The sequence below is a fragment of the Manihot esculenta genome, chromosome 3 (genome assembly GCF_001659605.2).
Source record: "Manihot esculenta cultivar AM560-2 chromosome 3, M.esculenta_v8, whole genome shotgun sequence".
Taxonomy (NCBI): domain Eukaryota; kingdom Viridiplantae; phylum Streptophyta; class Magnoliopsida; order Malpighiales; family Euphorbiaceae; genus Manihot; species Manihot esculenta.
In genome coordinates, this window is record NC_035163.2 from 5900613 (window position 1) to 5972701 (window position 72089).

Genomic DNA, 72089 nt, shown 5'->3' on the forward strand with positions numbered 1-72089 from the left:
TTTATAATTTATAGTATTTAATATATTTAAAAATTTTAATCAACGAAAAATATTTTTTTATTAAAAAAAAGTAAATTTTGTTTATTTATAAAAAATGACTTGTATTTAAAAAAAATTCTTAAAAAATATTTTTTAATAAAATATTTATTTTTTATTATTTAATTTTAATTTAAAATATAAAATATATTAATAAATTTATATATAAAAATTGTAATAAAATTCTCAAAATTTTTAAAATGCAAAATATGACTTTCTCCTTTAAAAGAGAAAATTATTTTTCTTAAAATTACCTAATTTTTTCTTTTATCAAGAAAATACTTTCCTTTATTAATTTTGTTGAATATACCAAACTTTAATAAATATTAAAAATATTTTCTTAAAAAATATTTTTTATAAATTATATGGAGCTTTGTTCCATTTATTCACCAAAAATTAATTTATATAAAAAATTTTTAAAAAACATATTAAAATATTTTAAAATATTAAAAATTTATTAATTAATCTCTTCGTTAATTTTAACTATTAACTATTAAAAATTTTTAAAAAAATTTAAAATGCTATCAGCCAGAGGAATTAATTAGTTTAAATTTTATAAAATTAAAGAATTAATTAATAAAATTTTCTCTAAAATTACATAAATAAGAGATTTAATTTTAATTTGGAAAATTGATATGAAAATATACTCTTATCATAAAAGAGAAAAAGAAAAATGGGTAGAATCAATTTTTAATTTAATTTGTATAATTAATGAAAAAAATCCAGAAAATTAAATCATATGTAAGTTTATGTCCACTCATATCAAGGGTCTTGTACAATTATATGGGGCAGGACAATTTATACATATATTAATAAATTAAAATTTCGTTTTATGCTATTTTTTGTCTTTTTTGCAATATATATATATATATATATATATATATATATATATATATATATATATATAATTTTTGTGTGCATCAATGTCTATACTCATCTGACTAATAAAAAAATTGACAGAATATATATTTATACTTTTAAATTATATTTATTTTATAAAAAAATATTTTCAACAATTTTTGTATTTAAAATGTTAATAAAAATTAATTAATAAAAGATATTTCTCTAATTAAATAAAATTTAAATCATTTTAAAATTATGGTGAAATTGAACAGCTAAAATACATTTTTTTTTCGAAGTGTTTATTTCGTGAAACATTTCATCGTTACGCCAATGCCATAGCCATTAAAAAGTGATACCCATAATCTTAATAGAAGTAGAGTCATTATATAGATACAATTAAAATCATTCATCCTATAAAACTAATTTGTAATGGTCATCTACAAAAAATTTTTGAAGAGAACTCTGCCACTTATAAAATCATTAACCACACTTCAGCTGCAACATAACAGTTCCAAAAAAAGTGTGATGAGTCCTCCACAAGGCCTACCACAAGCTACACAACTCATATTTTAAGTAAATCCTTATTTACACCATTTGCGGTTAGTCATAAGTTTGTTCTTCAATAGCCGCCAACAAAAAAATCAAATTCGTTAGATATTTTTACATGCCATAACAATCGCCTAAATATTTGCCCTTTAGAGTATGAACTCACAACACTTCCTCCTCATGTGATAAACACCATCCTAGCTTAGCCATAAAAAAAGAGTTCATTCGCCTAAAGTACGAATTCCCAAGCCACTCTTCCTTTATCAACAGCATCGCACACTGCTTTTGAAAGATATTCAGATAGCATAAGATGATTTGACAATGCAGAAAGGACCGTCTTAGCAAGAGTAACCCTGCCAGCACTAGATAACATCGCGGTCTTCCATCCAGCAAGGTGCGTCTCAAGTTTGCTCAATAGTTCCTCAAAACGAGATTTAGTAACCCTGCCATTGATCAATGGGATGCTAAGTACTTATCCAACGCATCAACAACATATATCTCAGCAACATCACATATCTAACTTTTTAATCCAGAGCTGACATTAAAGGAAAAAAAAACCTTAGACTTACTAAAGTCAACAAGATAGCCCAAAGACCTTCAAACACTCTTTTATCATTAGTATTTGTTGAAAAGAAGCTTCTCCAAATAAAAATAAATTGTAACGATCCGGAAACCAGACCGCTACCGGTGCTAGGATTCAGATCGACATAAGGTCGCCGGGACCCGTAGCAAGCCTACTATACATCCTGCACATCAGATAAAATTCCGTACATGATCATACATTTTTATAAAAAACTTTAAACTTTCCATATACCAAAACATTAAACATACAAACCCCATACTAGAGCCCTCAACAAATGCTCTAGTAGGGCAACATAATATATGTCAAGCCTGGTTCAACATAACTTATCATTAAAACATTTCATAAGATCATGTACAAAAGGGATTATCATACATTAGGGCCAAGCACAATACTAGACCATGAAACATTCTTTACATTACATTACATCCTACCATTTTACATTTCATGTCCACTACTAATCTATTACACTTAAAACAACCTTCAACCTTGACGACTTTCCGGTCTATTCTGAACCTGCAAACCTGGGGGTTAGGGGAAAGGGGGTAAGCTACTAAAGCCCAGTGAGCAGAACAATAAAACAGTTTATAAAGATATGCCATCATGAAATGCATCACAACACAAGTAAATCACCTTAAGATGGTATTGTCACCAATAGCCCTCTACATATCCAATAAATGCCCGGCCCTCGACGGAGCTCCTTAGGACTTTCTCTTAAACATAACATAACACGTCCAACTGTGCCAGGGGCGTAGAATAGGCAACCCTGGTCTTTCCGTACCATATCATATCATATCATATCGAGGACTAATGGATCATCCGATAACCATCCACATCAACAATAATTAATGCAATGCATCATATTCGTGAATTCTAATGCAAAACAACCTATTACATACATGGCATTCATGATGCATGAACATGCTTAAAAATTTTAATTGCTTTTAATAAAAAGAGTTGTGTTCTACTCACCTCTGGCTGACTCTGGACTAACTCTGAAGCAGCTAACACTGCTGGCCTCCTCGGTTCCTCGGGTCCGAACCTACACAGGTGGACTCAAATGAGGGACCAAACATACTCTAACATGACTCTAAGCAACTCCCCCAAAACCCCCTAAAACATCATAAAACATTCATAGAAAACATACAAAGGAAGGCTGGACAGGGCACTTTCGGCGGCAAGTTCGGCGGCCGAAAGTCCCTCCAGAGCCGAAAGTCAGGCACTTTTGGGGGCAGGTTCGGCGGCCGAAACTCCCCTCCAGAGCCGAAAGTCTAAACTTTTGGGGGCGAGTTTAGGCGGCCAAACTGCCTCCACAAGTAGGTTCGGCGGCCGAAACTGGCTTCGGTGGCCGAACCTGGGCTCTTCTAAAGGGCAGAACCCGATTCTGCCTTGCAAATCCAGCCACCCACAATAACCCAACATGCATCGAAACTATACTAAAACATGTATAAACACTTATTCAAGCATATAGGGGCATAAAACTAGCCTATACCCCAACAAACATCACATTAAGCACACATTTATCATTTAACTAACATAAACCCTAACATTATACAACTAGCCTAAACATGCATCAAAACCCCTTAACCCTTCATAAAACTTACTTAAAAACATAAGAGAAGATAGGATCTACACTTACCTCTTGAAGATCAAGAGGAGAGTGATCCAAACTTGGAGATTGGGAGAAATCAAGCTCTGGAAGTCTCCAAGCTTCAAAATCTTGATCTTAGCTTAAAAATCTTCAAAATAAGTAAAAACTCATTAAAACTTGAAGGGATTTAAGGAAAACAACAAATCGACCATGGAATGGCGAAATCTCACCTATGCCCGAAAATAGAGAGAGAAAACTCGCTCATTTTCGGACAAGGGGTCTTTTATAGATGGCTGGCCAGACCACCTTCGGGGGCCAAAGGTGCTTCCGCAAACTCCCCATGTTCGGCCGCCGAACCTGGATTTTATTCCTTTGTCTTTTTCTTTCAAAACTCAATTTCATTCTTTATTAAAACTATAAAAACACATAAAAACACTTTAGAAAATCGTATTTTAGCTTTCTAGAGAGTTCCGACATCCGAGATTCCACCGGAAAGTGAGAATTCTGATATCGGAGTCTAACCGAATATTACATAAATCATCAAAAAAAAAAGTAAGATAGAAAAGGACCACTCCTTCAAAGCCTAATAGGTTTCTATGCTCCTGATGCAATTAACTTTAATATGAAATGCTCCAACCTTTCCATAGCCAACACAAAAAAATATGGAGATATTGGGTCTCCTTGACGGACCCTTCACGCAAATAGAAAATTATTAATAATTAAATTATTTTACGAAACTCGTATTTTAATTGACTGTAAATAAATGTCTATAATAAAATACCAATTAACTGAAAAAGTAATTTGTTAAAGTAATTTTAGAATGAAATCCATGCGAATCTTATTATAGGCTTTTTTTTTATAAATTAATTTGGAAATCAAATTAATTTTCAAAATCATTTAAAAATATAATTAATATAGTGACATATATGCACAAAATTCAAATCCTCGCTTAATCTTGTCACTAATATTCATTGGCTTCATGGTAATAATAATCATGTATACTATAAATTTTAAAATTAAAACTCGCTCTTTATTTTTTTACATTAAAAAAAATTATTTTCAAACTCTAATTAATAAAAAATAATATAAAATATTTAAAATTCTAAGTTATCATTAGATTTATGCAATAAAATTTACGAAAGCTGACATATATTAGTATGAGCCGAAATATTACGTCTGTATTAAAATATATAAATTCTTTAACTTTTATGCCATCATCTTAAGCGTCATGCACAACAGACCTAACCCCTACTAATTACATTTTATTATATAAATATTTATATTTTATTATTAATTAATTCAGCTGAATCTTAGAATCTTGATCCCCTAAATTAAAATAATAAACAAATTTACTAATTATAGTAAAAGACAAAATTGCGTAGGAGATTCCTTTAATGTACGGTACCCATAATAAGCATTACGATGACGTATTGTACTATTTGTTTTTTTCTTTCTTTTTCTTATTTTTTTTATCTACCAATGTAAGAGATGTTAATTTTTTAAGGTTTAAAAAGCTAATTTACTGTGTAACCCAACCATATATTTTAATTCAAAATCACCTAACTAAATGAAATCAAATCAATCAAAATTTAAAAATCAACTGAATCTAGAAATGATTAAATTTTTCTACAACTTTTTAGAAATGGGAGTCTAAATATCACTACCCACCAATTATTTACTAGAGCTTCAACCACTGTGATTCTAAATTAGAAAACCAAAATCATAATTTTCAAAGTTTTCAACAAAAGAAATAAAATAGAAACTAAGTAAAAGATAAAAACTTCCATGCATGCAAGCAGAGAAAAAAAGATCAGCAGGATCAGCAGTGGTACGGATCTTATCCGCATCTCAATTTCCTGTGAGTGCATTTAAATTGTATAAAAACCTAGCGTTGATATCTCCTACGTAAACTACTACTGAATAATAACTGTATTTCTACCTACCATCGTCTTTCCTAGAATCACATAAATAACCACACAAATAATCGATTGATAAGAACTCTCGCACATGTAACTTCCGATTTGGAAGAAAATAGATAAAAGAAAAGCAAACAAAACAAATCCAAAATAAAAGGCAAAACCAACAATAGTGAGAAAGCCAGTCGGAAAGCCATTGAAAAAAAAAACAAAAGTAGGGCAAATCTCTTCGCTGCCCAAAGAACAAAGGAAGAAAAACTAAAAAACATAAAAAGGAATAAAACAATAAGAGACAACCGCACCGATCGTTAAAAGCCCTCAACGATCTCGCTCGCTCTGCTTCCTCTTTCTCTTCTCTCTTCCTTTCTTTTTTTTTTTTGATTGCTAAAAAAAAAAAATATTTTCTTTCAGAATAAATATAAAAATTAATATTTTTTAATATAATTATAGATATTATTTTATTTATATTAGATCGTCCTATTAATAAAAAAAAACTTATTGAATAAAATTAAATTAGTGTTATCTTATTCTAAATTAATTGAAAATAAAAATTAATTTTAAAACAAATAAAAATTAAGAAAATAAGTATTTGTATTTCTTAAAAGTGATTTATTTCAAAAGAACTTAAATGTACAAAAAAAATTTAAAACAATTAAATTTTATGAGAATGGTTGATTAATTATGTGATGAATATATATTCACTTTTCCCATATAAAAGGTTTCTTCCTATACTTTTTCTCACACTCAAGAATTCCTTTTCGGAGATGGCAATGAATAATAAATTTATAAAATTCATTTGAATTTAAATTTGATTATTTTTTATTTTATTTTAAATCTGGTTAAAATTCATTAAAAGTACTATTCATATAAAATTATTTGAATTTGTTCAAAATTTAATTATTATTAAATAAAAAATACACTCTTGTTTAATTTTTTATATCATTAATATTTTACATTAAAATATCCATCACTATTCCTAATTTTCTCAAATTATTAAAAATAATTTAAAAAGAAAAAAAGAAAAAAGGGACAGGGTTTAATGTGTTGGACCAAATAGTTATGAAGTGTATTTGATATTTGTACCTCAGACAACGATGTCGTATTGACCATAAGTTTCCATGGTCTACTCCGCTGGCACGGGAAAAACAAATTAATTATTGCCAATATTTGCAGGCTCCATAAATGCATATAATTTCAGTTGAACAATTCATTTGTTTATTCCTAAATAATTTTTATATATTTAAATATTGTTAATTTCAATAAAATAATTTTTTTTATTGATTAATTATAATATTATAATAAAAAATATTTATAAATACATAAATAAAAAATTTAATAATATCTTTATTAAATCTCACGTTAATTTAAAGTAAATAATATATCTTTTATAAAAATTTCAAACACTTCTATTTTCATAAATAAAAAGCCCGACCACTGCAGACAATTGAAAAATTGAAAATGAGATTACAATCAATTTAGAATAATAATTTTAAATTAAATTAAATTAAATTAATTAAAATTTAAAATTTTGATATTTATAAAAATTAAATTAAATTAATTTTAATTAAAAATCAATTTGATTTGATCAATTTAAATTTTTAAGAAAATTTTTATTTTTTATACTTTATTTTTAATATTTAAAATTTAACTAAAATATTTTAATTTTAATTATAATTTAATATTTTTTATTATTAAAAATAATATATTATCATCATTTAATTTTTTTAATTTTTTTTAATTAAAATTAAAACAAATTGAAATAATTAAAAAAATTTTAAATTAAAAATTAAATCGAATAAAAAAATAAAAAATTAAATTAAAATTTTAAATTAATTTAATTCATTTAATTTTTAAATTTAGATTCAATATTGCTTCATCCTATTGTCGTACGTAAAGAAAAAAGAAAAAAGTTATGATGGTGAATATTGAGACCCACACCCATATGAGACACCAAAATCTCCATTGATCCTCCCCACTTCTCTATTCTACACATTTCTTTCCCACCAACTCTTTCTTCCTATTTCTCCTTTTCCCAACTCCACTTCTCTTTTGTTTTCTACTCACTTCTATTTCCTTTCCTTTTCAGACACAGTATGCAAAGTGCGATTCTCCTTTTTTTTTTTTTTTTTTACTTTTTAAAATAATTATTTATTTAAGCATATTACATAAATTGAATAGTCAATAAACCAATGAAATTGAATTTCATTCAATTTATTTTTTATGAGTTGAAAGAAGGAAAAAATCTTCATTATTTTATTTATTTAATTGAAGGAAAAAAGAGAGAGCAGCCAGTAATTTATGAAAGGCATGAGGCTATGTGATGTGACATTCAAGAATCAAGGATTTCCACCATTCACCAACCAACACGCACCCTACCAGATTTTATTATATCTTTTGTTTTTTTCTCTAGACCTATGTGTCCATTGTATTAATTTTATTTTTATTTTTATTTTTGTATAAGAATAAAATTTTATATGAGACCGACAGTAGGGTTAATGAGGTGAAAATTGTGAAAGAATCATGGTGACATAAAATTATTAAGTGTTACCTAATAACGTAATACGTAGAAATATGGTGTAATCTAGAAAGTTAATGAAGATGTAATTGTCATTACTTTTTTATTACAATGTCAAATCAAACACCTAATTAATCATTCTCTCCCACATTTGTCTTTTTTTATTTTTTTTTCTCCTCTATTAGGATTGAAAAAGAATAGTACAACACTTGTTGAAATATATGTATTATATTAATTATTATTTTTTTATAAATATTAAAAATATAATTTTTTCAATATTAAATTTTAATAAATAATAAGAAATATAAAAAAATATTTTGAATAACTTCTTAAAAATAAAATAATAATTATTAATTTATATATTATTATAATATTAAAAGAAAAATAAATAATAATTTAAAAAATATTTAAAAAATTTATAAAAATTAATAAAATAAGATAGAGAGTATTACACCGTCTATTTTAAGCGACTATCGCTGGCATTTAACCGGCACTTGAGTAACTTGCCCTTTACCATGATTAAAATAGAGTATAATAGGTAGTTTTTAATTTATAAAACAAGTACTATTTAATTTTTATATTATTAAAAAAATTTTAATTAATTTTTTAATTTTAAAAAATATATTAAAATATTTAAAATTTTAAAAAAATAATTAAATAATTTTTTCATTAATTTTAACTATTAAATATTTTATTATTAATTTTTTTTTATTTAAAAAATTTATTAATTAATTTAGTTTTATAAAAAGTCTGTTAATTAATTTTTATATCAAGTATTTTAATTTTTTATAATATTTAATGATTAAAAATAATGGAAGAATTAATTAATAATTTTTTAAAAATATTTTTATTTTATTTTTAAAAATTGAACAATTATCTAGTAAATTTTTTATAATATAAAAATTAAATAGTAATTTTTTAATTTATTTTTATTAAATTAAAACATTATAAAATTTTAAAAATAGAGTCAAAATTAAAAAACAGAGCTGTAGTAAAAAATGTTTTGAACTAAATTGGAATGGTGCTAAATAGAGTGAAAAGGGAAAAATAGAGAATACGGTAGAAAATGAGAAAATTTGAGAAAAAAAAACAAAAAGATTATAGAAAATGAGATAATTAGAGAAAGAACAAAGAAAAAAAAAGAAAGGAAAAAAAATTAAATAAATAATATTTATAGATTAATAATGAATTCAATAATGCATTAAATCAATTATTAAACGTGAAATAAAAATATGAGTTTTTAAAAATAGAAGGGCTTAATAATGAATTTTCAAATTTATTATTAACCGATGGGTTTAGTAATAAATTCAATTTATTAGTTAATTAATTAAAAAAATGCAGGCTTTCAAAAATAAAAAGGATGCAACCAGAATTTAATAATTGATTCTGAAATTTATGTAATAAATTTCAATTCATTATTAATTTGTAATTAATTTAATATTAAATTTACAAATAATACATAAATTTCAATTCATTATTAATTTATAATTAATTTAATATTAAATTTACAAATAATTTTATTTCCTATAACACAGTAACGGATATGAATTCATTGCTATATTTAACAACGGGCTGCATAGTAATAAATTGTAAAATACTACTCATGTATTTAAATTTATTATTAAAATCTACTAATATTTTTAGTATATCAATCTAAAAATAAAGGTATCATTTTTTGTTACTGAGTAATTAATGATTTTATTATCGGTATTTTATATGGTCAATAAATAATTAATAATTTATTTTAATGATGATATTTTAAATAATTTGATCGTAAATTTTTTTTATATTTTTAATGTTTAGGATAATTAAAAAAAATTTAATTGAAAAAAAATCATTTTAAGATTAGATTTTCAGAATCTAGAACATCTATATAAAAATTTATTAATGTATTTATTTTAAATTACAATTAAATAAAAAATAAATTATTTAATTAAAAAAATATTTTTCAAATAATAGATTTCTTAAAAATGAATAAACAAACTCTTTTTCATGACAAGAAGGTAACATAATGATGAAGAAAGATGCAAAATACTGCATAGTAATAATAATTTTAAGTTGGACTAATACATAATTAATAATAATATTAACTATAATTCAGCTCGTAGATTTAGTTTGATAGTAAATGCATCTGAATAAATTTGAAAGATTTTAGATTATACTCCTCTAACCTTTAAATTGATATAGAATATCGCAGAGAGACATTCGAAGAAAACGTGAAAATATCTCTAAATTATTGGTATCAATAGATAAATTTTTTTTTCAAAAGAAATTAAAAATTTTAAGAAATAGAAAAAAATTCCGTTAGATAATCTTTTTCAATTTGAAAACTTTTCTACCTTTTCCTATTGTGTAGCTCCTATATCTTAATTGCAATTTGAAAACTTTTCTACCTTTTCCTATTGTGTAGCTCCTATATCTTAATTGCCCCACCACATATTGAAAACCATACAACGGATAAAAAGATCAATTAAAAAGTCAACAACTCTCTTCCTCTCTTCTTTATTCCTCTCTTCTTTATTCTTGCTCATTACATGGCCATCATCCCTTTTTTGCCAATTATTATTTTAATTCAATTTCAATTTCTTTTTAGATTATTTAGCTACCTTTTTATTTATATATTAGTCATTATTTGATATGCAAACTAGCTTTAGACTACTTTATTTAAAATAAATTATTGTAATAAAATCATTTTTATCAATTCTTAGACAATCATACACAAATTTTATTTTTAAAATGAATTTTTTAATTAAAGTTTATATTTTTTATTTTAAACATGAAAATGGATAAAAAGAAGAATTAAATTAAATTCTTTTAAATTTTTTAATTTTAAATATAGGGTAAATGTTTTGTATTTTTATTAATTTGTTCATTTTTTATTAAAATAATTGAAATTATTATATAAAGCAGTATTTTACTTAATTTTTCACTATAGATAAAAAGTGCTATTAAAATTATAATAATATTGAATATAAAACAAGTTATTTATTAAAATCTATTATTATGAACCAAAAAAATTAAATTTTTTCTATAATAATTGATTGGTGAATCTGTAAAAAAGAAGAGATGAGATGGTTAACGCTTATGGGCAGCCATTCTAATGCTTAAATCAGTAAACTGATAGAAGATATAATGGCCGAATGTAGTAGATTACTTTTAACAAGAATGTATACCTTATCTCTATACACATTTACTTTTATACTGCAAAAAAATAGAGTTAATTATCAAATTCTCCGAAAATTCGACTAGTGTAGGTTAGTTGATAGGAGATCTTGTATTTATAGATATATCGAAAATCTGCTATATTACATTAAATTTTCATGAACACTAAATTTGCTTAGGAGAGGATGAGTCTTGTTGAAACACCAAATGTTACGGTGTCCTAATCTTTCTTTCTATGGGTGAAACTTCCGCGACCACGTGTCAACTTATTAGACACTTGGCTCCCCTTATCTTCTCATATGAGCATAGAGCTTACTGTTTTTTGCATGACAGATAAATACAAAAACAACGCATCGCTTTCGATGGGGGAGCTTAGCAAAAAAAGAGATGATAAGTAAAAAAAACATTACGTGTCCCAAGATAAGGAATAAGAACATTACGTGTCCCGAGATAGAGTCTACTAACCTGTCGATGGACGGGAGTGTATAGTGATCGTTTGGACATTCATTATTTAAGTAAGTGAACATCCTTCATTTTATAAGTAAAAAAAGAATGAAATTTTTTTATTCGAAAATTATTAAAAAAATTAATTGAATTGAATTAAATTCTTGCAAAATTTTTCATTTTAAAAAATTTATATCTCAAAATAAAGATTAAAATTTTTTTTCTTTCATAAATCATGGTCAACCGAGTAAAAAAAATGCAATAATGTAATTAAAAAGAAATAATAGACTTGTAAACATGCTCAAAACATGAAAAATCTTTTGTATTTCAATGAATTTTATATTTATTATTTGCCCATTTTCAATCATTGTTGCCAATGGCAAAAACATTAAATTGATCAATATATAATTTTTAAAATTTTCAGAAGAGAAAAAAAAATCTTTCATCGGGTTTTCAATTTTAAGACTGTTGGATAAATATTTTGAATGTAATATTCAATGTTTTGATTCGATTAAAATACTATTATTTAATAATTGAAAAGCTAATTTATAAATGTTACTTCTCATGAGATTTAATTAAACACTACTTGAACATCTATTTATTATTATAAAAGCTAACGGCTACTATAATTATTAATATTATTAAACAGAGTTTAAATATAATAAATAATAAAAAATATAATAATTTATTTTTGAATCGAGACGTAAAAGTTAATTTAAAAGATAAGTAAAATTAAATTAAATTAAATTTAAAAATTCACTTTTACGAGCTTAAAATATAAAAAATATAAGTAAAAAATCTTATACTATGAATTATTCCATGAAAAAGAAAGATGAAAACATATAAAATCTGCAGTCCTTAAAGCCATGCAACATTGGATTCTAATGCAATGATGATGAAATTTGAGAGATTTGCCTAAACGGATGCAGACCTTTGAGATATTGATTGCCAAACAACCTCTTATATGGATACCACTTTGACAGCTACAAATATCTGCTGCTTAATTAATTAAATACAATATAAAATTTAAATTTTATATTTAGAAAATAAATTATTCTGGAAAAGATATTTTCTAGAATATAGAATATACGATGACAAAGAGAAAACAAATTCAAAATTTGTCATTTTCTTTAAAAAAAAAATGAAAAAAATGTACTTGAATGGGAGAATTGCTTAAAAGCTCAGTGAATTATTGAGATTTAAGATGTGAGGGGTAGACTAGGGCAGTGTATTTCTTTAGTTTATTTTTAAATCGAATTGAATTAGAAAAATTAAAAGATAAATTAATTTTTATTATAAATCGAATTAAATAAAAAATAAGAGAGTAACCGAATCCAAAAGAGAAAAGAGTTGGATTATCATTGAGTTGAGTTAGTATGTAGTGAAAATCAATTCTTTGAATTCATTGGTTATTTAACACGTTTAAATCGAACTAAATTTAAAATTGAATTATTTAAAAAATGCTAATCGAACTAAATTATACATAATACCTGCTATTTATGTCATAAAGCACCTGAAACTATAATGCATGTTTTGGTCTCATGCCCCTTTACTCGAGATTGTTGGCTACATACTAAGGTAGGTTGGGTTTATTCTCATGTCAATACTATATCTGAGTGGCTTTTCCTCGTGTTAGTTCCTGCATCGTTTGAACAAGCTGGTGTGATTTTGATCACCCTTTGGCCTATTTGGACACAACGTAACCGGTTGGTTTGGAAATAAGTATGGAAACCTCCTTTGCAAGTGATTTCCTTTGCTCGATATTTTTTTCAGGATTGGACTGCTGCACGAGCAAAGCCAACAAATAGAGACGTATCGTTAATGCTGGGTTGAGAAAAGTCTCCTAGAGGTGTTTTAAAAATAAATATTGATGCAGTCACTTTTGATTATTCTCATGTTGGATTGGATATGGTGATCCGTAATAGACTAAGAGATTTTATTTGTGTTAAGCAAATGGTGGTTTTTGGTGATTTTGGCGCAAAAATTGCTAAAACTTTAACTATCAAAGAAGTTCTTAGCTAGATTAAAAGTGAGGAAGGCTCCAATGTGATTGTAGAGTCAGATGCTCAACTTAGCGTTCGGGCTATTACCGATTACAGTTACATGGATTACTCGATTTTTGGTTTAGTTATTTATAATTATAAGTCTCTACTTGATGAGGCAAATAGTATTAGTATTTGCTATATTCCTTGATCTGTCACTATTAATACTTGATAGTGCTTAATAAAATTTCTCTACATTTAAAAAAAAAAATCAAGCGAATTTTAAAAAATTTAAATTTAATTTATCGAAATTTTTTTAAAAATTGAGTCGAGTTCAGATTTAACTAATTTTAAATTTAAACTAAATATCAATAAGTTTAAATTTAATTTATTTAAAAATTAAGTTAAAACGTGTTAAATTTTTATCAAGTCATGTCTTTAATATCTCAAAAACTGTTTAATTTATTTATCTTACTATTACATTGATCGATTATGAGAAAATTACCGGTTTTATATAATTCAATTCAAAATTAACTTATGTTAATAAATTTAGGCTAATAAAGAAGTCTAAAAATAAATTATTTGAGTTATTATAATTAATATTAGATACATGTTGTCTAATAAATTATATTTTTTAAGAAAAATATAACTTTTTCTAAAAAAGTTATTTATTCGATGAGATGAAATCACTCAAATTATTAATAAATAATAATAAAGGAGAGTTTCGTTTTGACTTAATAATTACATCTGCATAACAGATTTGCGACAAAGAGCATTGCAAAATTAAGTAGAATATAATATAGCGGTGATTAATGACTTGTGCCTTCTCCATTAGAAAGGACTACTACTTTTGGTGTTTCCTCGTGTTAAAAGCCTTCATGATTTCGCAATTTCTAGTGGATTCCTCAAATCTACTCATTTTTCTCAATTATATAATTACTTGCTGAAAATATGGATTATTAAAAAAAACACAATGATGTATTTCAAAAATGTAATAAAATCAAATAAAAAACAAAAATATTTCATAATTTTCTCTTCGCATTAAAATTAATTTAAATAATTTTTAAATTTATTTTTAATTTAATTTAAAATATTTGATTATATCAATTAACTGATTATAAATCTTTTATAACTTTTATTCTTTACCGAGGTGCGACTGTCACATTACAAGTACTAATAAAATAAATAAAATTTTTAAAGGTTAAGTAAGAATAATTTATTTTATATAGGAATTTGATTTTAAATAATTATATATTTTTATTAAATTTTAAAATTAATATTTTTATTAGATAGATTTATCGTAATACTAATTATAAATAATTAAATATAATCATCTCTTAATTTGAAATGATATCTCTTTCTATTTAATAAAATTTTATTAATATAATTAATAATTTTATTTAAAATAATAATTTAATTTTTTCTTATAAAAAATTTTTCATAAATGAAAAATAAATTTTTTTAACAAATTTCTTTGGTAAAATAATGAGAAGATAATTAGATTTATATTTTTATATTTATTTATATAATTATTAGGTTTTAAAATTTTTAACTTTATCAATAAAAACAAACTAATTAATAATTTTGAAACATAACTTATATAATTAAAATGTTAGAAAAATACACCTGGCGCCAGCAAAAAGAGGGCCGGTCAAAATCGATGTCTCTGTAAGTTGTCGACGAAAACCGGACTGTGAAAGCGACTGTCGGCATTTCCTTTTTAAGCCACGTGTTCCAATCAGCAGTCAGTTTGGCTGCTATCTCTTCACAGTGATTTTCATTGGCGGTGGTCCCAGTTTGGATCCCACTCACTTTTTGACTTACACCACATACGTCCAGCGCAGCACAATCATGTTTTTCCTGTCCGTGTGTACACATCAAAATATTTTTGGAGGAACGAGACAACTAGAGGTTTTTATTGCACTTGCAATGCCTGCACGCAGGGACAATCTGGTCAATAATATTTTCGTTTAATATTTATTTATTTAAATTGATAAAAATAATTAATAATTTTAATTTTAAAAAATTTATAATAATTTATATAAAATATCTTTGTATTTTTTTATATATTAGTTTTAAATTATTTAAAAATTAATAAAAATATATATAAAAAATAAAAATTAACGTTAGCATAAAATTTATAAAACAATAAATAATATAAGATAGAAAAAATATTTAAAATGAGAGTTATTATGGGACTGAAGTAGTAAAATAATTTTTAAAATAATAAAAAATAATAAAAATTGTCTTTTTTAATATATATATATAAATGTGAAATAATAAAAAAATATTTATTTTATTATAAATATATAATAATTAAAAATAATAATATTTATATAAATACGTAATTCCTTATAGTCTCACCCAAAAATTTGAAGTTAAAATTTCAAAGGTTGCGGCTGTTTCTGTACAAAAAACCATTTATGTCATTCTATCCAAATGCTGCCTTTTGGCCATTGAAAAGTGTGTCCTGTACTGTACAAACCAACCACTAGCTTTTTCTTTTCTTTTTTTATTCAATTTCAGTGCAAGAATTATATGAAAAATTTACTTTCATATATTTTTTTTATATAATTAATAGTTGAAAAATTAATATTTACATAAATTCAAAATTTTATAGATCTAAAATAATGATAATAATAATATAATTATTATTTTAAAAAAAATTAATATATTTTTTAAATTTAAAAAATTAATTAATAAATTTTTTTATAATACAAATCGTAAATAATATTTTTTTCAATTAGTTATTATGAGCAGGTTGTCGCGGAGATTCTTCATTTGGATGCAGAGCAAATTAAGGGCCCTTTCACAATTGCTTGAGCGACCATAATTAATAATGTTTATGTTAATTCAACCAATATAATTAAAACGTAATAAATTTTCAATTTTCTAATCATACTCTGTGTTCATATAGAAAAATTTATAATTTAATTTTTAAATATTATCATTATCAATAAATTAATTTTTACACTTTTAAAAATTTATTAAAATATTTTTAATTTTTTTTTATTGATAAATAATTTTTTTTTATTTTTATCAATAAAAATATAATAAAAAATCAAATTATCTCTCCATAATCGTGATCTTTCATTTTTCAAATTTTTTTCTCTTTGCCCTTTGGTTTTTCATTTTTTTTTATTGTTTTTTATTCTTCTTCTTTAGAGAAAAAGGACGCGATCCTGATTTTTTTCTTTTTTTTTTTCTGTCATATTTTTTTTCTCAATTTTTTTTTCTTCTTTTGTTTTTATCATCATCATCTTTTTTTTTCTCTTAAAAGAGAATGATTTAAAAAAAAAACAAGAGAATGAATTATTTCGATGGTGAAAAAAAAATGATAAAAATATTTTAATATATAAAAAATAATAATATTTTAATAAATTTTTAAAAATATCTAAAAATTAAATAAATAATTTTATTTGAAAATAAAATAAAATTTTAAAATTTTTATCTCTCATTATTTATCTATTTTTAATAAAAAAATAACTATTTTATTAATATGAAAAAAAAATAATAATATTTTAATAGATTTTTAAAAATATAAATATTAATTTATTAATAATATTAATATTTAAAAATTAAATTGTGAATCTCCATATTATATAAGTAATCTTTATTTTTTTAATTTTTATTATTTAAAAGGTTTAATTTAATTTTAATAAATAAATACTTGAAAGCAAAACAAAATTATAAAAATTTTGAAAGCCTAAATTCAATTAATGTATTATAGAGCAAAATTATTTAGATCTTAATGATGCTTCTCTCACTGCGTGATTTCGATGGCTTCTCGTGTCTCGTAGCTACGGAGCTGCATGAAATCGCTAAAGCAAAAAAAAAATCTGCATGAATTAAGACTTAAACGTCTTGTCGTTTCTGATTAAACAAGCAAATTATTACGACCCACTAAACACAGTGACAGTGATATGCGGCCATATGCATGATGACACGTAGGAGCACGAGATTAATAACCAGTTTAATTTATACTTCAATATTCATCTAAAAATTGCAGTAAGTAGAGATAAGAGTAAAATTAACAAAAAATTTAAATAATTTTTTAATTCTCTAATGATAAAAATATATAAAATAACTTCTTAAAAAGAGAAAAAAAAATAGAAAGAAGTAATTAAGGTGAATTATAAGATCAATGAAGGCTAAGGCAGTCCTTGATTGAGGTGATATTTCATGATTAAATGGGTGACTTTAATCATAATTTTTTTTTTTCTTTTTTCTAGTTCGCCAATAGTTTCTTAGGTTTTTGCCTACGTGCATATCCATCATAGATTTTGGGTCATTTTCATTTTGTCTCCATTGTTAAGAGAGTGACAGAAAGAGAGAGAAGTCAAACTTCCCTATGAGCTATAACCACAGTCTTTTTTCTTTTATTCTTCATCTAATCATGGCTAATTTCTCCATAGCCAATTTGAGGTTTACAATGTAAAAAAACAAAAAGAGATAGAAAACTAGTATCTTCTCATGGTGCTCTCTCAATTAGAGGCTAAATTAGCCTGTAGTATAATTAAACTTAGCAAAGATCTCTAATCTAATCACAATCATTAAGTTTGGGATTTCTATATTGGAAAATTTAATAATTGGTTTGATGGGTTTATTTGAAAATTAATAACATCTTGACCTAACCCTTCATCATCCTAATCTATGTATTTTAAGTAAATAGCTAGATTAGGATTTTAAAATATATTTTGAAAGATATTTCCTTCGCTTAGAAAGATTATATTGCACACTTATATTTTCAGGGTAATTTTTTTTTCACACCCAATTATATATACTTAACATTACTATTTTTACAGTTTAGACAAGATTTTTGAGCAACGGTTGGGAAATTATTATTTTAATATTATTAAAATATTAATTTAATAATAATTTAAAATTTTTACATAAAAAAATAATAATTTCACAACTGTTACTCATAAAGATAACTTATTCTATAATCTTCTTATTCTCTTTTTTTGACCAATTTCTTAAAACAAAAATAACTTATTCTAACTTCTTGAACATTCTATTTGCTAAATCTCGATAAATAGTTAATTATAGTTGTTACGTTTTTTTTTTCTCTTCTAAAAGTTAATATAAAAGTTTTTTATTCAGCTTGACTCTTTGTGCTGGAATATTTTCTTTTTCATTTAGGTATGCTTTTGAATTATTTATTTGTTAGTAGCTCATTAGTGGACGAAGGAAACCTCCCAACTGGTACTAATATATGTTAGCCTTCTCTCTATTAGATAAAATAACAAATAAAAATACTGACATTTTATTAAAAATTTCAAAATAAACTCAAAACGTCGTATAAATCGAAGAGCTTAAAAAATTAACGTGTCCATTTATAATTGTTCCACAAGTCAGTAGAATATGATATCCTTAGTGTTTATTTTTATTACAAATATATATATATATATATATATTTTACAATAACAAGTTTAAAATTCTCTATAGATTTATATAAATATTAGTACAGTAAAATTAAAAAAATATCGCCATCCTTCATTTTATTTTAAAAATTTACTATTTAATTTTTAAATATTGCTATTATTAATAAATCAATCTCTATAATTTTAGAAATTTATTAAAACGTCATTATTTTTTCTTTCTATCAATGAAATAGTCTTTTTATTCTCTTTTCCATTAAAAATGGATAACAAATGAGAGAAAAAATTTTTAAAATTTAATTTTACCCTCAAATAAAATTATTTATTTAATTTTTAAATATTATTATTATTAAATTATTTATTTAATTTTTAAATATTATTATTATTAAAAAGTCAGTTTCTATATTTTTAAAAATTTATTAAAATATTTTTATTATTTTTTTTGTTAATAAAATAATTTTTTTTTATTTTTCTTAAAAAAAATATAACGATGATAAAGAAGAAAAAAGAAAAAGAAGAAAAGAATATGATGATGAATATATATTCACTTTTCTACCCAAATTCTTCTCTATCCAAAAAGCAAAGAAAGGAAAACCAAAAAAAATATAAGAAACAAAAAAACAATAGACAACCGCTCAAAAATAGCCTCACATCGATGCCAATGGTGATCGTTAAAAGCCCTTAACAATCCCGCTCACTCCCTCCGCTTCCTCATCTCTTCTCTCTTCCTTTCTCTTTCTCCTTCCTAATTGCTAAAAAAAATTAATATTTTCTTTCGGTATAAATATAAAAATTAATATTTTTTAAATATAATTATAAGTATTATTTTATTCATATTAGATCGTTCTATTAATAAAAAATTTGTTGAATAAAATTAAATTAGTGTTATCTTATTCTAAATTAATTGAAAATGAAAATTAATTTTAAAACAAATAAAAATTAAGAAAATAAGTATTTGTATTTCTTAAAAGTGATTTATTTCAAAAGAACTTAAATGTACAAAAATTTTTTTTAAAAGAAATCAAATTTTATGAATGGTTGATAAATTATGTGATGAATATATATTCACTTTTCCCATATAAAAGTTTTCTTCCTATGCTTTTTCTCACACCTCAAGAATTCCTTTTCGAGATGGTAATGAATAAGAAATTTATAAAATTCATTTGAATTTAAATTTGATTATTATTTTTATTTTATTTTAAATCTGGTTAAAATTCATTAAAATTATTATTCATTTAAAATTATTTGAATTTGTTCAAAATTTAATTATTATTAAATAAATAATACCCTCTTGTTTAATTTTATATATTATTAATATTTTACATTAAAATATCCATCACTATTCCTAATTTTCTCAAATTCTTAAAAGTAATTTTTTTTTTTAAAAAAAAAGACAGGGTTTAATGAGTTGGACCAATATAGTTATAAAGTCTATTTGATATTTGTACATCAGACAACGATGTCGTATTAACCATAAGTTTCCGTGGTCTCAACTCCACCGGCACAGGGAAAACAAATTAATTATTGCCCATATTTGCAGGCTCCATAAATGCATATAATTTCAGTTGTACAATTCATTTCTTTATTCGTAAATAATTTTTATATATTTAAATATTATTAATTCTAATAAAATAATTTTTTTATTAATTAGTTATAATATTAAAATAAAAAATATTTATAAATACATAAATAAAAAATTTAATAATATTTTTATTAAATCTCACATTAATCTAAAATAAATAATATATTTTTTTATAAAGATTTCAAACCCTTTTACTTTCATAAATAAAAAGGCGGGCTACTGACGATTGAGAAATTAAAAATGAGATTAGAGTAAATATTTGTTCAATTTAATTTAAAATTAAATTTAACGAAATAAATTAAAAATTAAAATTTTAATATTTATAAAAATTAAATCGAATTAATTTTAATTAGAAATCAAATTGATCTGATTTAATTTTGATTTGAATTGTTCGATTTAAATTTTTAATAAATTTTTTATTTTTTACACTTTATTTTTAATATTTTAAAATTTAATTAAAATATATAGCACTCTAAGGCTTAGCCTGGTGGAAAGTGCATCCATTAACCTTGAAAGGTCTAAGGTTGGACTCCCCCAACCTCTATTTCAAAAAAAAAAAAAAATTAAAATATATAATATTTTTATATTATGAAAAATAATTTATTATTATCACTAATTTATTCGGTTTAATTTTTTTATTTTTTTCTGATTAAAATTAAAATGAATCGAAGTAGTTAAATTTTTTAAATTAAAATGTTAAATTAATTTTTTTTATTAATTAGTTATAATATTAAAATAAAAAATATTTATAAATATATAAATAAAAAATTTAATAATATTATTATTAAATCTTACACTAATTGAAATAAATTATATATTTCTTATAATAATTTTAAACACTCTTATTCACGTAATTAAAAAGGCAGAATTGGGGAATTGAAAATGAGGTTATGGTGAGAGATGGATTTGAATCGATTGAAATAAATTAAAAATTAAAATTTTGATATTTATAAAAATTAAATTAATTTTAAAGAAATTAAATTGAATTAAATAGATCTAATTTAATTTGATCAATTGAAATTTTTAATAAATTTTTTATTTTTTACATTTTACTTTTAATTTTTTAAAATTTAATTAAAATATTTTAATTTTAATTATAATTTAATATCTTTATATTATTAAAAATAATATATTATTATTATTAATTGATATAATTTTTTATTTTTTTATAAAAATTAAATTTAATTAAAATAATTAAAATTTTTTAAATTAAAAATTAAATTAAAATTTTAAATTAATTTAATTCAATATTTTTATTTAACCGAATACAGCTATTTTTAGTTACAATAAAAAAAAAACTAAAAAAGAAAAAAGTTATGATGGTGAATGTTGAGACCCACACCCATATGAGACACCAAAATCTCCATGGATCCTCCCCCACTTCTCTATTCTACACATTTCTTTCTCACCAACTCTTTCTTCCTATTTCTCCTTTTCCCAACTCCACTTCTCTTTTGTTTTCTACTCACTTCTATTTCCTTTCTTTTTCAGACACAGTATGCAAAGTGCGATTCTCCTTTTTTTATTTTTTTACTTTTTAAAATAATTATTTATTTAAGCATATTACATAAATTGAATAGTCAATAAACCAATGAAATTGAATTTCATTCAATTTATTCTTTATAAGTTGAAAGAAGGAAAAAATCTTCATTATTTTATTTATTTAATTGAAGCAAAAAAGAGAGAGCAGCCAGTAATTTATGAGAGGCATGAGGCGATGTGATGTGACATTCAAGAATCAAGGATTTCCACCATTCACAAACCAACACGCACCCTACCAGATTTTATTATATCTTTTGTTTTTTTCACTAGACCTATGTGTCCCTTGTATTAATTTTATTATTTTTTGTTTTTATATAAAAATAAAATTTTATATAAGACAGACAACAGGGTTCATGAGGTGGAAATTGTGAAAGAATCATGGTGACATAAAATTATTAAGTGTTACCTAATAACGTAATACGTAGAAATATGGTGTAATCTAGAAAGTTAATGAAGATGTAATTGTCATTACTTTTTTATTATAATGTCAAATCAAACACCTAATTAATCATTCTCTCCCACATTTGTTTTTTTTTTCCTCTATTAGGATTGAAAAAGTATAGACAACACTTGTTGAAATATATGTATTATATTAATTATTATTTATATTTTATAAATCTTAAAAAAAATAATTTTTCAATATTAAATTTTAATAAATAATAAGAAATATAAAAAAATATTTTGAATGACTTCTTAAAAATAAAATAAAATAAAATAAAATAATAATTATTAATTTATATATTATTATAATATTAAAAAAATAAATAATAATTTTACCCATGATTTTAACGCGTCACAAAATAGAGTATAATAGGTAGTTTTTAATTTATAATAAAATTATTATTTAATTTTTATATTATGAAAAAAAATTTTAATTTTAAGAAATATATTAAAATATATTTAAAATTTGAAAATTTAATTAATTAATCTATTCATTAATTTTAGCTTTATATATTTTATTATTTAATTTTTTTAATTTAAAAAACTTATTAATTAATTTTTAATTTTATAAAAGGTCTGTCAATTAATTTTTATATCGAGTATTTTTAATTTTTTATAAAAGATCTATTAATTAATTTTTTATCGAGTATTAGATATATTTAAAATTTGAAAATTTAATTAATTAATCTATTCATTAATTTTAGCTTTATATATTTTATTATTTAATTTTTTTAATTTAAAAAACTTATTAATTAATTTTTAATTTTATAAAAGGTCTATCAATTAATTTTTATATCGAGTATTTTTAATTTTTTTATAAAAGGTCTATTAATTAATTTTTTATCGAGTATTAGATTTTTTTTTTATAATATTTAATTAGCAAATGAACTAATTAATAATTTTTTTAAAATATTAATTTATTTTTAAAAATCAAATGGTTATCTAGTAAATTTCTTATAATATAAAAATTAAATAATAAATTTTTTTAATTTATTGTTATTAAATTAAAATACCCTAAAATTTTAAAAATAGAGTCGAAATAAAAAAAGGTAAAAATTATTTTGAACTAAATTAGAATGTTGCTAAATAGAGTGCACGATAGAAAAGAAGAAAATTTGAGAAAAAAAAGAAAAAAAATTATAAAAAATGAGATAAAAGAAAATAAATTAAAAGAAAAAAAGAAAAAAATAGGAGACAGAAAAGAAAAAAAATAATTTTATGTCTAATAACTCAGTAACCGTATATGAATTCATAGCTATATTTAACATCGGGCTACATTATAAATATAGTAATAAATTGTAAAATACTACTAATGTATTTAAATTTATTATTAAAATCTACTAATATTTTTACTATATCAATAGAAAAATATAGGTATAATTTTTCATTAACAAGTAACCGATAATTTTATGTCGATATTTTAAATGGTTAATAAATAATTAAAAATTTATTTTAACGATGATATTTTCAATAATTTGATTGTAAATTTTTTTTATATTGTTTATATTTTTAATGTTTAGGATATTTGAAAAATTAATTCATAAAAATTTTTAATTAAAAAAGTCATTTTAAGATTACATTTTCAGAATTTAGAAATCTATATAAAAATTTATTAATGTATTTATTTTTAAATTAAAATTAAATAAAAAATAAATTATTTAATTAAAAAATATTTTTCAAACATAGATTTCTTAAAAATGAATAAATAAACTCTTTTCTATGACAAGAAGTTAACACAATGATGAAGAAAGATGCAAAATACTCCAAAATAATAATAATTTTAAGTTGGACTAATACATAACTAACAATAATATATACCTACAATGCCACTCTATTTCGAAGAGTTTTTTTGTTTTGGTATTTGTTCAATTTTCATAATTTTTTTATTTATAATAAAATTATATTATATGACTGTTATTAATAGCAAAACAGAATTACAATAAAATTTATTAAATTCTCGTACTTACAGATTTAATATGATGTTAAATACATCTAAATAAATTTCATAGATTTCAGTTCTACTTCTCTAATTCTCAATTTTCAGTTTTAAAAAAATTTAAAATAAAATAAAATAAAATTAAATAATTATATCTGTAAAAATATTAAATTCACATAAAATATTTAAAAAGAGAATTATGAAAACGTGAGAGTATTTCTAAAATTGATGGTATCAATCAATTAATTTCTTTTTTTTTTCTTTTAAAAGAAATTAAAAATTTTAAAAGATAGAAAAAAAATTCCTTAGATAATCTTTTTCAATTTGAAAACTTTTCTACCTTTTCCTATTGTGTAGCTCCTATATCTTAATTGCCCCACCACATCTTGAAAACCATACAACGGATAAAAAGATCAATTAAAAAGTCAACAACTCTCTTCCTCTTTTCTTTATTCCTCTCTTCTTTGTTCTTGCTCATTACATGGCCATCATCCCTTTTTTTTTTCCAATTATTATTTTAATTCAATTTCAATTTCTTTTTAGATTATTTAGCTACCTTTTTATTTATATATTAGTCATTATTTGATATGCAAACTAGCGTTAGACTACTTTATTTAAAATAAATTATTGTAATAAAATCATTTTTATCAATTCTTAGACAATCATACACAAATTTTATTTTTAAAATGAATTTTTAATTAAAGTTTATATTTTTTATTTTAAACATGAAAATGGATAAAAAGAAGAATTAAATTAAATTCTTTTAAATTTTTTAGTTTTAAATATAGGGTAAATGTTTTGTATTTTTTTATTAATTTATTTATTTTTTATTAAAATAATTAAAATTATTATATAAAGGAGTACTTTACTTAACTTTTTACTATAAATAAAAATTGCTATTAAAATTATAACAATATTGAATATAAAACAAGTTATTTATTAAAATCTATTATTATAAACTAAAAAAAATTAAAATTTTTTCTCAATAATTTTAAATTACTGCTAAACTATTAGTTTAATTGTATTACATCAATAATTTTATATATTGATATGACTGGAAATAGAGCTGAATTGCGATTGTTCAATATACAAAAGAGAAGATATGAGGAAGTTAGTGTCTATAGGCTTAAGTCAGTAAGCTAATAGAGTGGCCAAATGTAGTAGTTTGCTTTTAGCAAGAATAATCTCTATGCACATTTGTCTTTATACTGCAAGAAAATGGAGTTGGTTATCAAATCTCTTAAAAATTCGACTAGTATAGGCTAGTGGATAGGAGATTCTGTATTTATAGGTATAACGAAAATCTACTAGATTATATCCACTAACGGTAAATTTTCATGAATACTCGACTTGTTCAGGAGAGGTCGAGTTTTGTTGAAACACCAAATATTACGGTGCCCTAATCTTTCTTTCTATAGGTAAAACCTCCACGACCACGTGTCAGCTTGTTAGATCCTTACTATGCGGTTTTGTCTTATGGTGACAACTCATGACTTATTTTGAACGATTATTATGTCGTATCAGAGGTCTCTTCACTAGTCTTTAATTCTTCAAATTCAAATGTTACAATTATTTTCAGGATCTTAGGCACGTGGCATGTCTAAATTAGCTCTTCATGCTCACGTCACTTCGCCTATTCCTAGACATAAATGATGATTGTCTTGTTTCTCGAACCGCATTTAAAATATGCCGTCGAAATCGTAATGTAAAAACCTTTTTTCTCCTCTGATTTTTATTTTTCTCTCAACTGCTCTCTGTTCTTCAAAAAAGACTCAACCACCTAGTTTCTCACTCTTACATTTTCTCAAGGTAATTCTTATTTCTGCTCTTTTCCAAAAAAAAAAAAAAAAAATGAATAAGAGCTTGTTTCTTCTTCCTGACCGTCTTCCTTTGGTGGAGGTGCCCCTTAGAATTCTTCCTCTAGCAGCCCCATCCAAGCTCCTGCTTCTATAGTTTCACTGTCGGCGGTTCACGATAACGAAGCATTCTGTTGAATGATACCGACTGCATGATAACTACCAGATCTTTTGGGAGAATTTTTGGGTTTATGCTCCATACTCGAGCGTATGTGTGGATGATCAAATCCCAGCAGAGGATACAATCACGGTTTACAAAGAGTAACTGAAGGCGGATCTTTGATTTCCTATGGATCCGTTCTTTGTTGAAGTCCTTCGTTTCCACAAGCTTTCAGTCGTCTAGCTTCACCCGAACAGTTGAAGGATTTTGATTGCTTTTCACTTTGTCTATTTCAATAACATTAAGCCAAGTATAGCCCTCTTCTCACAGCTGTACTAGCTGGGTACTAAAACAAATAAAGAATTCTGATTTTTCAATGGAAAAAAATGTCAAACCCTCTTCGACCGGATACCCTCCTCCTTGAAGCGCTGGCAGAACAAGTTTTCATCCTCTGCCATCGGGTGTCCAGAGGTTTTAATCATCTCCGCACAAGCTGGAACGTCAATGTGGAGCTGAGAAAGGTTGGAGTTCAATCGCGAAAGGATGAGGAAGAGACTTTGGATTTCCTCCAAAAGATAGCTTCAACTGATAGAGTGAACATTAACGTGGTGGTGAGGAATGTTACGTTGTCTTGGAAAAGCCACCTTTGGGCAAAGCATGCTCAATTGTCTCGACCGTGGTGGTGAGGAATGTTACGTTGTCTTGGAAAAGCCACCTTTGGGCAAAACAAGCTCAATTGTCTCGGCCATCCGTTCAGCGGATGCCTCTAATGACCTTGCTTTCACCTATTGATCAGGGTATTTTTACTTCTAACTATTTTTACTTTTGACATGATTTAACTTACTCACTCTTTATTTTGTGTAGACATGGTCGGATAATTGAGTTTGGCGGATAATAATTTTAACAATTGGGACTAACACCCAGTCATAAGCCTGACAGATACCCACTTTATAGCTTTGACATAAAAATACCTTAAATACAATCTTAATAATTGGGACTAACACGCGATCATGAGTCTGGTGGATATCCGTCTTGTGACCTTGACATAAAATGCCTTAAAAATAATTTTAATAATTAAGAACAACATCTGGTCATGATTCTGGAGGATATTCGACTTATGGTCTTAGCATAAAATGCCTTAAAAATTCTAATAATCGGGACAAACATCCGGTCATGAGCCTGGCAAATACACGCATTGTGGCTTTTTTTGTATTGAAAAAAATGCTTTGATAAATGATCTTTAATTTCGGCAAACTACCGTTTCTCATAACTGAATAACACAAAACATGAAAAAATAACTCGTTAAATGTTATTGATAGAATTTTTGTAAATTACAAATATTCTGAGACTGGAGAATGACCTGGCGTCTAACTTGTCCAATTTATAAGACCAGAGCAAATAACCTTCGAGACCTTAAACAGTCCTTTTTAATTTTCACTCAATTTACCAGATTCGACACTACCACCTGTTTCATCAGTTCTTTTAAGAACTCCTACATTAAAAACTCGTGGTTTGACTCTATTATTAAACATCTGAGATATCTTATTCTTATAAATGCCATTCTAATTGCATATTGTTTTCCAAGAAACTCATCTTGGTCTAGATTGAACTGCATCTCATCAGGGTCCCCTCAATCCCCTCAATACTAATAAAATGGCACGTGACGCTAGGATTATGGAATTCTCCAAGATTTATCAAATTTGGAAGGATAATTTACAGGATTTCATAGAGGTTTGACATAAATTAATTTTTTATTAAATTGTTAATAATAAATTAATCTATAATTTTAATTCTTACTTAATAAAATATTTCTTTATTAATAAAAGTATAAATTACGATTAATTAATTATTAACTAAAAATTTTATATTTTAATAATTGAAATATCCCTTTAAGTGATAATATTTTTTAATAATTTTTTTTGTCTATTGTGTTAATAATAAAAAATTGAAAAATTATTATTTAAATTTTTAAAAAGTGAATTTATAGATTTTATTCATTATTATTTATTTTTTATTATTATAAATAATTTTAATTTTTAAAATATAAAATTAATATCCTATATATCAAAATTTTTATACTTATAAAAATTAATTTATACATAAATTTAACTGTAATATATAAGTATAAAAATTAATATTTAATTTTAATTAAATATAAAAACTTACAAAAATCAATTTAGGAGGACTTTTAAGTATAAAAAATAATTTTTTATTTTTTATTTAATAAAAATGAAAAATTGATTTTACAGAATATAAAAATTAATTTTTAAGAAAACCTAAAATTGTTAATTATTATTTTTTATACTACAAATATTAATTTTCTATTTTCAAATTAAAATTATTTATTATAATAAAAAATAAATAAATAAATAAATCTACAAATTCACCAATTTTCAAAAATTAAAATAATAATCTCTTAATATTTTTATTTTTAAAATAATAGATAAAATAATATTTTTACTATTAAAAATATTGACCACTTAAAGAAATATTTTAATCATTCAAAAATATAAAATTTATAATTTATGGTCAACTTACAATAATTTATATATTTTACTAATGAAATAAAAATTAAATTTAAATATTAATTTATTATTAAAGATTTAATATAAGATTGCCACGTGAATTTTATTAAACGTGCCTATAAATCACCTATTGTTCAATCAACTATTGTGCAATTCAATTTTGGGCGTACGTGTTGGGATACGGCAGCGGTATGATCAAATAGAGACGGCTAATGGCGGTTTTGTTCGAACTCAAGTGATAGTGTCGCGGGATTAAATCATACAATCCTTGCTAGCTTAAAATGTAATCTTGTGTTAAGGGTTCATATCTACTTTGACCAAGTAAAATTGAGCATCAGTCCATTTTATAATTTTATATAGAGCGTGGATTCCCTTAAAATTAAACCAGAAGAAATCCATCTCAACAAAAAATAATATAAGAAGAATGTATTATAAAAATAAAAAATAAATAATAATAATAATAATAATAATAATAATAATAAAACAGTAGATGAAACTCTCTCCCATATCTATTCTATTGGATTAACTACAGAAGCAAAAGGTCGTCAGAGTTGAACCCATGCAAACTCTTGTTTGTATGCTATACTAGCCTCACAAGAGGCTCTGCACGTATACACAGCGATAGTTGCCCAATCAAGGGAATCTACATCGTCATTCTTCACGCCGAAGTAGTAAAGCAACTGGGGCAAGATCTAGCACCATCCGGACAAAAGAAAGGTCATTTGACGTTACATAAGCAAGCATGATTTGGCCCCGCAATTATCATTTTACAGCTTGAAATGAGAGTTGAGATTCAAGATTCCCTAAAGAACAATGCAACTTTGAAGAAAGAAATGCCAAAGACACAAGGGTTTTAAAGGTCTACCTGAAATTCAAAGTCTGAAGGACTGCCACAATAACTGCAGTTGGGAATATCATCCTTGGATGGTCGGCCACTAGACATGGGCCAAAGGGGTCTTGCATTGGCATTCCTGCAATACCTGTTATAGTAAACAATTATACCAACATTAATTAAGATTGAATATAAAAAAAGAAAACAAAGAAAAGAAAAGAAAAGAAAGGCAAGGAAGAAAGATATAACTGTGAAATGCAAATAGAATATTGTAGGATAAAAGGACAACAAAATCTTTGTCAGAAATCGAACCAATTTTTTAGATTGCAACTTATGGCTGCTGTCCAGCATAGAATGTTGTAGGATAAACACTATTCACTAAATATTCGTTTGAAATCTTGGATGAAATAATAATTGTGTATAAATTTGCATGCGGCAGAAAATTTGTGATTTTTATGGAATTAAGAACCATCGGGCCTCTAAAGTCATCGACCAAATGGAACCTCCTTCGCATTTCTATCTTCCATATGGCAGCCAATTATTATGCACTAATTGCAGAGCTTGATGAGTGTACAAACAGTGAATCCATTCACACTGAGGGTCATAAATGCATACAAACAGTGACTTTGATGTATTACCTCAACACTTGTTCTGGGGCTTTGGCTATACGCTCTTGGAAAGAAGCCCAACATTTTCTGTCGCTATTCCCCTGTTATCAGCAGTAAATAAGCACGTAGGGAATTTGAAAAGTAACTAAAAATTTTTCCATAACAGGAGAAAACAATGGACACCTTGAAACAGTCTACTAATGACATCATCGAGTCATCAGTTCTCTTCCGTGATATCAACAACTTATCATATGCATTATCATCAGACATTTCAGCATCCAATTCACTTTCATCCTCATTTAGTATCTCGTACTCTGGCCAAAGAGCATTGCTAGTAGCTGTTTGAAATCACCATATCTCATCAGAAGTAAAATTTTGTAAAAAAAAAAAAAAAATATGATGTATAAACTTCATTAAGAAAAACAAACACAAGGCCATTGTTGATTCTACACGGATGTGCATATAATCACGTCAACATAATCAGTTACTTGTGATTCTCAATTTTATTATATAAAAAGTATCCATTCCTTACACACCCAAGTTTCATGTATTACTGTATGCCAGATATTACACACACGCACACAATAACAATGACAATGACAACAACAACAAAGTATGATAGCATATAGCATACGCTATTTAAAGAATAAAATAAAATGGTAATTTAGTATAATTCCATAATAAATATACAAACCTTTAATTATCTCCATTGAAGTGGTTTCTCCACCACTGGAGCTAGAGTTATGTAATTGAGAAGAAAGACTCAGTTGCTGACAATTAATTTTACGGTGCATAGCCTGAAAAGTATGAAAAGAAATATGAAGGCAAATGCATACAAATTAGTCATGGATGTCATAAATATTAAACTAATTTGAAATTATGACAATATGTTACCTGATGTTGTTGCAAGCAGTAACACGCTTTCTTGCAACTACTACAAAATTGATCTCCTTTCCAGGTACCACACCAATTACAAAGTGCAACTAAAAAGAAGCAAACAAGAATGAAGGCTATCAAGAGTGGTTATGAGATGAAATGACATAGAAACAATTCCACACATATTCTGCTTTATAATTAATCAACCAGTTGCAAGACACTAAGATCCTCGCCACTATCTTATCACACAAACTAGTAATGTCATAAATTGTTAAGCAAATATTAACACCATTAGAAGAAAATCATTTTGTTGTGAGTGTGATCTATGATTTGGTCAAGTTGTTAACTGTAAGAATTCATCTTAAACATAGAAAAATGTACAATTGCTTTGGTGATAAACTTAAACATATCACCACCCTTAATACCATTTTAAGTCACAGATGATATGATAAAGTGAATAAAAATAACACTAATCCGTATTCAAGAATAAGGCTTAGAATGCCAGTACACAATAGTACATAAAATTGAGAAGGCATCTCATGTTACAAGGCAGTCAAGGCTGATATTAGAAACATCTCCAACCAGTCATTTTTGGGATTTAACCACACATTCCAAATCTAATTTATCATAAACAAAATTTCCATCACTGCAAGTCCTCAAACAAGAAGACAAGCTTTCAGGCATTGGCTCTGGATCTAATAACGTTAAAATAAATAAATTCCATTGCAGCTTTAATATACTGCAACTTTATTTATTTTAACATTATTGGATCCAGAGCCTCTCTCTCTCTCTCTCTCTCTATATATATATATATATAAGACAATCCTGGCATTAAATTTGAGACAGCAAGTTACCTCCAGATCCAGAAGGTATGTCAGTTCCATCGAGTTTTGGGGCCTCACTTGAGTAAAAAGGATTAAGGTGAGGCAATTGACAACGAAAGACCTTCACACTTCAAAAGAAATTACATAATTAATCAAGCATGCAGAATACAAAATTGGCAATATTCAGTTAATCCCTGTGATCATACAGGAAACAAGATAAGAATAATTACAGAAAAATATTAGTACTTATGCATGTTATACCTTCGAGATGAGTTCTTTGACCTACACTTCCATTGTTCATGTTGATCACGACGAAGACATGACATTTTGGGGCACATAAATACAAATAATGTTCGATGAAATGTTGATTCCTTCTCTGATATTGGTGCATATACCTAAGGAATCAATCAACAAGGTCAGTTCTAATAAAATATATCAGTCTCCTCACATCCATGGTAGAGAGGTTGGAAAAGAAAAGAAGAGATAAAGAGAGAGAGAACTAACTGGAACATAAAAGTGAATGGTACCTTACAAATAAGATTTTTAAGATATCTTTCTAAGCCAGATCTTTAACTGATAATAATCAGAATTTGATCCAGATTATACTGTAGCTTTGAAAATTGAGTACAATACCTGAAGCAAAAATTGCAGAGGATTTCCACATGTGTCACAAGCACAGGATCTTCCAGATGGTAAATTAACTGGATCCAGCCATGCCTACAGGATTAACAGCTTCAAATTCTCAGCAAAGTTAAACAACAACTGCTTTTCCTTTTAAGGAAAAAGTTGCTTCCAACTAAAATCTTGTACCAATAATATGTATCTCAAGCTCAAAAAGGTCATTTCGTTTAATAAATCTATAGAATAGTTAATGAAGAATTGAAGTAGAATTTTGCCAGAGGGAAAAAAGAAGCCTTTTAAGAGTCAAAAGACATATACCGGTACACCACCAGCTTTGCTAGGAAATAATTGGCGGAGAAGAGACCAGAAGTGCTTAGGCTTCTCAACAAAACCAAGGGTTACTGGTTCTTCTTCTTCGTCATAGTCATCATCATCTTCTTCTTCTTCAAAAGTTGGTTCTTGTACTTCTTCATTTTCTTGTCCTTCAAAATCGTCATCGTCATCATCAAGAGGAGCAATTCTTACCCCCTTAAGCTTTTCCATAGAATCTCCACTCAGGCCAGTATCCATTTTACTTGGTGTTTTGGTCTACTTGTTCCTGTTAGGAACAGGTAAGGATGTAATTCTAGAATATAGTTTCAAGCTCCTACTTAGGGATGTAAACGGGTAGGGCACCCGCAAAATTGAGAGTATCCAAACCCGAACCCGATTATATGTAAAATTTCCGAACCCATCCCAAACTCTTTTAGTATTTTAATTTTATTATCTATACCCATTTCAAATCCATGTAACAATACCCGCGCAATACCCAAACACGACCGAACCCGAATTTTTTACTTCAATGACAAAAAATTTAAAGATTTGGATATTATAACCCAAATAACAAACCTGAATTAGAAATTTTAAATATACTAAAACAAAATAAATATATTACAAGTTCATCATAACACAACCATTAATCAATTATCTATCCAACATAAATTTTTGAACAAATGAAATGTTCCAAAAGTTCATTAAACTACATTGATTGAACATAAAATATATTCAATTGACCATTTCAATCTCCAATATCAAATTGTGCTTGAAAACCTTCAAAAAAACAAGTAAAGAAAACATAGATTGTAAATCAAGTATGAGAACTTGCAATAATTTTTACAAAATCTATCTGCAGGATATGCACAATCCAACAGTAGAAACATCGGAGAAATGCTCAATGACACGAACCAAACCCAACAGTAGAAACATTGGAGAAATGCTCAATGACACGAACCAGGTAAATTACATAGAGGGCACTTAGGATTTATAATCTCTTCACTACATCAAATATCATTACGGTAAAATAACACATATTTTTTCTTAAACCTAGCATATTTTAACGGCAACTAAAAAAATCTTGATTATCATATTAAGGGTAACCAAATAGCATATAATCAGATTAATAGTACATAAATTCTAAAAATCTTTAATAGCAACTTTTAGTCCATAAATCAGATTAATAGTCTATAAATCAGTAACCAAATACCAAATAGCAAATAATCAGATTTCTTTAACAGTATCCAAATAATCATATTAATAGTCCATAAATTCTAAAATATTTAATTGCAACTAAAAATTCTTTAACAACATGCACATAAATAAAAAAAGATCTTGATTATCAAAAAATTTGATTGCAAACCTGAAGAGAGTTCAAGTTAAAGGAGTTGTCGCCGGCAGTCGTCAGTGAAGTGGGGGAGAGAAGCGTCAATTGGAAAGAGTAGATGTCACCGACTGGGGAGAGAGAAGGAGATGTCGCCGATGCCGACGGGGAGAGGGAAGAGTTGTCTCCAGACTGGAAAGTGGGAGATGTCGCCACACTAGAGAGAGAAGGAGATATCGCTGACTGGGAAGAGAGAAGATTTAGAGTCGACTGAAGAGAGAAAGGAGAAGTCGCCGGTGCCGGCTTCGTCAGTGAAATGGGGGGAGAGAGGCGTTGACTGGGAAGTGGGAAATGTCGCCGACTGGAGAGAGAGAGAAGGAAATTAACAGACAGCTTGTGGAAGATTTCTAGCGCCAGCAAATGGTAAAGGACATGAAGCTTACCAAGAGCTCACTAAGCTCTTTATCCAACAAAATCATCAATCAGAAAGGGCACCAAACGACAGACACTAATAACACAAATACAGACACTTTGTAAAAGAACGACATCGATAGGTATCCTATAAGAAAGAAGAACATACTCCACTTCAGAACCAGAAAAATTTATACTAATGCATATGAACTCCAAACAGATCAATATGAATCTCATCATTGATAAAAATGATACGGACACGGGAGAGAGAGAGAGAGAGAGAGAGAGAGGAACTTACGGGAGTTAGCCATGGAAATTTCATTGACTTCGTTGGGATCGAGCCACACCTTCCCCTTCTGATGTAAGCATATTCCGCATCACTTTCCCGCACTTAAGCACGCTTGCGGCTAGCCGCTTTTGGAGCTTCTGCGAAACCATGGCTCTGTTTATCCTTCCCTCTCCGTGTACCACTGCTGTCGCAGAGAGACGAGAGATTTTAAAGTTAAGTGGATATATATAGCACTGTTTCTTCTCGTTATCCCTAGGGTTCGCACATTTTATTTGAAATTCTTTAAAATATTCAAGAATAATAAAAAAAAGACATTTTATTAAAGAGAAAAATTATTAAAATTTTTAAAATCTTTAAATATATTACTGTACTATATCTTATATAATATCACTCTAAATTATTTAAATATATATATAAAAATCGATTTTTTAGTATGATTTTAGTTGAATATAATTTCAATACGGTTTATTTAATTTTGATATAATTTTTAATAAAAAAACTAAAATTCAAATTAAAATTAAATAGTTAAATAATTAATTAATTAAATAAGTCCTTCCATCCAATTTAATCTTAGTTTAATCCATAAACACCATTATTTTTTTATTTTCTCTTATATTCGTATATTCATCCCATCTCATATCCCTCTAATCTCCTCCGTCCTCCCTCATCCCTTTCTCCTTCGTTATAATAGAGCAGAGTTTATGCTCTCATCCTTCATAAATCTCATTTTCTTTAAAGATTGAAAGTGTCATATTCTTTTAATAGCACACAATTTTAATATTAATAGAATATAAATTATTAAAATAATTATATATAAATTAATATGTGTATATATATATATTTATAATTACTATTAATAACTTCATATATAATTATTATATATTTTAGTCACTTGTCAATTATTAAAAATTTATAGGGATATAATTCAACTAATTTAATTTATTAATTATATTTCATTTTATTTAAATAAATTATATTATATACTATTTCTATATTAATAGAATATAAATTATTAAAATCAATTACATATATATGTATATTATTTGTAATTGTTATTATTATCTGTATATAATTATTAATTACATTATATAATAATAAAATATGATTTGATAAAATTAAAAATTAAAATAATTACAACTATTTAAACATCTACTATTAAACTAAACTATATAATTTTAAATACTGAATAATTCTATAAAAGCCATCCCAAAATCGAAACCGCATACTCTTATATATAATATAAAATATATTAAATTTTACATAAAATATAGTTGACTGCATATATAAATATAGTATTTTAAATTTAGTTGAATGCATTTATTTTGATGAGCTGGACTACACTCAAACCTATATGTGGGAGGCCTGACTCGATTACCTTGCTGGATCCATGAAGCAACAAATCTTGTAACGCTCGGAATCATGTCCATATGATGTCAGATAGAATTAAATAGCTGCTTGACAATGAGAAATGACGTAATACATTCGTACGTATGGCCAAACATAACTATGAAAGGAGGTATGAGTATAGAACGATTGGTACACGCCATTAAAGGACAAAAGAGAAAAGAAATAAAAGAAAGTAGAGGGGAGGAATGAACCAAGTTTACTAAAATACACTTTGACCCTATGCTTTACCGGATGTCAGACATTAATTGGCACCGGGAACGAAGAAGATCTATTCATCACTGGAATTCTCATTCTCATTTCACCCACTAAGATCCACATGGTTAACCACAGCAAAAATCATACTGAAAACACCCCAAATGACCTGAGCTCAACTCAGAAAGGATCACAGGTTTTATTCTCTAGCCTGAATGCCCTGATAAACCAGCCGCCCATATTGTTTAACCCCTTACCAAACTCAATAGGGAGCATGTTTCGAACTACATTATCTGACTAAGAACTGCAAAGCATGACTCTCCAGTTACAAAACATAGTCTACTGGCTAGGTCAGATGTTGCAATAGAAATGGCTCAATACCCGATTGAACATATCGCCGGTAGTCGAAGGGCTCAACGCCAATGAGCCCTAACCCACATTAAACTATCAAGCCCCTCAACAGAATGGTAGGAGGACGGACAATGGGGACGGAGAAGCCAGTCAGAGAAATGAGCCCATAGCCAGAGGTAGAGGCAGGATAGTGAGGGAGCTTATCGAAAATGATGGGGTTGAGAGTTATTTTTCTGAGCCAACAGAAAGGTCGAAGAGTGAAGAGCTAGAAATACACTACCGCCCAAAGAAAATGCCCGTAAAGGAGAATGTAGATGTAGATCAAAAGTTAGAGAGATTGAAGGAGCAATTAATGATAGAGTTGGGAGCACGAGACAACAACGACCCCTTATTGCTAACCTCATCGCTGTTTGTAAGACGGGTTCAACAAGAAACCATTCCAAAGAAATTCATAATTATTTTAATTCTTCAGGAATTAATTTATTACATGTATAATACTATACGAACTAAATTATTAAAATATATGAAATCATAGGATTAAATTGTGAATGAAATAAAGAAATCATACAGCATAACTAATTTGTTAATATTTTAAAATTATAAATACCAAATAGTTGAATTTTAAAAAGGCATTAGTCTACTACAGGGACTAAAATTATGGTTATTATGGAGGGTGATTTGGACTACAAGCGTCAAAATACAATTATAATTGATAAGGGTTTTGAGATTTTGACGCTGCTGAAAGATTCCACTGATCTGTCATTGAGATGAGCTGATTTTTATGTTTGAAATTTTGCTGGCTGGGATTATAAGTATGACATCCATCACTAAAATGGCTCATTTATCCATACATGACCATGGGGAGAATAAGCTGACAACACATAGACTTGAATATAACATTAGCAAAGTGTTACTAGACAATTCACATCTTTAAAAATGCTACTGATGAAAGAATAACGTTTTTCATTGCCGCATGTAATTTTCTCGAGTATGGTGAACCTACCTTACAAAATGAGGGAGGCATTTCATTATTAAACCCATAAATAGCTGATGTTCCTAATCCGACAAATAAGAGAAACTTGGCCAGCTAGCTAGCTCGCGGGAAAACCTCCAAGAATATGTTTAGTTGGATCGAAGTAAACTCACCACTCACCATTATTCCCTATCTAGTTATTTAACATGTTGCAAGAACCACAATGAATACCCTGGACAGGTGAAGCTGGGGTCTCAGGAAACCGTCATCCGTTGGATGGGCCAATCATTTTTTCAGGCACCACAAGGCTATCAAATTCTTCACTGGTAAGCACTTGAAGTTTCAATGCAGCTTCCTGCAAAACTACATCTTGTAAGATATGGTATTTTACGTCACAAAAACAATTCCCTCCACAAGAATACTGATACGAATATGAGATAGAAGAAATTAGCACACAAACATACAGATATGGTATTTACATCACGAAGCACACAAACAAGTCAGAGAATCACAAGGATAGAATAAATTATCACCTTTAGGGTACTTCCTTCTTTATGAGCTAGCTTGGCAACTGCTGCTGCATTATCATAACCAATTTTCTGGAATTGAAGTAGCGATGTAAGTACTCTAAGCAAAGAGCATGGAAAATGTAAAAAAGATGGACATTCAATGAAAACTCACAGGATTCAACGATGTGACAAGCATTAGCGACTGCAAGATAAAGCAAATGGTCACATAACACACACATTATCAAATTAGGTTTTGATCAATCAAATGCATAACTATCTCTTTATTTACAAAGAACTGACCTCATGAAGTAATTTTGAAATTCTTTCCCTATTAGCTTGAATTCCCCTCACACAGTTCTTCTCAAAGGAAGCAGATGCATCGCCGAGCAATCTCACAGACTGCCAACAAAGAGTCAAAATATTCACAACGGTTTAGAACAACGAATATACCACAATGCACTTAACGATTTGATATTTGCAACTTCTCAACTTGAGAATAGCAAGAATAGCACAGCAAACAACTGGTTTTTAACCATTTGATCTTTGGGAAATGTAACATACATGCAAGAGATTACTAGCAATCATAGGCTTGAAAACATTTAACTCAAAATGGCCGTTTGATCCACCCACTGTAATGGCCACATGATTTCCCATAACCTGCAAAATTAAGAAGCATAAAAAATTCAGAGGTCAACATGCAAATTAAAAGCAGAACTCAAGACATCAGAATCTCATAATGAATTCCCCAGTTGACCAAATGAGTTTAAAGAAACAGAAGAAATAGAATCAAAATTTACCTGAGCACAGACCATAGTAAGCGCCTCACACTGGGTAGGATTAACCTTTCCCTGAAACAGAAAAATATTTGTCACAAAGATTTTATAGGATAAAATCTCAACATTACAACTGAATGAGTAAATGAAGATTTACTGGCATAATACTGCTGCCTGGTTCATTTTCTGGAAGTACGAGTTCACCAAGGCCGCATCGAGGACCACTGGTCAAGAAAAGGAGTGTCAACCACAAAAGTAAACCAGATGATGACAGGTTGGGATACAGAAAGGATTATCCAACTATTTCACAGACCTTCCTAATAAACGTATGTCATTTGCAATCTTCATTAGAGAGGTAGCTATTGTGTTAAGGGCTCCACTACTTTCAACAAAAGCATCATGGGCAGCCTGTCAGAATTCCGCAATACAATGGAATCAAAACAGGGAAATGTCTGGAAGAAAGAATGAAAAAACAATCATGAAGAAGTAAGAAACTAACCAAAGCTTCAAACTTGTTTTCTGCTGTCACAAATGGCAGTCTTGTTTCCTCAGCCACTGCCGCAGCTATTTTGACATCAAATCTGGATGGATGTAAAACACAACAAAAAAAAAAACTTGTCAGCAATACATCTGTTTTTTCATGCAATTATGAATTTTCACGTCAGATCCCAAGAGCAGATATGAACTAAATAATGTTTCCTCTCAAACCAGTGTGCCACAAGGACAATCTAAACCCCAAATATCTATCCATGGAAATTTCACCATTATTTCAAAATTAATATTGGTCCCCTCGGCCCCCCAACCACCAAAACTCCAAGTCAGGTTCCATCACTAAGGAGTGCGACACTGTGAAACTTTAATTCAATGGAGAAAAAAGTAGGGCTCAAAGTATGCAATAATCCAAACATTCAGAATGATAAAATACAGTCACCTGGAGAGCAAAAGTAACAAACAAATGCATCTAAAAAAAGAGTTCACCATCAAGGCATTACACACATACATACCCCTTCTTTGTGTTCAAACCAGTTCCAACAGCAGTTCCACCTTGTGCAAGCTGCTCAAATTGTATTTGGTCTGTCAAACTCTAGAGGAGAAGAGAAAAGGACAAGGGAGGATGGAAATATAAAACTTTATCTACTATCTGTTCACAAACCTGATACATGCGGGGTAGAGTACACAATATCCGATCAATTCCATATTTTACCTGCAAATAGGGCAGAAAACAACTGAATGTAAGCACAAACAATCAAAGAATAAGGACCAAAAAGGGAATCGCAGATGCTATGGTGAAGACATCTAACTTGTGTGGTATAGCCACTAAACTCTTGCCCGAGAGTTAAAGGTGTTGCATCTTGAGTGTGTGTACGCCCAATTTTGACGATATCTTTGAATTCAGTAGACTGGTTAGAACAGAAGCAGCAATATTAGCCTTGATGTAATAGTTCTAATTATCCTCCATGCCAAAGACAGACTAGAATATTAATTGTTACCAATATGAATAAATTAATGAATCATTCATCATAATTGTTAAAGTGTGAACATAATCTGTACATAATTAAAGGAGATTACATAATCATAAGCTAATTGATACTAATTAATTGATACATGATTTTTAGGAGTTGTCTTAACGAGGTCTTATAATCTGTATATAAATACACTTACTTCAATAGAGAATACACACAATATTGCCCAATTGTTCCTTGTCTTGTTATATGGTATTAGAGCTTTTAGGGTTCATTTGTTATTTCTTTTGGGTTTGGAATACTATTCTCCTTTGAATCACCGGTCTAGGTGATTATTTGACCTCATCACCGTCCAGAGAAGCGGCGCAATAGAGTTTCCGGCCTCTATGCAAAGACCGGTGGTCATATTGCCAACGAGTGGTCTCCACATGCCATTTTTCTTTTTGGCCTGTTCTTGACGCGCATCGCACCTCCGACGAGTCTTCGATTCCACTCCCGAGATTGCCTCGTTTGTCATCAGACTGTCGTCAGATTTCTCTTCTGTTGGAGCTGTCCAAATTCCATTTTTTTTCCTTCAAGGCCGTGTGAGGGCTATTTTGATGCTTTTATTATTGGGTGAAGTGTTTTTAAGCTCTAATGTTGCTTGAAATTGCTTCCGATAGCAAGACCCATGTCGCTAAAATTATTCCCACACCCACTAAAATTACAAAATATAGATTGAAAGGGTACACTCCTGTAGCTACTATTGCTGAGATAGGTAAAACTTGCCTTATCTCCTCTTCACATAAATGGATCATTGATTCTAGTGCCACATATCACATGACATGTAATCCTCATATTTTCACCGGTTTTCAATCTTATAGAACACCATTTCCTATTACTGTAACTGTAGCTGATAGGTCAATCTATAATGTTGAGAGGCCCGGAACCATTAAACCTACTTCTATTACCCTATTACTTGTACTAAATTTCCCTAATCTTATTTTTAATTAAATCTCTATAGTAAACTTACCAAAGACCTAAATTGTTCTCTTTTTTTTTTCTAATCATTGTCTCATTCAAAATTTTGTGACAAAGCAGATTATTGGTAAAGGATACGCATCTGGGAGTCTTTATATTTTGGATGCATGGGTGCCTCGGTCTGTCTCTGTTCGAAGCACATTGTCGATTGGGACATCCTTCTTTCAATTTCATGAAGTATCTTAACTGGAGTGAGTCGTGTCATTTTACCAAACATCATCAAAGCTTTTCAAGTCTTAGATTCAATAAACGAGCCGAGTCTCCTTTTGAATTAGTTCATTCGGATGTTTGAAGACCATGTCCGACTGGGTTTAAGACTGCATTCAGATATTTTGTCACTTTTATGGATGATTTCTCTATAATGACTTAAAATTTATTGTATGAAGCATCGTACGGAGGTTCTCTCATTTCTTTACCTTTTATGCTGAAATCAAGACTCAAATTAAGGTTTCTGTGCAAAATTTGAGAAGCAACAATGCTAAAAAATATATGTTAGAATCATTTCAGACTTATATGACTCAACATGGTATTATTCACCAATCATCATGTGTTGATATCCCTAGTCAAAATGGGATAGCTGAAAGGAAGAATAGACAACTCCTTCAGATTACTCGAGCTCTACTATTTCAAATGCAAGTTCCTAAACAATTATGGACCGATGATGTCTCTATTGCATGCTTCCTCATTAACTGTGTGCTCTCCGCAGTACTAAACGGCAATACTTCCTATAATGTCCTCTTTCCTAAGAAGTCATTATTTCCTCTACAACCACGACTTTTTGGCAGCATTTGCTATGTTTAGAACGTTAAACCTCATTTGACTAAACTTGATCCTAAAACTTTAAAGTGTCTTTTTGGGATATTCTCGTCTTCAGAAGGGTATCAGTGTTACTCTGCAAAGCTCAACAAATATCTGGTCTCAACAGATGTAACCTTTTCCAAGCAAATTCCTTTTTATCCTGTTGCACCAGAAGGAGAACGATGAGTAGCTCAACTATAGAATCACATCTTACTGTGGCAATTCCTCAAATGTGCCTTCTGTTGCACCATCTGATGGTGGCATTCCTCCCAGTTAAACCGTTAGTTATTCAAGTTTACTCTTGGAGACCAATACTTGCTAATACATATCCTGCACCAGTATCTTCTTCGCCATCGAATCCATCACCAAGTGACCTTGACCTCCCCATTAATCTTCGTAAAGGCAAATGACAATGTAAATCTACCTATTATGTTGCTAACTTTCTTTCTTATGATCATCGGTCTCTTTCTTCTACATCCTTAATTGTCTCTCTAAATTCCATTTCTTTATCTAAGACAGTTAAAGTGGCTCTGACCCATTCTGGATGGCATGACGTAATACTTGAGGATATCAAGACCTTAGATAAAAATCATACTTGGAACTAGTTGATTAACCCTCTGGCAAAAAAATCGTGGGACTCAAATTCTTTAAACTCAAATTCTTGAACAACTTCGCTGAACTTACCAAACCATGCATACAAATCTGTACATAATCTGTATATATTCAAATCTATACTCCAACTTGATGAGAGTGTTAAAGTGTGAACATAATCTGTACATAATTAAAGAAGATTACATAATTAAAAAAGATTACATAATTATACGCTAATTGATATTAATTGATTGACAGAGGATTCTTAGGAGTTGCCTTAACGAGACCTTATAATTTGTATATAAAAACACTTACTTCAATAGAGAATACACAAAGTATTGCCCAATTGTTCATTGTCTTGTTACAATAACCAAGCCAGTATAACACTAAACATCAGTATCGCGAAAATGGAGTAAAAGAAAAAAACTCTTGGAATAAAATGAGAAAGAAAAAGGCCTAATAAAGCTCAAGCATGCACCCCCATGTCATGACTTGTATGTTGACTTGCCAATGGACAGAAACCTCGTTGGAAAGAAAGGAAGGAAGGAAATACAGTAACTTAAAAGTGCAAACTTCATAAGATAATGCTTAGGATACACATAAATGAAGCCATGCCTTTGCCATTAAGTGATACACTTGACAAAATGGAAATGAATGTCCTCTTATCATTCAATGACCTCCTATTCCAGCCGACAAGTTTGTTATAGATATAGTAGCAATGCAAAAGTAATGTCTAAAAATGCAAGTAAAAGGCTTATGTAGGTGCAGGTAATTATTAAGGAAAAAGACAACGGAACAGCCTTTATAATGTGCAGGACCCATAGCAGCAGTTCAACTGAGTTACCTTTGTTGTCTCTTAAGTATTTTTTTAGATTAGTAATAAAATATCAAACCTTTGAATGTAGTGCAGTGTGCAAATTTCTCAAATTTGGTATTAGTCTTGAATTTATTTCCGTTGCAGCTGCAATGTGCATTACCTGAAAAGGCACAAGACAACTGATTAAAAGAACTACAACGAATAAGTAATTTAACAAGGAAAATACACACAACATTTCGCATAAAAAGCTTGCAACTGAATCATAGTAAGCTCTATATTCCAATTGAAACCATCAACAAACAAGATTTATGAATACACTGCCAGTTATAGAGTAAATCACACTTACAGTTGGGAAGGTATCATTAGAAGACTGTGATCTGTTCACATGGTCATTTGGATGTACAAACTTTTCACCACGCTTATGTCCAAGAATCTCAGCTGCTCTATTGGCAATAACCTGCAAGTACATGATACATAGCAAACCAATATAAAATATCATTGCGGCAAAAACAAGATCTTTAATATGCGATAATCAGAGGAAGTCTAACTCCATGCAAAATGCAAAAGTTTTATACATACAGTTTTGGGGTGAGTTGTTCAAACTGAATGTTATATTTCACAGTATGAATTCATAGAGAAGCACCGTTAGTTAGTATTAGACCATCAAAGACAGAAACACTTAAATCAGTTCAAACACGTTCAGTGGCCCAAGCAGATCAACAGGTAGTTTGCATATTTCATGTATTGAAGCGTGACAGGACTAAGAAAATAAGTTCCATGTTCTTGCTTCGATGAGTATAGTTTGACAGAAAACTAACTGACCTCATTGGCATTCATGTTACTCTGAGTGCCACTGCCGGTCTGCCATACAACAAGTGGGAAATGATCATTTAGCTTCCCTTCAGCCACCTCTTGAGCAGCTTGCATTATAGCCTTCCCTATGGATGGATCAAGTCCGTAGTCCATGTTCACCTGCAATAGTATAAAAGCGACATCTTAAACACTCAAGTATATATGCATTACTAATCCAAGGCCAGCTATAACAGCAAAAAGTAAATGAAATAAGCAGGTATCGAAGCGACCAAACATTAATAAATAAATAAACCTTGGCAGCACACTTCTTAAGAATTCCGAAGGCACGAATGATTGGTTCCGGCATCTGCTCACGGTCGCCGCCAATTTCAAAATTTTGTAATGATCTTTGAGTTTGTGCACCCCACAACCTAGAGTATACAAGAAGCAAGCAATCAGCCAGAGGAATTTAAATCATTTTTTTTAAAAAAGGGGCATCTTCTTTTTATAGTGTACTCCATGAAACGAGTAGACAGCGAGAAATCTGAAAACATAAAAAGGAAAGAGGCGAACTTATCAGCGGGAACTTGAATGGGTCCAAAAGTGTCTCGCTCTTCCCTGAAGGCCGTAGAATACAACCTCCAGCTCGCATGACTCAATGAAACCACCGTCTGCGAAGTCGTCGATCCCCGAGAGAGGCGACGAACCACAACCCCCATCGCCATTTTCTTCAACTAAATCCTATACCAATCAAAACGCCACCATAAAAAATGGGATTAATAGTCCATAAATTCTAAAAATCTTTAATAGCAACTAAAAATTCTTTAACAACATGCATATAAAAAATTTGATTGCAAACCTGAAGAGAGTTCCAGTCAAAGGAGATGTCGCCGACACCTATTGGGGAGAGGCAAGGGTTGTCTCCGGCAGTCGTCAGTGAAGTGGGGGAGAGAAGCGTCAATTGGAAAGAGTAGATGTCACCGACTGGGGAGAGAGAAGGAGATGTCCCGATGCCGACGGGGAGAGGGAAGAGTTGTCTCCGACTGGGAAGTGGGAGATGTCGCCACACTGGAGAGAGAGAGAAGGAGATATGGCTGACTGGGGAGAGAGAAGATTTATAGTCGACTGGAGAGAGAAAGGAGCCGACTGGGCTGCCGGCACTCGTCAGTGAAATGGGGGAGAGAGGCGTTGTCTGGGAGAAATGTCGCCGACAGGAGAGAGAGAAGGAAATTAACAGACAGCTTGTGGAAGATTTCTAGCGCCAGCAAATGGTAAAGGACATGAAGCTTACCAAGAGCTCACTAAGCTCTTTATCCAACAAAATCATCAATCAGAAAGGGCACCAAACGACAGACACTAATAACACAAATACAGACACTTTGTATAAGAACCAGAAAAATTTATACTAATGCATATGAACTCCAAACAGATCAATATGAATCTCATCATCGATAAAAATGATACGGACACGGGAGAGAGAGAGAGAAAGAGGAACTTACGGGAGTTCGCCATGGAAATTTCATTGACATCGTTGGGATCGAGCCACACCTTCCCCTTCTGATGTAAGCACATTCCGCTTCACTTTCCCGCACTTAAGCACGCTTGCGGCTAGCCGCTTTTGGAGCTTCAGGAAACCATGGCTCTGTTTATCCTTCCCTCTCCGTGTACCACTGCTGTCGCAGGGAGATGAGAGAAGGCAATTTTAAAGTTAAGTGGATATATATACCACAGTTTCTTCACGTTATCCCTAGGGTTCGCACACAGGGACTAGGTTGTTATTGTCTGGGTTTACGGTTGGGGCTAATGGAATATAAACTGGATCAACTGTAGGATGCTTAGCCGCATAGTTTCTCAAATCCTACTACCACCTCTTTACCTTTGTTTGGGACAGGTTTTAAGGTGATGGAAAGTTTTTGATCATTTAAAATTTTTTGAAATTACATTAAAAAAATTACTATTTAGTGTTTACAGTAAAATAAAATATATTAGTTAATTTTTTAATTTGATAAAATATATTAAAAAATTTTATTAATTAATTATTTTATTAATTTTATTATTAAATATTTAATTATTTAATCTATATAATTTTTAAAAATTTTATTAATTAATTTTTTATATTTTTTAAAAAATTACTAATTAATTTTAATTGAGTTTATCTGTAATAGTAAATCGAAATTTTTCTAATTATATTTATAAGAGTGAGTAGATTTTTAAAGTAAAATTTTATTTAAAATTCTTTAAAATATTCAAGAATAATAAAAAAAGACATTTTATTAAAGAGGAAAATTTTTAAAATTTTTAAAATCTTTAAATATATTACTGTACTATATCTTATATAATATTACTATATATATATATATATATATATACATATATATATCAGTTTTTAAGTATAGTTTTAGTTAAATACAATTTCAATTCGGTTTTGGTTTAATTTGGTTACAATTTTTGATTAAAAAAAAATTAGAATTAAAATCAGAATTAAATAGTTAATCCCATCTCATATCCCTCTAATCTCCTCCCTCCTACCTCATCCCTTTCTTCTTCATTATAAAAGAGCAGAGTTTATGCTCTCATCCTTCATAAATCTCCGTTTTCTTTAAAGATTGAAAGTGTTATATTCTTTTGATAGTAAACAACTTTAATATTAATAAATTATATTAATAGAATATAAATTATTAAAATAATTATATATAAATTGATATGTGTATGTATATATATTTATAATTATTATTAGTAACTATATATATATATATAATTACTATATATTTTAGTCACTAGTCAATTATTAGAAATTTATAGGATATAATTCAACTAATTTAATTTATTAATTATATTTTATTTTATTTAAATAAATTATATTATACACTATTTCTATATTAATAGAATTTATATTAATAGAATATAAATTATTAAAATCAATTATATATATATATATTATTTGTAATTGTTATTATTATCTATATATATAATTATTAATTAGATTATATAATAATAAAATATGATTTGATAAAATTAAAAATTAAAATAATTATAACTATTTAAAAATATATTATTAAGCTAAACTATATAATTTTAAATACTGGATAATTTTGTAAAAGCCATTCCAAAATCGAAATTGCACACTCTTATATATAATATAAAATATATTAAATTTTACATAAAATATAGTTGAATGCATAAATAAATATAGTATTTTAAATTTAGTTGAATACATTTATTTTGATGAGCCGGACTAGACTCAAACCTATATGTGGGAGGCCTGATTCGATTAACTTGCTGGATTTATAGAGCAACAAATCTCGTAACGCTCGGAATCATGTCAAATGAAATTAAATAGCTGCTTGACAATGGAAAATGACATAATTCATGTTAGGAAACCAAGAGATTACTGTAATCCAAAAATGCAGCGGAAAATAAAAAAATATTTGTTTCCTTACCAGAATCCAAGTGCTTCATTTATTTCGAAAAAAATGATACGAGACTAACTGTAATACCCGGCTAGACTCCGGTATCGGAATTCCTACCGTCCGGTGGGATCTCGGATGTCGGAAACCTCTAGAAGGGTAAAAGCATGTTTTTATGAAATGTTTTCATGTTTTTAATGGTTTTAAGTATGAAATTAAATGAGTTTTTGCATGAAAAGTCCTTGGAGGAAAACCCAGGTTCGGCCGCCGAAAGTCAAGTTCGGCCGCCGAACTTGCATGCATTTTGGAGGCACGTTAGGCCCCCGAAAGCATGAGCGAGGGAAGTCCAGGTTCGGCCGCCGAAAGTCAAGTTCGGCCGCCGAACATTGCATGGATGCGGAGGCACTTTCGGCCCCTGAACGTGGCCTGGCCAGCCACCTATAAAAGGGGCACTTAGCCGAAATGGGCGAGCTTTCTCCCATTTTCGGCCACAGCTAGCTTCCGACCTCCCTCTCCCCAAATCTTGTGTTCTTTCTCCAAATCTCCTCCATTTTTCTTGAGTTTTAACCCCACATTGCAAGTTTTGAGCTTTTAAGACAAGTTTTGGAGCTTTGGAAACTCAGGAGCTCATTTCCTTGGATCTCCAAGTTTTGATCGTCTCTCTCTCGATCTTCAAGAGGTAAGAGCCGATCTTAAGCTCATTGTATGTTTTAAATAAGTTTTAAGTTGTTTTATGGGGTAGAATGGCATGTATAGGGTTGTTTGAGTTTTTGAGCAAATGTTATATTTTTGAACAATGTATGTTGTTTGTGTATGCTTGAAGTGTTGTAGTTGGGGTATATGATAGTTTGAGACCCCTAAGTGTGATGTATGATGTGTATGCATGTTTTAGAACAAGTTTATGCATGATTTGAGGTTGTGGGAGGTAAGGGGTTCATGTGAACCAAGTTTCTGCCCATTTGGGAGAAACCAGGTTCGGCAGCCGAAAGAACTTTCGGCCGCCGAACCCCCTTGTGGAGGCAGCATTCGGCTGCCGAAGCTTGCCCCCGAAAGAAGACTTTCGGATCTGTCTGGGACTTTCGGCCGCCGAAGGTGCCGCCGAAAGTGCCTGACTTTCGGCTCTGGAGGGACTTTCGGCCGCCGAACCTGCCGTCGAAAGTGCCCTGTTCAGCCATTTCTTGCATGTTTTTATGTGAGGTTTTCATGATGTTTTAGGGGGTTTTTGGGGAGTATTTTTAGAGTTATATTTTAGTATGTTGGTCCCTCATTTGAGTCCACCTGTGTAGGTTCGGACCCGAGGAACCGAGGACCTCAGCAGTGAGTTCAGCTACTCCCGAGTCAGTAAAGCTTCAGCCAAAGGTGAGTAGAATAAACTCATAAGTTTTAAATCAATGAAATATAGTTTTGAGCATGTTCATGCATCACGATTGCCATGTGATATTCTAGGTTGCTTGCGTTAGACATCACGAATATGTTGCATTGCATATTATGTTGTTGATGTGGGTAAATGCTGGATGATCCACTAGTTCCTGGCAGGAAGACCAGGGAGCCTTTGACTACGCCCCTGGCATTATGAGAAAGAAAGACCAGGGAGCCTTTGACTACGCCCCTGGCACCATGGGACGCCAAGACCAAGTTCCTAATAAGGCCTTGGGGCAGTGTAAGTTATGTTATGTTTACAGGAAGTCCAGTGAGCCTTTGACTACGCCGCTGGCAATAGTTATGACGACGGGACTAGTTGGTGATAGGTTTACCCTTGTTGTGGCTTGTTTGTGATGTGACACATTTCATGAAAGCATAAATTTAAAATGTAATGTTTTATTATTCTGCTCACTGGGCTCTTGTAGCTCACCCCTTTCCCTTAACCCCCAGGTGTGCAGGTACGGGATAGGCCAGGAGGTCAGGAAGAGTAGATTCATGCCTGTGTTGTAATAGTTAGTGGTGGACATGATAAATGTTGTAATGTAAGAGTAATGTACAAGTCATGTAATGTATTAATGATATTGAGGATTAGAGTTTGTGCTTGACCCCTTTGTATATGGTTATCCCCCTTTGTATGCATGATCGTTATATTTATAAGTTATGATGATATGATTCAACCAAGCTTAATGTATGATGAGATACCCCGTTGGAGCATTTGATGAGGGCTCCAGTGGCGGTTTATGTTTATGTATATGATGGTGTACAGGTTGAGCTTGGTTGATGTATGAGAAAGTTTACAAGTTTATGAGTATTGTTGATCATGTATGGGATTAAACAGGTTTACAGGTTATGTTAGGCTTGCTACGGTTCTCGGCGACCTTATGCCGATCTGGATCCTAGCGCCGGTAGCGGTCCGGATTTTCGGGTCGTTACACTAACTATTAGACTCGACAAGAAGATGCAATCCCGGACTCAAGGTGCTGCCTTTTCAACGAACACACTCAATGGTATCCACACAAACGTCTTTTACCCTTCTAGAGTGTTAGCTCTCTCAAATATTGATAAGCTATGTATTTTTCCAATCTGCAGCTTAAAACGATATTTCCAAAAATGTTAACCCCCACAATTCACAGCAGAAGTTTTATACGTTTTAAGTTTTTTTAGTTTTCCTATAATTCTTTTCGTAAAAGAGTTGTGTTCAGAACCCACTATCACGATCTCGCAGATATTCAAATATCTTATGTGATAGAGTTGTGTTCATAACTAATTATCACAATATCGCAGATACTTAAATATCTTATGTGATAGAGTTGTGTTCATAACCAACTATCACAATTTCGCAGATACTCAAATATCTAAGTGATAGAATCCTTTATCTATAACAGTTACAAATATACTGTAGATCCTTTTAAATATTATTATCTTATAATAATAAATAATTAATATTAATAATAATAACATCTTTATTATTATTAATTATACTAATGAGTTTTTAGCCCATTAATATGACATAGCACATCAATAACGTTCTTTTATGTGTGACCCAATAGGCTCATATTAATTGGTAATAGGGCCAGTCCCACAAGGCACATAAATCATAAGTTGCCTCTAGCAAGACATTATGACTACCCAACTAATATGAGAATCGATAGTCCGATAAAACTTAATAAATAGAACATGTATTAATCCCTTTGTCACACGATATCTAGTTTGAACATAAGTCATGGTCAATGTCAAACTTATAATGTTCAAACTTATGATTTCTTGATCTCTAAGTAGACTGATAAAATCAAATGATATTGATCGCACTATCAATTCATTTGAGCACGGCCATGCATTTCTCAGTTTCACTTATCGAGGGGTCCAGAAGATATCTCTCTCAAAGAGAGGAACAAACTCTATCTTGATTGTTCAATATCCTCTACATAATTTCTATCATGCTCAATCATAACCTTTATGATTGTCCGATTAAAGACAATGTTTGGTTATGTCAAAACATAATAGTCATTATGCTGGAAACTATGACAATTTCAAGTCAAAGGATTAAGATATAACTACTTTGAGATTCACTTATGACAATAACCCATGTAGTGATCTCAATGCGAGTCCATCCAATACTTTGTTCTCTAACAAGTATCTATGATTATTGAATTATATCAACATATACATAATCATCTCATGATTATCAATAATAATCATACTAGTTATATTTTATTATTATCAACATAATAATAAGTAACTAGGAATGTTAATCATTATTTTGTAACATGCAAACAAATAATAATGATAATAAAACCTCTTTTAATTAATAACCAAAATGACATACAAAAAGGTCCAAGATAATGGCCTAGGGCAAATACACTAACAACCTCCCACTTGCACTAAGCCTAATCATACAAATATCTAATACCTATAGACCTAGTGTGCTGATCATGCTTGACCTGTGAGAGAGGCTTGGTTAGTGGATCTGCAATGTTGTCATTTGTGTCTACTTTGCATATTTTGATATCTCATCTATCAATGATCTCTCGAATAAGGTGATATCGCCTGAGTATATGTTTAGATCTTTGATGAGATCTGAGCTCCTTTGCCTGTGCTATGGCACCATTATTATCACAATAAAGGTCTATAGGATTTGCAATGCTGGGAACCACTCCCAACTCTGATATAAATTTCTTCAACCAGACTGCCTCCTTAGCTGCATCTGATGCTGCTATATACTCAGCTTCTGTTGTAAAATCTGCTACAGTGCTCTGCTTGGAACTTTTTCAACTAATAGCTCCACCATTTAAGGTGAATACGAATTCTGATTGTGATCTGAAGTCATCTATGTCGGTTTGGAAACTAGAATCTGTGTAACCATTTACAACTAGCTCATCTTCCAAACCTCCATAAACTAGGAATGCATCCTTAGTCCTTTTAAGGTACTTTAGGATATTCTTAACAGCTGTCCAGTGACTTTCACTGAAATCTACCTGATATCTGCTTGTTGTGCTTAATGCATATGAGACGTCTATTCTAGTACATAACATGACATATATGATAGATCCAATAGCAGAAGCATAAGGAATCTTATTCATCCGTTCTCGCTCATCAGATGTCATAGGACATTGATTTTTGCTGAGATGAATACCATGAGACATGGGCAATAATCCTCTTTTGGAATCTTGCATGCTGAACCTTTTCAGCACCTTGTCAATATAAGTACTTTGACTCGAACCGATTATCCTCTTAGATCTATCCCTATAGATCTTAACACCAAAGATATATGCAGCCTCGCCAAATGTAACACCCCTTACTCATCTATAAAATAGCTTAGTAAAGGATGCCACATACTATACTATATGCCATTACATATGTGGAGTTAAATTAGCTTTTACATTATAACTAGTTCTTTAGTTTGTTTAAATGCATATTGATTCACAAACAATTTTAAATGGAGAAACTGCAAGAGTCTCCCCTGTTTATTAGCAATTATCCCTATGGACAATAGTCATAAAATCTCAATATTTGCTCAGTTCACATTATCAAATCCATAAATAGAACATAATAACTTAAAATAGTAAATACATTTGTATATATTTGTAGTATTTTCAACGTTCATTTACAGACTTTTGGTAGACTACTAATGTACATGTCAAACATAAACAACCTCTGTACAAATCTTGTCAATAATTGGTTATGATGATGTCTCTGTGCTGATACAGAACCAGACCTCCTAACTGTTGCTTCCTCTATCTAATACCTGCGCATGGAAAGTCCAATGCTTTGAGCTTATGCCCAGTGGGTGAATAACAATATATATATGCATTCGAGTATAATAGGAATACTCAGGACAAATATAATGAAATCATTTTACCGCAGTGCTCACATACAGGGTATTGTCCCCTGCCTCCACCTCCTGAACTGGCTACAGTAGTACTAGTTTGTTGCCCAAACCTTCCTGCAAAACTTTGTGTCGGTCCCTGCCTTTGCCTCTGTACCTGACTCTGCCCTGATGACTGAGCACCTCTTTGTCTCTTCATAGGTGCCTGAGAGGCTGAGGATTGCCCCTGCATCTGTGTTTGCCCTCTCTTTTGTTGTCCTTTCTGTCTCCAACTTTGTTTTTTCTTCTTTTATCTTTTCTATATTCAATGCTGCGTTTACCAGAGCAGAGAACTTTTTGATGGGATGGGCTGCCAAAAGCACCCTAATATCATTATGCAAACCTTGCTCAAATTTTTTATATTTAGCTTCCTCTGTAGACACCATTTCCCGGGCATACTTACTGTAATACCCGGTTAGACTCCGGTATCGAAATTCCTACCGTCCGGTGGAATCTCGGATGTCGAAAACCTCTAGAAGGGTAAAATCATATTTTTATAAAATGTTTTAATGTATTTGATGATTTTAAGTAAGAAAGAAATTGAGTTTTGAATGAAAAAGACCATGGAGGCATTTCCAGGGTCAGCCGCCGAACCTCAAGTTCGGCCGCCGAACGTGGGATAGTTTAGGGGGGCAAGTTAGGCTTCCGAAAGTGGCTCAGGTTCGGCCGGCCGCCGAACTTGCATGAGTTTTGGAGGCACTTTAGGCTGCCAAAAGGTGGTCTGGCAGCCCCTATATAAGAGCTCCATGGCCGAAACGGGCGAGTTTTCTCCCCATTTTCGGCCAACGGTGAGTTCATGCTCTCCCATAGTTGTTTTTTATGTTTTTCCTCCAATCTTTCCAAGTTTTAACAAGTGTTTGCATTGTTTTTGAAGATTTGTGAACTTTGAGCAAGTTGTGGAACTTAAAGACCTAAGGAGCGAGATCTCCCCCATCTCCGAGTTGGATCGTATTCCCCCTCGATCTTCAAGAGGTAAGAGTAAATCCACACTTCTTTTTATGTTTTGGTTAAGTTTCATGAAGTTTCTTGGGGTAGAAATGCATGTGTAGGTTTATATTGAGTTTTTTTTGTTAATGTTGAGTGTTTTGAACAATGTGAGTTGTTTATGTATGTTGGATATGTTAGTGTTGGGGTTTAGGATAGTTTGAGACCCCTAAATGCTTGTTGGCTTGAGTTTGCATGTTGTAGAATAGGTAAATGCATGTTTGAATGGGTTGAGAGGTGTTTGTGCATAGAGGAGGCTGAGTTCTGCCCTTTCGAAGAACTCAGGTTCGGCAGCCAAAGGGACTTTCGGCCGCCGAACCTGCTTATGGAGGCAAGCCTTTGGCTGCCGAACCCTGCCCCTGAAAGTAGACTTTCGGCTCTGAAAGGGAGTTTCGGCCGCCGAAGGTGCCGCCGAACATGCATGAGTTTCGTCTCTGGAGAGAACCTTCGGCCGCCGAAAGTGCCGCCGAAGGTGCATGACTTTCGGCTCTGGAGGGACTTTCGGCCACTGAACCTGTCGCCGAAAGTGCCCTGTTCAGCCTTCCTTTGCATGATTTTTGTGATTATTTTTAGGTGTTTTAAGGGGCTTTGGGGGAGTATTTTAGAGTCATGTTCTTGTGTGTTTGGTCCCTCATTTAAGTCCACCTGTGTAGGTTCGGACCCGAGGAACCGAGGACCCCAACAGTGAGTCAGCTGCTTCAGTGTCTTGTCAGAGCTAGCCTGAGGTGAGTAGAATAAACCTTTATGTTTTAAATTAATGAAAGTTTTAGCATGATTCACGCATCATGAATGCCATGAGATATATTAGGTTGTTGCATTAGAATTCACGAATATGTTGCATTGCATATTATGTTGTTGATGTGGATGAATGTTGAATGATCCATTAGTCCTCGTATGAGATGGTATGATATGATGATGATATGGTATGGAAGTCCAGGAAGACCCATTCTACATCCCTGGCACATTGGAATGTTATGATATGTTATGTAAGGGAAAGACCAGGACCCATTCTACGTTCTGGCACTTTTGGATATGTTGAGGGCTATTGGTGACAAATTCATCCTTAATGTGATTTGTTTCTGTTGTGCTGCATTTCATGGAAGCATGAACTATAAATGTAATGTTTTATTATTCTGCTCACTGGGTTCTAATAGCTCACCCCATTTCCCTAATCCCCCAGGTATGCAGGTACGGGCTAGTCCAGGAGGTCAGCAGGATTAGGAGTGTTTTATGTAATAGTTAGTTGTGGACATGAGAACATTGTGATGTAATATATTGAATAGCCATGTAATAATGCTAATGAGGATTAGAATTGTGCTTAACCCTATGTGTATGTTAATCCCTTTTGTTACATGATCTTTCAAATGTAATGGTTTTATGATGTTTATGTTTAACCAAACTTAATGTATGTTATGATACCCAATTGGAGCATTTGCTGAGGGCTCCAGTGTGTGGTTTTTGTTTATGAACTGTGTATGCACAGGTTGAGTTTGATAAATGAATGAGAAAAGTTCAAAATTTTTATGTATATGTTGGTCATTTATGGGATTAAACAGGTATTCAGGATGTATGTTAGGCTTGCTACGGGTCTCGACAGCCTTAAGCCGATCTGGATCCTAGCGCCGGTAGCGGTCCGATTTTCGGGTCGTTACACTTACTCAGTCTGATAAAATCTTTTTCATACTCACTAACAGTCATCCTGCCCTGTCTCAAATAAATGAACTCTCTTCTCTTTTCATCCAGATACAGATCTCTAATATACTTCTTCCGAAACTCAGCCAAAAAGAATTCTCAAGTTTGCTGCTCAGGTTGCACTGTCTGTGATGTGGTGTCCCACCACTGATAGGCCTCTTCTTGTAACAAAGCAACTGCACAAGCCACACTGTCTGGTGGTGTGCACTGAAGCTGCTGCAATACTCTCTCTGTACTTTGCAGCCAGTACTCTGCTGCTGGAGCATCATCTTCTCTTCTGCCTTTGAATTCCATAGCTCCATATTTTCTAAGCTTGTCTATTAGTGGTCTAGCAGGAGCCTGCATAGGTACTGCAACTGGTGGTGGCACCTGAGGTGCTGCCCCTGAAACTCGTCTAAACATATCTGCTAGCTGTTGTAAGAATGCATCCTGTCCTGGCCTATCTTCACCAAGAGGGGCTGGTGCAACTGCTGGCTCAATGGGTTATGAGGGGGCATGACTTCCCACCTCCTCATCTATAGCACGTTGTGATTCCTCAGACATCCTCTGTAAACAATTAAAAACACAAAATAGGCCTGCATCAATTTTACAGAGATACATCATAACCTTGACGCATTTGGCATGTACATTAAGTTATCCTATATCCTAGGACCGCCTAAACCTTTGCTCTAATACAAAAAAATGTAACACCCCTTACCCGTCTATAAAATAGCTTAGTAAAGGATGCCACATACTATACTATATGCAATTACATATGTGGAGTTAAATTAGCTTTTACATTATAACTAGTTCTTTAGTTTGTTTAAATGCATGTTGATTCACAAACAATTTTAAATGGAGAAACTGCAAGAGTCTCCCCTGTTTATTAGCAATTATCCCTATGGAAAATAGTCATAAAATCTCAATATTTGCTTATTTCACATTATCAAATCCATAAATAGAACATAATAACTTAAAATAGTAAACACATTTATATATATTTGTACTATTTTCAATGTTCATTTACCGACTTTTGGTAGACTACTAATGTACATGCCAAACATAAACAACCTCTGTACAAATCTTGTGAATAACTGGTTATGATGATGTCTCTGTGCTGATACAGAACCAGACCTCCTAACTGTTGCTTCCTCTATCTAATACCTGCGCATGGAAAGTCCAATGCGCTGAGCTTATGCCCAGTGGGTGAATAACAATATATATATATGCATTCAAGTATAATAGGAATACTCAGGACAAATATAATGAAATCATTTTATAAAAAAAAAAAAGTGAAATTTTATGTATCAGTGGGTGAAAAGTGGACAAATTAGGTCATGAAATTTTATAACAGTAAAGTCATTCTTATTCTGATAACCATCTTGTGTGCATGCTAGCAAAGCATTAACAAGTCATATAATTAAATCTTAGCCCCTATAAACTCTTCATAGGATCAACTAGCTCGCTAAAGGAAAACTGTATCTGTATAGCACAAAGTGCCAAACTGTATGGCCTGAGGGCCGAATGCTGTGCCTGTATGGATAAAAAGCCGGGAAACTATATGACACGTAATGTGTCGAAAATATCATATCATGTAGCCTATTAGGGCGTAGTACTGCTAAACTGTATATGGCATGCCATACCTTTATGCTATCTATGACTCCCACTGAGGTTTACTAGGGCCAAGAATACATATTTACATGTTCAATGTTTATTGGTATTAAAATTATTCATTTAGATACTTAACATGTTGAAACAAGCAAACATGTCGAACTATATATTCATAAGCAAGCACATCAATAAAAAGAGTCCTTAAAAGCATTCATATATGTGTAATAGAACATATTCACTCATGAGCATATTATTCAGCCATAAATATATTACTATTTCATCAAGAACATGTATGTAAAGTTTTAGTCTATTAAGCTAGCATGTGTGTAAAGCAGGCATGTTAAGCTAGCATGTGCGTAATTTGGCCACAAAGCTAGCATGTCAATCCTTTTTAGGTCAATATTTACATTTAGCTTTGTCTCTGCCTGAGATTGTATCACATTTTTAAGTGTCTTATGGACATAATTAGACTCACTTTTCTCATGAACTTTGTGTATTTATGTCTTAGCTTTCTAACAAGATATATTATATCTAATTCTGACATTTCTAACTTAAGTTATGAATTTTTCTTTGCAACCTGCTCAATCAGGTTCTAACCAGTATAGTTTTGGTATCTGTTTTTAATCTAAGAAAACCTATCATATGCATACATTTGTATATAGATTCAAGCTTAACTTTCTTGTACAAAGTTTTAGGTATACTTTTCAGGGTTCATTTGGCACTGACCTTATTTATTTTCATTGAGTAAATCATTAGTTATGGTCTAAGTGATACATGTTGTTCCAGATGCACAATTCACTGTGACCAGCTTAGGTTCACTAGCAATTTTCATATAATTAACTACAGATTCAGAATTTGGTCATTTCATGAAAGTTTTAGCTTTTTGTCTTAGCTTTCATTTGGTATATATTATACTTAATTTTAATGATTACACAATAAGTTATGAGCCTTCTAACACATATTGTCCTGTTGAAACCTATTCTGCTAGTTTTATGTTTTTAGCTCCCATATTGTATCTATGTGCTTTAAACCTTCCAATCATCATTTCAACATTCATATTACATATCCATACAATCAAAGCAATATTTCCAGCAAGTAAAATCAACCCCTAAATTCACTTATTCATGACAGAATCAAAGGAAATCAGAAAATCATACAAACACCAAACCTTTATTGAATTTGTCTTCCTTTTCCACTTCTACTCTCTAACTATCTCCTTTTCCTTTGGTGTTCCTTCACCTAGGTCAATTTATATCTTAGGGATGGATTGAATAAATTATAAATTAAAACTTTATAATTCAAATTTATGCATGAAGAAATGAGAAGATACTATTTCCTACACATTTCTAACCTCACCTTCGATTTTCAAGCTTGATGTATATGGATCCTTAAACTTCGCTTCTTCAATTCTTTCAATATATGGCTCTTCCTTTAGCTCTTGCTCTTAGGGTGAATTTTGGTTAAAGGAAGAAGTTGATTTGATGAGATTTTGGCTTGGATTTGGTGAAAAGAAAACAAAACAAAACTTTGGCTTTTCAATGGTGTGAGCTACGGCAATGTGAAGGAAGAAAGAAGACAATCCCTTTTCATTTTGCTTAGTCATGTATGGCTAGGTGTCATATGGTGGGTTAGGTGTAAATGTAGAAAAAGATGGAGGCCAAACTTAGAATTTTACTTTTATACTTTTCATATTCATACTTTAACCTACTAAACTTTTTCACATGTTTCAATTGAGTTTTTAAACTTTCAATATTCATAGATTGACCTACTAAACTTACATTTTTAACCTTTAGAAGTTCATTTCATTTAAATAAGCATGTCGGTTTTAGTAAGCACCTCAAGCTAGCACGTCGAGAAACCCTTAAACACCTCCCGATATTAACTTGCTTCCGACCTGCTTATCACATTAGATGCTTGATTTTAAGATATGTCTGTTTTCTCATTTGAGTTTTCTATGATTCAGTTAGTACAGCTTAAAGATATTAAAATACTATTAGTGGTCATTCTTATTGTAACTCTATCTTTGCATGTATAACTCTATATGAAATGCAAGTTGGACCTCTAAACACAACTTTTAGTGCTCTATCTATAAACCAATTGTGTGTCAAATGGCTATGGATAAGCTAGCACCTCCCCTAATTAGCTCGAGGTTAAGCTAGCACCTCCCCTGAAGCTAGTTACTCTAACTTGGGAATGGTACAATTTAAATCTAATAGTTGCTCTATTTCTATCTGTAGGTTTTAGAATGTGACACCTAAGTCCTTCATTGAAAAAGAATTCCCTAACCAAGTCTTAACCTTTTGCAAGGTAGGGATATCATTTCTAATGAGTAATATGTCATCCATATATAAGACTAGAAACACAACTGCACTCCCACTAACCATCTTGTAAACACAAGATTCATCTTCATTCTTGATGAATCCAAAGTCTCTGACTGTCTCATCAAAACGAAGATTCCAACTCCGAGAGGCTTGCTTCAATCTATAAATAGATCTTTGAAGCTTGCAAATCTTTCTAGAATTCTCAGGGATTACAAAACCCTTAGGTTGTGTGATGTACACATCCTCAAGCAAGTTTCCATTAAGGAAAGCTGTTTTAAAATCCATTTGTCATATCTCGTAATCATAGTATGCAGCAATGGCAATGAGAATTCTAACCGACTTAACCATTGCAACTGGCAAAAAGGTCTCATCATAGTCTATATCATGAGTTTGTTTGAAATCTTTTGCAACAAGGCTTGCTTTGTAGGTATGCACATTTCCATCCATATCAGTTTTCTTCTTGAAAACCCATTTGCAACCAATGGTCTTAACACCCTCAGGAGGATCAATTAATGACCAAACTCGATTGTCATACATGGATTGCCTTTCAGATTTCATGGCGGAAAGCCATTTCTCAGAATATAGACCTGACACAGCCTCTTGATAGGTAGTAGGCTCATCTTGATCAATGAGCAAAAGTTCACGACTATCAGTCATGAGAAATCCATATCTCTCATGCTGATGACGTGTCCTATCAGATCTGTAACGCCCCGAAAATCCGGACCGCTACCGGCGCTAGGATCCGGGTCGACTTAAGGCCGCCGGGACCCGTAGCAAGCCTGACATATAACCTGTAAACCTGTATAATCCCATACATGATCAACAACATGCATAAAAATTAAAACTTTTCTTCATACAAACTGTCATCTACTAACTCAATCTGTGCATACTCTGAACATATACATAACATAGTCCCTCTGTGGGATCTCATCAAGCCTTAAAGGCAAAACAACCTGTATTGAGTTAGTTTACATAAACATCATAACATAAGATCATGTATATACAAAAGGGATTAACAATACATTATGGTCAAGCACAACTCTATCCTCAATACCCTCATTACATAACATCTTGAATATTTTTACATTTCATCATAATACAATTGTCATGTCCACAAACTAACTATTACATACATATGACTTTTTCTCATCTTGCCTTCTCTATCTATCCCGTACCTGCAAACCTGGGGTTAGGGGAGAGGGGTGAGCTAGATGCCCAGTGAGTAGAACTGTAAAAAAAAGAATATTTAAACATGCTATCATGAAATGCGTCACTGCACAATCAAATCACACCACGGATGGACTGATTCAAAAATCCCTCAACTCCATGCCCGGCCCTATTATGGGCACCACAGGACTTCGTATTGCCCGGCCCTATTATGGGCACCACAGGACTTCGTACTCGGAGTTATTGCCCGGCCCTATTATGGGCACCACATGTAACAGCCCGGAAACCGAACTGCCACCGGCACTAGGATCCAGATGGACTTAAGGTCGCCGGGACCCGTAGTAAGCCTGCTATCCTGTCTGTATACCTGTGAAATCCCATACATGATCATACATTTGCTGTAAAAACATAAAACTTTTCTTCATTCCAAGGCTTAACCTGTGCATGCACTCTCTCTGTGCTCTACTAATCCCTACTAGAGCTCCTCATGGCTCTAGGCGGATCAAACTCATAATGTTAAGCCTGGTTTTGCTCATAAACATACAACAATAAAGAAACATACATAAACTGATCATGTGAGAAGAACAAGGGATTACAACTCTTATAGTCAAGCACCATTCTATACACTATACATAAACCTTATCTCTTTACATTTACATGTCCACACTAGCTATTACAATACTCTGTACTCTTCCTGTACCCTGCTGAGTTCTCTCTGATCTCTGAACCTGCACAACTGGAGTTAGGGGAGAGGGATGAGCTACTATAGCCCAGTGAGTAGAATAGGCAAATACAGGTGATAAAACATGCTCTCATGGTGTAACAGCCCGGCCTTCCTCTGGGTCCGGCACTGTTACCGCTCACGGCCCAGGGCTATCCCTCGCCTGGCCTCTTGCCACCTCGGGCTTTCCACTGGCGTCGTGAGCAGCTCTTAACATCCCTTCACCCTCACGGGTTCCAGGCAGGATTTGTCCCTCGGGGGAGCCATTACGGCCCGCCCTAGCCCGAGTGGATTTGGCCCAATTCCTTCCTCTGGGAATTAGGTCGCCTCCCCCACTGCTCGAACCCTTGACCTCCCACTTTAAGGGAATAGTCTGGTGAGAGTGAGTACCAAGGGAATAGTCTGGTGAGAGTGAGTACCAATTGGAACAATTGGTACTCACTCTCACTAGACTATTCCCTTAAAGTGGGAGGTCAAGGGTTCGAGCAGTGGGGGAGGCGACCTAATTCCCAGAGGAAGGAATTGGGCCAAATCCACTCGGGCTAGGGCGGGCCGTAATGGCTCCCCCGAGGGACAAATCCTGCCTGGAACCCGTGAGGGTGAAGGGATGTTAAGAGCTGCTCACGACGCCAGTGGAAAGCTCGAGGTGGCAAGAGGCCAGGCGAGGGATAGCCCTGGGCCGTGAGCGGTAACAGTGCCGGGGTTCACGTCCGGGCTGTTACATAAAAAAGGCGCCTTTTTAATTGGAACAATTGGTACTCACTCTCACCAGACTATTCCCTTAAAGTGGGAGGTCAAGGGTTCGAGCAGTGGGGGAGGCGACCTAATTCCCAGAGGAAGGAATTGGGCCAAATCCACTCGGGCTAGGGCGGGCCGTAATGGCTCCCCCGAGGGACAAATCCTGCCTGGAACCCGTGAGGGTGAAGGGATGTTAAGAGCTGCTCACGACGCCAGTGGAAAGCCCGAGGTGGCAAGAGGCCAGGCGAGGGATAGCCCTGGGCCGTGAGCGGTAACAGTGTCGGGGATCACGTCCGGGCTGTTACACATGGAATGCAACACATAATCACATAACCTCGGCCGGACGGATCAAAACTCCCTCTATCTCATCTGGGGTACCTAAGTACCATGTGCCTGGTCCCCGTAGGGCTGTTCCAGGTCTTTGTGTGTGTGCCTGGTCCCCGTAGGGCTGTTCCAGGTCTTTCCTCTGAGGGCTAATGAATCCTCACGAAGTCCGTGCCGTCTCACATAAGCAATGTACAAGGAGCCATGCCAAGTACAAGGATAAATGCAATGCATCATCTTTGTGTACACTAATGCACTCACCCTAGAGCATAGTCATGATGCATGAAGCATGATAAAATATTCAGTTGTCAGATTAAAACATTAAGTTAAGTTCCACTCACCTGGTTATCTCTGAACTGACTCTGCAGGTTTTGACACTGGACTCACTGCTGACCTCCCTGATTCCTCTGGTCCGTACCTACACAGGTGGACTCAAATGAGGGACTAAACTCACTCAAGAACATCTCTACGCAACTCCCCAAAACCCCTCTAAACAATCCTCAAACCATCACATAAAACATGCAAAGGAAAGCTGGACAGGACACTTTCGGCGGCAGGTTCGGCAGCCGAAACCCCACTCCAGAGACGAAACTCATGCATGTTCGGCGGCACCTTCGGCGGCCGAAGGTCTCGTCCAGAGACGAAACTCACACACTTTCGGCGGCCGAACTCTCTCTTTCGGCGGCCGAAAGTCCCTTTCTAAAACGAAAGCCTAGCTTTCGGGGGCAACCTTTGGCAGCCGAACTGCCTCCACAAGGGGTTCGGCGGCCGAACCTTCCTTCGGCGGCCGAACCTGGTTTTGCCCGAAGGGCAGAACCCTGCTCTGTTTCATGCAAACTTTGCCCAAAAACCTACAAACATGCATCTCAACTACTCCCAACTAGCATATACACATATATATGCACAAAGGGGTCTAAACCTACCCTAAAACCCCAAACAAACATAGCACATAACACTTAAACATGCTGGAACACCACAAATCACCAAAAACCTCACCTAAACCTAAACATGCAAACTACCCATACAAACTTCATAAAACCTTTCAAAATCATCAAAGAAGCTCAGGATCTTCACTTACCTCTTGCACAACTTGAGGATGAAGGATCCTAACGTGGAGATATGAAGAAAAGCTCTTCCAAAGCTCCAAGCTTCAAAACTTGCTTCTTTTGCTCAAAACCTTCATAAGTCACCAAAACTCTTAAAACTCTTGAAAGATTTGATGAAAATCATGGAAAACATGAAAGTCAACGTAGGAGAGGCTGAAACTCACCTCTGGCTGCAAGTGGAGGAGAAATAACCTCCTTCCACCGACCCTTGGCCCTTTTATAGGTGGCTGGCCAGACCACCTTCGGCAGCCGAACGTGAAGCCGCAACCATGCAATGTTCGGCGGCCGAAAGGGACCTTCGGCGGCCGAACCTTTGCATTTCTCCCTTGTTGCTTTTCTGTCAAAACTCAAGTCTTTGAAACATGAAAACAAGTGAAAATACCTTGAAAAACATATGCATTACCCTTCTCGAGGGTTCCGACACCCGAGATTCCACCGGACTACAGGAAGTCCGATGCCGGACTCGAGCCGGGTATTACACCACAGGTCTTCGTATTGCCCGGCCCTATTATGGGCACCACAGGACTTCGTATATAGAAGGCTAATGAATCATCCTAATGTCCATCCACTATCATCTATCACAACAATACAATGCGGCATAGTCGTGAATTCTAATGCAAACAACCTATAATATGATCATGATGCATGAAGCATGATAAAAGCATTTCATTTCTTAATTAAAAAAAGGTTAAGTTAGTTCCACTCACCTCTGGCTGACCCTGACAAACTCTGTAGCAGCTGGCTCACTGCTGGGGTCCTTGGTTCCTCGGGTCTGAACCTACACAGGTGGACTCCAATGAGGGACCAAACACACATAAACATAACTCTAATATATTCCCCAAAAACCCCTCTAAAACATCCTGAAAATATCACATAGAGATATGCATGAAGTGGCTGAACAGGGCACTTTCGGCGGCACCTTCGGCGGCCGAAAGTCCTGGACAGAGACGAAACTCAGGTAGGTTCGGCGGCACCTTCGGCGGCCGAAAGTCCCAGACAGAGACGAAAGTCTCTTTTCGGGGGCAACTTCGGCAGCCGAAAGGCCTGCCTCCCCAGCCATGTTCGGCGGCCGAAAGTGCCTTCGGCTGCCGAACCTGGTTTCTGCCAAAGGACAGAAACTCGGTTCCTTTGTGCATGTTTGTCTCCAAACTCACCAATCATGCATATACCTCACTTAAAACATGCATACAAGATCCTAGGGGCCTCAAAACATCAATTACCCCAACTACAACACTTCAAGCATACTCAAACATGCCACATTGTTCATAAATCACATAAAACCTAACATTTTCTTAAAAACTCATACAACCCTATACATGCCATTCTACCCCATAAAATCACTTAAAACTTACTTAAAACACATGAGGAGCTTAAGATCGGCTCTTACCTCTTGAAGATCGAGAGGGAGACGACCTAAACTTGGAGATCCACGAAAATGAGCTCCTGAGTTCCCAAAGCTCCAAAACTTGGTTTAAAAGCTCAAAACCTTCAATGTGAGTTTAAAACTTAAGAAAAATGGAAGAGATTTGGAGGAAGAGCACAAGAGTTGCAAAGGGAAGGTCGGAAGCTTGCTGTGGCCGAAAATGGGAGAAAGCTCGCCCATTTCGGCTAAGTGCCCCATTTATAGGTGGCTGGCCAGGCCACGTTCGGGGGCCGAATGTGCCTCCGCATCCATGCAACGTTCGGCGGCCGAACTTGACTTTCGGCGGCCGAACCTGGACTGCCCTCACTCATGCTTTCGGGGGCCTAACGTGCCTCCAAAACACATGCATGTTCGGCAGCCGAACTTGACTTTCGGCGGCCGAACCTGGGTTTCCCTCCAATGCTATTTTCATGCAAAAACTCATTTAGTTTCACACTTTAAAACCATTAAAATTCATGAAAACATTTTATAAAAGCATGGTTCTACCCTTCTAGAGGTCTCCGACATCCGAGATTCCACCGGACGGTAGGAATTCCGATACCGGAGTCTAGCCGGGTATTACATTCTCCCCCCCTTAAGAACATTCGTCCCCGAATGTTCCTCACTAGCACACATACAAGGCACATAAACACATAGGGATCTAACCTTAAAAGAGATGAGGGTACTGCTGGAGCATAGACTCCCGTGTCTCCCAAGTGCATTCTTCCAAGTTGTGGTGGTTCCACAGGTGTAATACCCGGCTAGACTCCGGTATCGGAATTCCTACCGTCCGGTGGAATCTCGGATGTCGGAGACCTCTAGAAGGGTAGAATCATGTTTTATAAAAATGTTTTCATGTTTTTAATGGTTTTAAAGTATGAAACTAAATGAGTTTTGCATGAAAATAGCATTGGAGGAAAATCCAGGTTCGGCCGTCGAAAGTCAAGTTCGGCCGCCGAACATGCATGCGTTTTGGAGGCACGTTAGGCCCCCGAAAGCATGAGTTAGGGAAGTTCAGGTTCGGCCGCCGAAAGTCAGGTTCGGCCGCCGAACATTGCATGGATGCGGAGGCACATTCGGCCCCCGAACGTGGCCTGGCCAGCCACCTATAAATGGGGCACTTAGCCGAAATGGGCGAGCTTTCTCCCATTTTCGGCCACAGCAAGCTTCCGACCTTCCCTTTGCAACTCTTGTGTTCTTCCTCCAAATCTCTACCATTTTTCTTGAGTTTTAAGCTTGCATTGAAGGTTTTGAGCTTTTAAACCAAGTTTTGGAGCTTTGGGAACTCAGGAGCTCATTTTCGTGGATCTCCAAGTTTGGGTCGTCTTCCTCTCGATCTTCAATAGGTAAGGGCCGATCTTAAGCTCCTTATGTGTTTTAAGTAAGTTTTAAGTGATTTTATGGGGTAGAATGGCATGTATAGGGTTGTAAGAGTTTTTAAGCAAATGTTAGGTTTTATGTGATTTATGAACAATGTGGCATGTTTGAGTATGTTTGAAGTGTTGTAGTTGGGGTATTTGATGTTTTGAGGCCCCTAGGAACTTGTATGCATGTTTTGGTGAGATATATGTATGATTGGTGAGTTTGGAGACAAAAATGCACAAAGGAACCGAGTTTCTGCCCTTTGGCAGAAACCAGGTTCGGCAGCCGAAGGCACTTTCGGCCGCCGAACATGGCTGGGGAGGCAGGCCTTTCGGCTGCCGAAGTTGCCCCCGAAAAGAGACTTTCGTCTCTGTCTGGGACTTTCGGCCGCCGAAGGTGCCGCAGAACCTACCTGAGTTTCGTCTCTGTCCAGGACTTTCGGCCGCCGAAGGTGCCGCCGAAAGTGCCCTGTTCAGCCACTTCATGCATATCTCTATGTGATATTTTCAGGATGTTTTAGGGGGTTTTCGGGGAGTATGTTAGAGTTATGTTTTAGTATGTTTGGTCCCTCATTGGAGTCCACCTGTGTAGGTTCGGACCCGAGGAACCAAGGACCCCAGCAGTGAGCCAGCTGCTACAGAGTTTGTCAGAGTCAGCCAGAGGTGAGTGGAACTAAACTTAACCTTTTTAAATTAAGAAATGAAATGATTTTATCATGCTTCATGCATCATGATCATATTATAGGTTGTTTGCATTAGAATTCACGACTATGCCGCATTGTATTGTTGTGATAGATGATAGTGGATGGACATTAGGATGATTCATTAGCCTTCTATATACGAAGTCCTGTGGTGCCCATAATAGGGCCGGGCAATACGAAGACCTGTGGTGCCCATAATAGGGCCGGGCAATAACTCCGAGTACGAAGTCCTGTGGTGCCCATAATAGGGCCGGGCATGGAGTTGAGGGATTTTTGAATCAGTCCATCCGTGGTGTGATTTATTTGTGCAGTGACGCATTTCATGATAGCATGTTTTAAATATTCTTTTTATAGTTCTACTCACTGGGCATCTAGCTCACCCCTCTCCCCTAACCCCCAGGTTTGCAGGTACGGGATAGATAGAGAAGGCAAGACGAGAAAAAGTCATATGTATGTAATAGTTAGTTGTGGACATGACAATTGTATTATGATGAAATGTAAAAATATTCGGGATGTTATGTAATGAAGTCATTGAGGATAGAGTTGTGCTTGACCATAATGTATTGTTAATCCCTTTTGTATATACATGATCTTATGTTATGATGCTTATGTAAACTAACTCAACACAGGTTGTTTTGCCTTTAAGGCTTGATGAGATCCCACAGAGGGACTATGTTATGTATATGTTCAGAGTATGCACAGGTTGAGTTAGTTGATGACAGTATGTATGAAGAAAAGTTTAAATTTTTTATGCATGTTGTTGATCATGTATGGGATTATACAGGTTTACAGGTTTTATGTCAGGCTTGCTACGGGTCCCGGCGGCCTTAAGTCGACCCGGATCCTAGCGCCGGTAGCGGTCTGATTTTCGGGGCGTTACAGAGTGGTATCAGAGCCCTAGGTTCATATGGTCGGACCTAGAGTGTCGGGCTCATAGATGTTATAGAAGGTCAAGCACAATAGGAAGGTCATGTCCACTAGGATAGGATGTTGAGTCCTGTCTTGCATGATGATGTGAAATGCCATGACTTTATGCATGTGCATTAATGATATGATATGCTATGTGATGTATGCGATGAGGGTTCATGTGTGCCCACATGAACCATATGATGCTAATGTTTGCTTGTTATGAGCTGTTTTTCAGAGAATAGGATGAGAGGAACTCGTCGATCTGCGCGATTGACTGGAGTGCCACCTGAGGATGAGGGCACGAGCGCCCGTCCTCCTACATTGCCTAGGGCAATGTCTTGTAGAGCCAACAGAGATAGAGTGTCAAGGGACCCTAGAAGGTCTTTTGATGCCAGCAGAAGGGGGACTGATAGAGGAGGAAGTTCTTCAGATGTGAGGGAGGTTATGGAAGAGGATCAGAGGAGGGATGGGAACCTGGATGTGAGCATGCAGGAAGAAGGGACAGGGGAGTCTCAGGGAGGCGTTCAGGCCTCGGGGTATGGTTTTCCACCCCATTATCCACCCTTCCCACAGGGTTCAGGGTATCTGATGGGAGGCACATCAGATTACTCCAGCTTTAACCCCTACCCTACCTACATGCCTTATCCACCTTTCTACCCACCCTATACACAGTACCCAGCTTATCCACCCTCACCCTTCTATCCCAACCCGGCAAACCCCGCCTCAGGGAATGCTGCACCTCCACCTCCACCACCTACAGAACCAGCAGCCCCAGTTACTCAACCTCCTAGACCTAGCTCAGTCGATGGGAGCAAGGTAAAGATGACAGATTACCTCAAGCTAGATGCTCCCAAATACAAGTCAGGGGATGACCCCTTTGAGTATCTGAGAGCAGTGAAGACAATAACTGATGAGCTAGGGGCAAGTGACAGCAGGGCCATTCAGATGGCAGGGTTCACTTTAAAGTGCAAGAAGGCACGGGAATGGTTCAAGTGTTATGTGGACCCGAGACTAGACGGTATGACATGGGAAGAATTTGCGAATGAGTTCGCTGGATGGGCTTTTCCAGACAGTTCTAGAGAACTGAAAATGATTGAGTTTGAGCAACTGAGGCAGTCAGAGCACATGAGTGTAGAGGAGTTCACGGATAAATTCTTGGAGCTATTGCCTTTTTCAGGGCAAGCTCTAGATTCAGATACGAAGAAAGCCAAGAAATATGTTATGAAGCTGCATTCCAGGTACTCCTCGTTGGTTCAGTCAGCTGAGAGAGAAAGTTTCCACACTGTGGTGGATATGGCTTGAAGAATGGAGGCAAGTACTATAGTTGAGGGGTCAGTGAAGCAGTCAGTGACCCAGTCTTCAGGGGTTAAGACCCCAAACAGAGGAGGACCAGGTTTCTCTTCTCAGAGTTCAGGTAAGAAGAGGTGGGATAGCACCACCAAGAAGCCGAAGAAGAATAAGTTTTGGAACAAGCTGAAATCCGGTCTGGGATTTGGCGGTGGCTCGAGCTCAGGCTCAGATGGTACAGAATGCCAGAGATGTGGAAGACCGCACAGGGGAGTGTGTCGAGCTGGGACGAATGCATGTTTCAGATGTGGACAGGAGGGACACATAGCTCGGGATTGTCCTAGAGCGCCTTTTATGGGCCAGCCCCAGCAGACAGCTTCTGATAGTGTGGCACAACCAGCAGTTCCAGCCACAACTCAGGGCAGTGGCAGAGGTAGAGGGAGAGGGGTAGCCTCTTCTTCTGGTTCCCGAGGTGAAGGTCCATCAGCTCCAGCCAGGATCTTCACCATGACTCAGCAGGAGGCTAACACATCCAACACCGTGGTGTCAGGTAATCTGGTCATTGGGTGTTCTGATGTGTATGCATTAATGGACCCGGGTGCATCTCATTCATTTATTGCTCCGAGAGCCGTTGAGAGGTTAGGTCTGATAGTCTCTGGGTTAGAGTGTCCCCTATGGGTCAGTGGACCCAAGTGTGACCCGTCAGTGGCAGTGTCAGTCTGCCAGTACAGTCCAGTTTTTATTGAGGGAAGATGCCTCTCCGCCGACCTTGTGGTTCTAGATTTGACAGACTTTGACGTCATTCTAGGGATGGATTGGCTATCTACCCATGGTGCTACCTTGGACTGCAGGGACAAGGTAGTCAGGTTCAGAGATCAGAACGGGTCAGAGGTCGTCTTCAGAGGAGACAAGAGGGGCACACCTAGAGGTCTGATATCAGCTCTTCAGGCTCGTAGGTTGCTTAGGAAGGGATGTCAGGGGTACTTGGCTCATGTGAGAGAGCTAGATAGTCAGGTCAGGGAGCCGGCCTCGGTGCCAGTTGTCATAGAGTTTCAGGATGTCTTTCCTGATGAGCTTCCAGGTTTACCACCTGCTAGGGAGATAGAGTTCGAGATAGAGTTGATGCCTGGAACTAGACCGATCTCTATCCCTCCCTATAGGATGGCTCCAGCCGAGTTAAAGGAGTTGAAAGAGCAATTGCAAGAGCTGGTAGAAAAGGGTTTCATCCGACAGAGTACCTCACCTTGGGGTGCTCCGGTCTTGTTTGTGAGGAAGAAGGATGGATCCCTTAGACTTTGTATCGACTACAGGCAGTTGAACAAAGTCACTACCAAGAATAGGTACCCATTGCCTAGGATCGATGATCTATTCGACCAGCTAGCCGGAGCGGGTTGTTTCTCCAAAATAGATCTAAGATCAGGGTACCATCAGCTAAGGATAAGGGATGAGGATGTGCCAAAGACGGCTTTCAGGACCAGATATGGGCATTTTGAGTTCCTTGTGATGCCGTTCGGGTTAACTAACGCCCCTGCAGCATTCATGGATCTCATGAATAGAGTGTTTAGCCAGTACCTGGATCACTTTGTTATTGTCTTCATAGATGATATCTTGGTGTATTCCAGGAATGCAGATGTAACACCCGGCTAGACTCCGGTATCGGAATTCCTACCGTCCGGTGGAATTTCGGATGTCGGGAACTTCTAGAAGGGTAAAGGCATGTTTTATAAAATGTTTTCATGAATTTTAATGTTTTAAAGTATGAAACTAAATGAGTTTTTGCATGAAAATAGCATTGGAGGAAAACCCAGGTTCGGCCGCCGAAAGTCAAGTTCGGCCGCCGAACATTTGCATGGATGCGGAGGCACATTCGGCCCCCGAACGTGGCCTGGCCAGCCACTATATAAGGGGCACTTAGCCGAAATGGGCGAGCTTTCTCCCATTTTCGGCCACAGCAAGCTTCCGACTTTCCCTTTGCAAACCTAGTGTTCTTCCTCCAAATCCCCACCATTTTTCTTGAGTTTTAAGCTTGCATTGAAGGTTTTGAACTTTTGAAACAAGTTTTGGAGCTTTGGGAACTCAGGAGCTCATCTTCTTGGATCTCCAAGTTTAGGTCGTCTCCCTCTCGATCTTCAAGAGGTAAGAGCCGATCTTAAGCTCCCTATGTGTTTTCAATAAGTTTTATGCTAGACCGATAGGTAGAAATGCATGTTAGGTTATATGTGGAGTTATGGGTTAATCTTGATGTCTTGGACAACGTATGTTGTTTTGTGTGTTTGAAGTGTTGTAGTTGGGGTATTTGATGTTTTGAGGCCCCTAGGAACTTGTATGCAT

The 72089-nt window shown here is 32.7% G+C and overlaps 2 protein-coding genes across 14 annotated transcripts; both read right to left on the minus strand.

Annotated features, from left to right (window-relative positions):
* Positions 1-29452: 29452 nt before the first annotated feature.
* Positions 29453-35289, minus strand: LOC110611435 (programmed cell death protein 2). 7 transcript variants are annotated; one of them, XM_043955472.1, is made up of 13 exons: positions 35085-35289; positions 34819-34835; positions 34415-34736; positions 33058-33337; positions 32752-32835; positions 32380-32513; positions 32149-32249; positions 31313-31401; positions 31113-31215; positions 30602-30756; positions 30449-30519; positions 29844-29958; positions 29453-29670 (listed from the first exon to the last, which is right to left on the minus strand). In XM_043955472.1, the coding sequence occupies exons 4-13, from the start codon at positions 33307-33309 to the stop codon at positions 29524-29526; spliced, it is 1251 nt and encodes a 416-aa protein (XP_043811407.1). In that variant the 5' UTR covers positions 33310-33337; positions 34415-34736; positions 34819-34835; positions 35085-35289; the 3' UTR covers positions 29453-29523. The 7 variants fall into 7 exon arrangements, with proteins under 7 accessions (XP_043811407.1, XP_043811406.1, XP_043811404.1 ...); XM_043955471.1 differs by having other exon boundaries at positions 34819-34883; XM_043955469.1 differs by having other exon boundaries at positions 34819-34934.
* A 2679-nt stretch (positions 35290-37968) lies between these two features.
* Positions 37969-46466, minus strand: LOC110611434 (fumarate hydratase 1, mitochondrial). Of its 7 annotated transcripts, XM_043955467.1 has the most exons (20): positions 46261-46463; positions 46053-46117; positions 45621-45953; positions 45335-45502; positions 45075-45192; positions 44792-44941; positions 44316-44426; positions 44046-44129; positions 40582-40680; positions 40434-40484; positions 40285-40334; positions 39780-39861; positions 39594-39688; positions 39438-39504; positions 39305-39355; positions 39069-39164; positions 38808-38906; positions 38680-38709; positions 38532-38597; positions 37969-38353 (listed from the first exon to the last, which is right to left on the minus strand). In XM_043955467.1, the coding sequence occupies exons 4-20, from the start codon at positions 45484-45486 to the stop codon at positions 38264-38266; spliced, it is 1491 nt and encodes a 496-aa protein (XP_043811402.1). In that variant the 5' UTR covers positions 45487-45502; positions 45621-45953; positions 46053-46117; positions 46261-46463; the 3' UTR covers positions 37969-38263. The 7 variants fall into 7 exon arrangements, 6 of the variants coding, with proteins under 6 accessions (XP_043811402.1, XP_043811399.1, XP_043811401.1 ...); XM_043955464.1 differs by having other exon boundaries at positions 45621-46069; XM_043955466.1 differs by having other exon boundaries at positions 45621-46117.
* Between the last annotated feature and the right edge of the window lie 25623 nt (positions 46467-72089).

Bases quoted from the DNA above. Each gene is read 5' to 3' on its own strand.
- LOC110611435 (XM_043955472.1), bottom strand. From the start codon at position 33,309: ATGGATACTGGCCTGAGTGGAGATTCTATGGAAAAGCTTAAGGGGGTA. The intron at 32,250-32,379 runs GTATAACATGCA...TAATTTCTTTTG, and splicing joins TCAAAGAACTCATCTCGAAG to AAGTGTGAAGGTCTTTCGTT. The intron at 30,757-31,112 runs GTTTGTATATTT...GATTTCAAACAG, and splicing joins TTCAATGGAGATAATTAAAG to CTACTAGCAATGCTCTTTGG.
- LOC110611434 (XM_021751770.2), bottom strand. From the start codon at position 45,486: ATGGCGATGGGGGTTGTGGTTCGTCGCCTCTCTCGGGGATCGACGACT. The intron at 45,193-45,334 runs GTTCGCCTCTTT...TGTATACTCTAG, and splicing joins ATTCAAGTTCCCGCTGATAA to GTTGTGGGGTGCACAAACTC. The intron at 39,862-40,284 runs GTATGTATGTGT...ACATCCATCCAG, and splicing joins GGTTTGAACACAAAGAAGGG to ATTTGATGTCAAAATAGCTG.